Below are 69,591 nucleotides of genomic sequence, written 5' to 3' on the forward strand. Positions count from 1 at the left end.
TGCAGAGCGAGTTGTTTCATAGCTTCCCAAAGACATGGAAGCAAGTTGCTTTGGGATCTATCTCCCACTTTGGAGACAAGGCAGGTTTTTGTGCCGTGATGCTCTTGGGCAATGTAGCACACCCAGAGCAGGAGTTCTACTTCAGCCAGATCAGGCCTGCCAAGAAACTGTGTTTCACAGGCCTTTGGAAGAGATGTTCCCAGTTGTCTGCAAGAGCACTGTGCAGACTGAGTTGTTTCTTAGATTCCCAATGAGCTGGAAGCAAGATGCTTTGGGGCCTATCTTCCCCTTTGGAAACAAGGCAGGGCTTTGAGTCTTGAAGCTCTAGGGCAATGTAGCAGACCCAGAGCAGAAGTTCTACTTCAGCCAGAGGAGGCCTAGAATGAAATTGCGTTTCACAGGCCTTTGTAAGAGATGTTCCCGGTAGGCTGTAAGAGCACTGTGCAGAGCGAGTTGTTTCTTAGCTTCCGAAAGAGCTGGAAGCAAGATGCTTTGGGGCCTATCTCCCCCTTCGCAAACAAGGCAGGACTTTGTGCCTTGCATCTCCTGGGCAATGCAGCACACGGCAGAGCAGAAGTTCAACGTCAGCCAGATCAGGGCAGCGAAGAAAATGCGTTTCACAGGCCTTTGTAAGAGATGATCCCGGTAGTCTGTAAGAGCTCTGTGCAGAGCGAGTTGTTTCTTAGCTTCCCTAAGAGCTGGAAGCAAGACGCTTTGGGGCCTATCTCCGCCTTTGGAAACAATTCAGCACTTTGTGCCTTGAATCTCAAGGGCAACGTAGCACACCCAGTGCAGAAGAACTACTTCAGCCAGATGGGGCCTGCAAAGAAACTGCGTTTCACAGGCCTTTGTAAGAGATGTTCCCTATAGGCTGTAAGAAAACTGTGCAGAGCGAGTTGTTTCTTAGCTTCCCAAAGAGCTGGAAGCAAGATGCTTTGGAGCCTATCTCCCCCTTTGGAAACAAGGCACGTCTTTGTGCCTTGAATCTCTAGGGCAATGTAGCACACCCAGAGCAGAAGTTCTACTTCAGATAGATCAGGCCTTCAAAGAAACTGCGTTTCACGGGCCTTTGTAAGAGATGTTCCCAGTAGTCTGTAAGAACACTGTGCAGAGCGATTTATTTCTTAGCTTCCCAAAGAACTGGAAGCAATATGCTTTTTGGCCTATCTTTCCCCTTGGAAACAAGGCAGGGCTTTCAGCCTTGAAGCTCTAGAGCAATGTAGCACAGCCACCGCAGAAGTTCTACTTCAGCCAGATCAGGCCTGCCAAGAAACTGCGTTTCACAGGCCTTTGGAAGAGATGTTCCCAGTTGTCTGTAAGAGCACTGTGCAGACTGAGTTGTTTCTTAGCTTCCCAATGAGCTGGAAGCAAGATGCTTTGGGGCCTATCTTCCCCTTTGGAAACAAGGCAGGGCTTTGAGTCTTGAAGCTCTAGGGCAATGTAGCACATGGCAGAGCAGAAGTTCTACTTCAGCCAGAGGAGGCCCAGAATGAAATTGCGTTTCACAGGCCTTTGTAAGAGATGTTCCCGGTAGGCTGTAAGAGCACTGTGCAGAGCGAGTTGTTTCTTAGCTTCCGAAAGAGCTGGAAGCAAGATGCTTTGGGGCCTATCTCCCCATTCGCAAACTAGGCAGGACTTTGCGCCTTGCATCCTGTGGGCAATGCAGCACACGGCAGAGCAGTAGGTCAACATCAGCCAGATCAGGGCAGCGAAGAAAATGCGTTTCACAGGCCTTTGTAAGAGATTTTCCAGGTAGCCTGTAAGAGCACTGTGCAGAGCGAGTTGTTTCTTAGCTTCCCAAAGAGCTGGATGCAAGATGATTTGGGGCCTATCGCCCCCTTTGTGAACAAGGCAGGGCTTTGCGCCTTGAAGCTCTAGGGCAATGTAGCATACCCAGAGCAGGAGTTCTACTTCACCCAGATCAGCACTCCAAAGAAACTGCGTTTCACAGGCATTTGTAAGAGATGTTCGCAGTAGGCTGTAAGAGCACTGTGCAGAGCGAGTTGTTTCTTAGCTCCACAAAGAGCTGGAAGCAAGACGCTTTGGGGCCTATTTCCGCCTTTGGAAACAATTCAGCACTTTGTGCCTTGAAGCTCAAGGGCAAAGTAGCACACCCAGTGCAGAAGAACTACTTCAGCCAGATCAGGCCTGCAAAGAAACTGCGTTTCACAGGCCTTTGTAAGAGATGTTCCCGATAGGCTGTAAGAGAACTGTGCCGAGTGAGTTGTTTCTTAGCTTCCCAAAGAGCTGGAAGCAAGATGCTTTGGTGCCTATCTGAGCAGTTTCTAAACAATTCAGCACTTTGTGCCTTGAATCTCTAGGGCAATAAAGCACAGCCAGAGCAGAAGTTATACTTCAGCCAGATCAGGCCTGCAAGGAAACTGCGATTCACAGGCCTTTGTAAGAGATGTTCCCGGTAGGCTGTAAGAGCACTGTGGACAGCGAGTTGCTTCTCAGCTTCCCAAAGAGCTGGAAGCAAGATGCTTTGCGGCCTATCTCCCCCTTTGGAAACAAGGCACGGCTTTGGGCCTTGAAGCTCTAGGGCAATGTAGCACACCCAGAGGAGAAGTTCTACTTCAGATAGATCAGGCCTTCAAAGAAACTGCGTTTCACGGGCCTTTGTATGAGATTTTCCCTGAAGAATGTAAGAGCACTGTGCAGAGCGAGTTGTTTCTTAGCTTCCCAAAGAGCTGGAAGCAAGACGCTTTGGGGCCTATCTCCGCCTTTGGAAACAATTCAGCACTTTGTGCCTTGAAGCTCAAGGGCAATTTAGCACACCCAGTGCAGAAAAACTACTTCAGCCAGATCAGGCCTGCAAAGAAACTGCGTTTCACAGGCCTTTGTAAGAGATGTTCCCGATAGGCTGTAAGAGAACTGTGCCGAGCGAGTTGTTTCTTAGCTTCCCAAAGAGCTGGAAGCAAGATGCTTTGGTGCCTATCTGAGAAGTTTCTAAACAATTCAGCACTTTGTGCCTTGAATCTCTAGGGCAATATAGCACACCCAGAGCAGAAGTTATACTTCAGCCAGATCAGGCCTGCAAAGAAATTGCGTTCCCCATGCCTTTGTAAGAGATGTTCCCGGTAGGCTGTAAGAGCACTGTGGACAGCGAGTTGTTTCTCAGCTTCCCAAAGAGCTGGAAGCAAGATGCTTTGGAGCCTATCTCCCCCTTTGGAAACAAGGCACGGCTTTGGGCCTTGAAGCTCTAGGGCAATGTAGCACACCCAGAGCAGAAGTTCTACTTCAGATAGATCAGGCCTTCAAAGAAACTGCGTTTCACGGGCCTTTGTATGAGATTTTCCCTGAAGGATGTAAGAACACGGTGCAGAGCGAGTTGTTTCATAGCTTCCCAAAGACATGGAAGCAAGTTGCTTTGGGATCTATCTCCCACTTTGGAGACAAGGCAGGTTTTTGTGCCGTGATGCTCTTGGGCAATGTAGCACACCCAGAGCAGGAGTTCTACTTCAGCCAGATCAGGCCTGCCAAGAAACTGTGTTTCACAGGCCTTTGGAAGAGATGTTCCCAGTTGTCTGCAAGAGCACTGTGCAGACTGAGTTGTTTCTTAGATTCCCAATGAGCTGGAAGCAAGATGCTTTGGGGCCTATCTTCCCCTTTGGAAACAAGGCAGGGCTTTGAGTCTTGAAGCTCTAGGGCAATGTAGCAGACCCAGAGCAGAAGTTCTACTTCAGCCAGAGGAGGCCTAGAATGAAATTGCGTTTCACAGGCCTTTGTAAGAGATGTTCCCGGTAGGCTGTAAGAGCACTGTGCAGAGCGAGTTGTTTCTTAGCTTCCGAAAGAGCTGGAAGCAAGATGCTTTGGGGCCTATCTCCCCCTTCGCAAACAAGGCAGGACTTTGTGCCTTGCATCTCCTGGGCAATGCAGCACACGGCAGAGCAGAAGTTCAACGTCAGCCAGATCAGGGCAGCGAAGAAAATGCGTTTCACAGGCCTTTGTAAGAGATGATCCCGGTAGTCTGTAAGAGCTCTGTGCAGAGCGAGTTGTTTCTTAGCTTCCCTAAGAGCTGGAAGCAAGACGCTTTGGGGCCTATCTCCGCCTTTGGAAACAATTCAGCACTTTGTGCCTTGAATCTCAAGGGCAACGTAGCACACCCAGTGCAGAAGAACTACTTCAGCCAGATGAGGCCTGCAAAGAAACTGCGTTTCACAGGCCTTTGTAAGAGATGTTCCCTATAGGCTGTAAGAAAACTGTGCAGAGCGAGTTGTTTCTTAGCTTCCCAAAGAGCTGGAAGCAAGATGCTTTGGAGCCTATCTCCCCCTTTGGAAACAAGGCACGTCTTTGTGCCTTGAATCTCTAGGGCAATGTAGCACACCCAGAGCAGAAGTTCTACTTCAGATAGATCAGGCCTTCAAAGAAACTGCGTTTCACGGGCCTTTGTAAGAGATGTTCCCAGTAGTCTGTAAGAACACTGTGCAGAGCGATTTGTTTCTTAGCTTCCCAAAGAACTGGAAGCAATATGCTTTTTGGCCTATCTTTCCCTTTGGAAACAAGGCAGGGCTTTCAGCCTTGAAGCTCTAGAGCAATGTAGCACAGCCACCGCAGAAGTTCTACTTCAGCCAGATCAGGCCTGCCAAGAAACTGCGTTTCACAGGCCTTTGGAAGAGATGTTCCCAGTTGTCTGTAAGAGCACTGTGCAGACTGAGTTGTTTCTTAGCTTCCCAATGAGCTGGAAGCAAGATGCTTTGGGGCCTATCTTCCCCTTTGGAAACAAGGCAGGGCTTTGAGTCTTGAAGCTCTAGGGCAATGTAGCACACCCAGAGCAGAAGTTCTACTTCAGCCAGAGGAGGCCTAGAATGAAATTGTGTTTCACAGGCCTTTGTAAGAGATGTTCCCGGTAGGCTGTAAGAGCACTGTGCAGAGCGAGTTGTTTATTAGCTTCCCAAAGAGCTGGATGCAAGATGATTTGGGGCGTATCGCCCCCTTTGGAAACAAGGCAGGCCTTTGCGCCTTGAAGCTCTAGGGCAATGTAGCATACCCAGAGCAGGAGTTCTACTTCACCCAGATCAGGCCTGCAAAGAAACTGCGTTTCACCGGCCTTTGTAAGAGATGTTCACGATAGGCAGTAAGAGAACTGTGCAGAGTGAGTTGTTTCTTAGCTTCCCAAAGAGCTGGAAGCAAGATGCTTTGGTGCCTATCTGAGAACTTTTTAAACAATTCAGCACTTTGTGCCTTGAATCTGTAGGGCAATATAGCACACGGCAGAGCAGAAGTTCAACGTCAGCCAGATCAGGGCAGCGAAGAAAATGCGTTTCACAAGCCTTTGTAAGAGATGTTCCAGGTAGCCTGTGAGAGCACTGTGCAGAGCGAGTTGGTTCTTAGCTTCCCAAAGAGCTGGATGCAAGATGATTTGGGGCCTATCGCCCCCTTTGGGAACAAGGCAGGGCTTTGCGCCTTGAAGCTCTAGGGCAATGTAGCATACCCAGAGCAGGAGTTCTACTTCACCCATATCAGGCCTGCAAAGAAACTGCGTTTCACAGGCCTTTGTAAGAGATGTTCCCAGTAGGCTGTAAGAACACTGTGCAGAGCGATTTGTTTCTTAGCTTCCCAAAGAACTGGAAGCAATATGCTTTTTGGCGTATCTTTCCCTTTGGAAACAAGGCAGGGCTTTCAGCCTTGAAGCTCTAGAGCAATGTAGCACACCCACAGCAGAAGTTCTACTTCAGCCAGGTCAGGCCTGCAGAGAAACTGCGTTTCACAGGCCTTTGTAAGAGATGTTCGCAGTAGGCTGTAAGAGCACTGCGCAGAGCGAGTTGTTTCTTAGCTTCCCAAAGAGCTGGAAGCAAGACGCTTTGGGGCCTATCTCCGCCTTTGGAAACAATTCAGCACTTTGTGCCTTGAAGCTCAAGGGCAACGTAGCACACCCAGTGCAGAAGAACTACTTCAGCCAGATCAGGCCTGCAAAGAAACTGCGTTTCACAGGCCTTTGTAAGAGATGTTCCCGATAGGCTGAAAGAGAACTGTGCCGAGCAAGTTGTTTCTTAGCTTCCCAAAGAGCTGGAAGCAAGATGCTTTGGTGCCTATCTGAGAAGTTTCTAAACAATTCAGCACTTTGTGCCTTGAATCTCTAGGGCAATATAGCACACCCAGAGCAGAAGTTATACTTCAGCCAGATCAGGCCTGCAAAGAAATTGCGTTCCCCATGCCTTTGTAAGAGATGTTCCCGGTAGGCTGTAAGAGCACTGTGGACAGCGAGTTGTTTCTCAGCTTCCCAAAGAGCTGGAAGCAAGATGCTTTGGAGCCTATCTCCCCCTTTGGAAACAAGGCACGGCTTTGGGCCTTGAAGCTCTAGGGCAATGTAGCACACCCAGAGCAGAAGTTCTACTTCAGATAGATCAGGCCTTCAAAGAAACTGCGTTTCACGGGCCTTTGTATGAGATTTTCCCTGAAGGATGTAAGAGCACTGTGCAGAGCGAGTTGTTTCATAGCTTCCCAAAGACATGGAAGCAAGTTGCTTTGGGATCTATCTCCCACTTTGGAGACAAGGCAGGTTTTTGTGCCGTGATGCTCTTGGGCAATGTAGCACACCCAGAGCAGGAGTTCTACTTCAGCCAGATCAGGCCTGCCAAGAAACTGTGTTTCACAGGCCTTTGGAAGAGTTGTTCCCAGTTGTCTGCAAGAGCACTGTGCAGACTGAGTTGTTTCTTAGATTCCCAATGAGCTGGAAGCAAGATGCTTTGGGGCCTATCTTCCCCTTTGGAAACAAGGCAGGGCTTTGAGTCTTGAAGCTCTAGGGCAATGTAGCAGACCCAGAGCAGAATTTCTACTTCAGCCAGAGGAGGCCTAGAATGAAATTGCGTTTCACAGGCCTTTGTAAGAGATGTTCCCGGTAGGCTGTAAGAGCACTGTGGAGAGCGAGTTGTTTCTTAGCTTCCGAAAGAGCTGGAAGCAAGATGCTTTGGGGCCTATCTCCCCCTTCGCAAACAAGGCAGGACTTTGTGCCTTGCATCTCCTGGGCAATGCAGCACACGGCAGAGCAGAAGTTCAACGTCAGCCAGATCAGGGCAGCGAAGAAAATGCGTTTCACAGGCCTTTGTAAGAGATGATCCAGGTAGCCTGTAAGAGCTCTGTGCAGAGCGAGTTGTTTCTTAGCTTCCCTAAGAGCTGGAAGCAAGACGCTTTGGGGCCTATCTCCGCCTTTGGAAACAATTCAGCACTTTGTGCCTTGAATCTCAAGGGCAACGTAGCACACCCAGTGCAGAAGAACTACTTCAGCCAGATGAGGCCTGCAAAGAAACTGCGTTTCACAGGCCTTTGTAAGAGATGTTCCCTATAGGCTGTAAGAAAACTGTGCAGAGCGAGTTGTTTCTTAGCTTCCCAAAGAGCTGGAAGCAAGATGCTTTGGAGCCTATCTCCCCCTTTGGAAACAAGGCACGTCTTTGTGCCTTGAATCTCTAGGGCAATGTAGCACACCCAGAGCAGAAGTTCTACTTCAGATAGATCAGGCCTTCAAAGAAACTGCGTTTCACGGGCCTTTGTAAGAGATGTTCCCAGTAGTCTGTAAGAACACTGTGCAGAGCGATTTGTTTCTTAGCTTCCCAAAGAACTGGAAGCAATATGCTTTTTGGCCTATCTTTCCCTTTGGAAACAAGGCAGGGCTTTCAGCCTTGAAGCTCTAGAGCAATGTAGCACAGCCACCGCAGAAGTTCTACTTCAGCCAGATCAGGCCTGCCAAGAAACTGCGTTTCACAGGCCTTTGGAAGAGATGTTCCCAGTTGTCTGTAAGAGCACTGTGCAGACTGAGTTGTTTCTTAGCTTCCCAATGAGCTGGAAGCAAGATGCTTTGGGGCCTATCTTCCCCTTTGGAAACAAGGCAGGGCTTTGAGTCTTGAAGCTCTAGGGCAATGTAGCACACCCAGAGCAGAAGTTCTACTTCAGCCAGAGGAGGCCTAGAATGAAATTGTGTTTCACAGGCCTTTGTAAGAGATGTTCCCGGTAGGCTGTAAGAGCACTGTGCAGAGCGAGTTGTTTATTAGCTTCCCAAAGAGCTGGATGCAAGATGATTTGGGGCGTATCGCCCCCTTTGGAAACAAGGCAGGCCTTTGCGCCTTGAAGCTCTAGGGCAATGTAGCATACCCAGAGCAGGAGTTCTACTTCACCCAGATCAGGCCTGCAAAGAAACTGCGTTTCACCGGCCTTTGTAAGAGATGTTCACGATAGGCTGTAAGAGAACTGTGCAGAGTGAGTTGTTTCTTAGCTTCCCAAAGAGCTGGAAGCAAGATGCTTTGGTGCCTATCTGAGAACTTTTTAAACAATTCAGCACTTTGTGCCTTGAATCTGTAGGGCAATATAGCACACGGCAGAGCAGAAGTTCAACGTCAGCCAGATCAGGGCAGCGAAGAAAATGCGTTTCACAAGCCTTTGTAAGAGATGTTCCAGGTAGCCTGTGAGAGCACTGTGCAGAGCGAGTTGGTTCTTAGCTTCCCAAAGAGCTGGATGCAAGATGATTTGGGGCCTATCGCCCCCTTTGGGAACAAGGCAGGGCTTTGCGCCTTGAAGCTCTAGGGCAATGTAGCATACCCAGAGCAGGAGTTCTACTTCACCCATATCAGGCCTGCAAAGAAACTGCGTTTCACAGGCCTTTGTAAGAGATGTTCCCAGTAGGCTGTAAGAACACTGTGCAGAGCGATTTGTTTCTTAGCTTCCCAAAGAACTGGAAGCAATATGCTTTTTGGCGTATCTTTCCCTTTGGAAACAAGGCAGGGCTTTCAGCCTTGAAGCTCTAGAGCAATGTAGCACACCCACAGCAGAAGTTCTACTTCAGCCAGGTCAGGCCTGCAGAGAAACTGCGTTTCACAGGCCTTTGTAAGAGATGTTCGCAGTAGGCTGTAAGAGCACTGCGCAGAGCGAGTTGTTTCTTAGCTTCCCAAAGAGCTGGAAGCAAGACGCTTTGGGGCCTATCTCCGCCTTTGGAAACAATTCAGCACTTTGTGCCTTGAAGCTCAAGGGCAACGTAGCACACCCAGTGCAGAAGAACTACTTCAGCCAGATCAGGCCTGCAAAGAAACTGCGTTTCACAGGCCTTTGTAAGAGATGTTCCCGATAGGCTGAAAGAGAACTGTGCCGAGCAAGTTGTTTCTTAGCTTCCCAAAGAGCTGGAAGCAAGATGCTTTGGTGCCTATCTGAGAAGTTTCTAAACAATTCAGCACTTTGTGCCTTGAATCTCTAGGGCAATATAGCACACCCAGAGCAGAAGTTATACTTCAGCCAGATCAGGCCTGCAAAGAAATTGCGTTCCCCATGCCTTTGTAAGAGATGTTCCCGGTAGGCTGTAAGAGCACTGTGGACAGCGAGTTGTTTCTCAGCTTCCCAAAGAGCTGGAAGCAAGATGCTTTGGAGCCTATCTCCCCCTTTGGAAACAAGGCACGGCTTTGGGCCTTGAAGCTCTAGGGCAATGTAGCACACCCAGAGCAGAAGTTCTACTTCAGATAGATCAGGCCTTCAAAGAAACTGCGTTTCACGGGCCTTTGTATGAGATTTTCCCTGAAGGATGTAAGAGCACTGTGCAGAGCGAGTTGTTTCATAGCTTCCCAAAGACATGGAAGCAAGTTGCTTTGGGATCTATCTCCCACTTTGGAGACAAGGCAGGTTTTTGTGCCGTGATGCTCTTGGGCAATGTAGCACACCCAGAGCAGGAGTTCTACTTCAGCCAGATCAGGCCTGCCAAGAAACTGTGTTTCACAGGCCTTTGGAAGAGTTGTTCCCAGTTGTCTGCAAGAGCACTGTGCAGACTGAGTTGTTTCTTAGATTCCCAATGAGCTGGAAGCAAGATGCTTTGGGGCCTATCTTCCCCTTTGGAAACAAGGCAGGGCTTTGAGTCTTGAAGCTCTAGGGCAATGTAGCAGACCCAGAGCAGAAGTTCTACTTCAGCCAGAGGAGGCCTAGAATGAAATTGCGTTTCACAGGCCTTTGTAAGAGATGTTCCCGGTAGGCTGTAAGAGCACTGTGCAGAGCGAGTTGTTTCTTAGCTTCCGAAAGAGCTGGAAGCAAGATGCTTTGGGGCCTATCTCCCCCTTCGCAAACAAGGCAGGACTTTGTGCCTTGCATCTCCTGGGCAATGCAGCACACGGCAGAGCAGAAGTTCAACGTCAGCCAGATCAGGGCAGCGAAGAAAATGCGTTTCACAGGCCTTTGTAAGAGATGATCCAGGTAGCCTGTAAGAGCTCTGTGCAGAGCGAGTTGTTTCTTAGCTTCCCTAAGAGCTGGAAGCAAGACGCTTTGGGGCCTATCTCCGCCTTTGGAAACAATTCAGCACTTTGTGCCTTGAATCTCAAGGGCAACGTAGCACACCCAGTGCAGAAGAACTACTTCAGCCAGATGAGGCCTGCAAAGAAACTGCGTTTCACAGGCCTTTGTAAGAGATGTTCCCTATAGGCTGTAAGAAAACTGTGCAGAGCGAGTTGTTTCTTAGCTTCCCAAAGAGCTGGAAGCAAGATGCTTTGGAGCCTATCTCCCCCTTTGGAAACAAGGCACGTCTTTGTGCCTTGAATCTCTAGGGCAATGTAGCACACCCAGAGCAGAAGTTCTACTTCAGATAGATCAGGCCTTCAAAGAAACTGCGTTTCACGGGCCTTTGTAAGAGATGTTCCCAGTAGTCTGTAAGAACACTGTGCAGAGCGATTTGTTTCTTAGCTTCCCAAAGAACTGGAAGCAATATGCTTTTTGGCCTATCTTTCCCTTTGGAAACAAGGCAGGGCTTTCAGCCTTGAAGCTCTAGAGCAATGTAGCACAGCCACCGCAGAAGTTCTACTTCAGCCAGATCAGGCCTGCCAAGAAACTGCGTTTCACAGGCCTTTGGAAGAGATGTTCCCAGTTGTCTGTAAGAGCACTGTGCAGACTGAGTTGTTTCTTAGCTTCCCAATGAGCTGGAAGCAAGATGCTTTGGGGCCTATCTTCCCCTTTGGAAACAAGGCAGGGCTTTGAGTCTTGAAGCTCTAGGGCAATGTAGCACACCCAGAGCAGAAGTTCTACTTCAGCCAGAGGAGGCCTAGAATGAAATTGTGTTTCACAGGCCTTTGTAAGAGATGTTCCCGGTAGGCTGTAAGAGCACTGTGCAGAGCGAGTTGTTTATTAGCTTCCCAAAGAGCTGGATGCAAGATGATTTGGGGCGTATCGCCCCCTTTGGAAACAAGGCAGGCCTTTGCGCCTTGAAGCTCTAGGGCAATGTAGCATACCCAGAGCAGGAGTTCTACTTCACCCAGATCAGGCCTGCAAAGAAACTGCGTTTCACCGGCCTTTGTAAGAGATGTTCACGATAGGCTGTAAGAGAACTGTGCAGAGTGAGTTGTTTCTTAGCTTCCCAAAGAGCTGGAAGCAAGATGCTTTGGTGCCTATCTGAGAACTTTTTAAACAATTCAGCACTTTGTGCCTTGAATCTGTAGGGCAATATAGCACACGGCAGAGCAGAAGTTCAACGTCAGCCAGATCAGGGCAGCGAAGAAAATGCGTTTCACAAGCCTTTGTAAGAGATGTTCCAGGTAGCCTGTGAGAGCACTGTGCAGAGCGAGTTGGTTCTTAGCTTCCCAAAGAGCTGGATGCAAGATGATTTGGGGCCTATCGCCCCCTTTGGGAACAAGGCAGGGCTTTGCGCCTTGAAGCTCTAGGGCAATGTAGCATACCCAGAGCAGGAGTTCTACTTCACCCATATCAGGCCTGCAAAGAAACTGCGTTTCACAGGCCTTTGTAAGAGATGTTCCCAGTAGGCTGTAAGAACACTGTGCAGAGCGATTTGTTTCTTAGCTTCCCAAAGAACTGGAAGCAATATGCTTTTTGGCGTATCTTTCCCTTTGGAAACAAGGCAGGGCTTTCAGCCTTGAAGCTCTAGAGCAATGTAGCACACCCACAGCAGAAGTTCTACTTCAGCCAGGTCAGGCCTGCAGAGAAACTGCGTTTCACAGGCCTTTGTAAGAGATGTTCGCAGTAGGCTGTAAGAGCACTGCGCAGAGCGAGTTGTTTCTTAGCTTCCCAAAGAGCTGGAAGCAAGACGCTTTGGGGCCTATCTCCGCCTTTGGAAACAATTCAGCACTTTGTGCCTTGAAGCTCAAGGGCAACGTAGCACACCCAGTGCAGAAGAACTACTTCAGCCAGATCAGGCCTGCAAAGAAACTGCGTTTCACAGGCCTTTGTAAGAGATGTTCCCGATAGGCTGAAAGAGAACTGTGCCGAGCAAGTTGTTTCTTAGCTTCCCAAAGAGCTGGAAGCAAGATGCTTTGGTGCCTATCTGAGAAGTTTCTAAACAATTCAGCACTTTGTGCCTTGAATCTCTAGGGCAATATAGCACACCCAGAGCAGAAGTTATACTTCAGCCAGATCAGGCCTGCAAAGAAATTGCGTTCCCCATGCCTTTGTAAGAGATGTTCCCGGTAGGCTGTAAGAGCACTGTGGACAGCGAGTTGTTTCTCAGCTTCCCAAAGAGCTGGAAGCAAGATGCTTTGGAGCCTATCTCCCCCTTTGGAAACAAGGCACGGCTTTGGGCCTTGAAGCTCTAGGGCAATGTAGCACACCCAGAGCAGAAGTTCTACTTCAGATAGATCAGGCCTTCAAAGAAACTGCGTTTCACGGGCCTTTGTATGAGATTTTCCCTGAAGGATGTAAGAGCACTGTGCAGAGCGAGTTGTTTCATAGCTTCCCAAAGACATGGAAGCAAGTTGCTTTGGGATCTATCTCCCACTTTGGAGACAAGGCAGGTTTTTGTGCCGTGATGCTCTTGGGCAATGTAGCACACCCAGAGCAGGAGTTCTACTTCAGCCAGATCAGGCCTGCCAAGAAACTGTGTTTCACAGGCCTTTGGAAGAGTTGTTCCCAGTTGTCTGCAAGAGCACTGTGCAGACTGAGTTGTTTCTTAGATTCCCAATGAGCTGGAAGCAAGATGCTTTGGGGCCTATCTTCCCCTTTGGAAACAAGGCAGGGCTTTGAGTCTTGAAGCTCTAGGGCAATGTAGCAGACCCAGAGCAGAAGTTCTACTTCAGCCAGAGGAGGCCTAGAATGAAATTGCGTTTCACAGGCCTTTGTAAGAGATGTTCCCGGTAGGCTGTAAGAGCACTGTGGAGAGCGAGTTGTTTCTTAGCTTCCGAAAGAGCTGGAAGCAAGATGCTTTGGGGCCTATCTCCCCCTTCGCAAACAAGGCAGGACTTTGTGCCTTGCATCTCCTGGGCAATGCAGCACACGGCAGAGCAGAAGTTCAACGTCAGCCAGATCAGGGCAGCGAAGAAAATGCGTTTCACAGGCCGTTGTAAGAGATGATCCAGGTAGCCTGTAAGAGCTCTGTGCAGAGCGAGTTGTTTCTTAGCTTCCCTAAGAGCTGGAAGCAAGACGCTTTGGGGCCTATCTCCGCCTTTGGAAACAATTCAGCACTTTGTGCCTTGAATCTCAAGGGCAACGTAGCACACCCAGTGCAGAAGAACTACTTCAGCCAGATGAGGCCTGCAAAGAAACTGCGTTTCACAGGCCTTTGTAAGAGATGTTCCCTATAGGCTGTAAGAAAACTGTGCAGAGCGAGTTGTTTCTTAGCTTCCCAAAGAGCTGGAAGCAAGATGCTTTGGAGCCTATCTCCCCCTTTGGAAACAAGGCACGTCTTTGTGCCTTGAATCTCTAGGGCAATGTAGCACACCCAGAGCAGAAGTTCTACTTCAGATAGATCAGGCCTTCAAAGAAACTGCGTTTCACGGGCCTTTGTAAGAGATGTTCCCAGTAGTCTGTAAGAACACTGTGCAGAGCGATTTGTTTCTTAGCTTCCCAAAGAACTGGAAGCAATATGCTTTTTGGCCTATCTTTCCCTTTGGAAACAAGGCAGGGCTTTCAGCCTTGAAGCTCTAGAGCAATGTAGCACAGCCACCGCAGAAGTTCTACTTCAGCCAGATCAGGCCTGCCAAGAAACTGCGTTTCACAGGCCTTTGGAAGAGATGTTCCCAGTTGTCTGTAAGAGCACTGTGCAGACTGAGTTGTTTCTTAGCTTCCCAATGAGCTGGAAGCAAGATGCTTTGGGGCCTATCTTCCCCTTTGGAAACAAGGCAGGGCTTTGAGTCTTGAAGCTCTAGGGCAATGTAGCACACCCAGAGCAGAAGTTCTACTTCAGCCAGAGGAGGCCTAGAATGAAATTGTGTTTCACAGGCCTTTGTAAGAGATGTTCCCGGTAGGCTGTAAGAGCACTGTGCAGAGCGAGTTGTTTATTAGCTTCCCAAAGAGCTGGATGCAAGATGATTTGGGGCGTATCGCCCCCTTTGGAAACAAGGCAGGCCTTTGCGCCTTGAAGCTCTAGGGCAATGTAGCATACCCAGAGCAGGAGTTCTACTTCACCCAGATCAGGCCTGCAAAGAAACTGCGTTTCACCGGCCTTTGTAAGAGATGTTCACGATAGGCTGTAAGAGAACTGTGCAGAGTGAGTTGTTTCTTAGCTTCCCAAAGAGCTGGAAGCAAGATGCTTTGGTGCCTATCTGAGAACTTTTTAAACAATTCAGCACTTTGTGCCTTGAATCTGTAGGGCAATATAGCACACGGCAGAGCAGAAGTTCAACGTCAGCCAGATCAGGGCAGCGAAGAAAATGCGTTTCACAAGCCTTTGTAAGAGATGTTCCAGGTAGCCTGTGAGAGCACTGTGCAGAGCGAGTTGGTTCTTAGCTTCCCAAAGAGCTGGATGCAAGATGATTTGGGGCCTATCGCCCCCTTTGGGAACAAGGCAGGGCTTTGCGCCTTGAAGGTCTAGGGCAATGTAGCATACCCAGAGCAGGAGTTCTACTTCACCCATATCAGGCCTGCAAAGAAACTGCGTTTCACAGGCCTTTGTAAGAGATGTTCCCAGTAGGCTGTAAGAACACTGTGCAGAGCGATTTGTTTCTTAGCTTCCCAAAGAACTGGAAGCAATATGCTTTTTGGCGTATCTTTCCCTTTGGAAACAAGGCAGGGCTTTCAGCCTTGAAGCTCTAGAGCAATGTAGCACACCCACAGCAGAAGTTCTACTTCAGCCAGGTCAGGCCTGCAGAGAAACTGCGTTTCACAGGCCTTTGTAAGAGATGTTCGCAGTAGGCTGTAAGAGCACTGTGCAGAGCGAGTTGTTTCTTAGCTTCCCAAAGAGCTGGAAGCAAGACGCTTTGGGGCCTATCTCCGCCTTTGGAAACAATTCAGCACTTTGTGCCTTGAAGCTCAAGGGCAACGTAGCACACCCAGTGCAGAAGAACTACTTCAGCCAGATCAGGCCTGCAAAGAAACTGCGTTTCACAGGCCTTTGTAAGAGATGTTCCCGATAGGCTGAAAGAGAACTGTGCAAAGCAAGTTGTTTCTTAGCTTCCCAAAGAGCTGGAAGCAAGATGCTTTGGTGCCTATCTGAGAAGTTTCTAAACAATTCAGCACTTTGTGCCTTGAATCTCTAGGGCAATATAGCACACCCAGAGCAGAAGTTATACTTCAGCCAGATCAGGCCTGCAAAGAAATTGCGTTCCCCATGCCTTTGTAAGAGATGTTCCCGGTAGGCTGTAAGAGCACTGTGGACAGCGAGTTGTTTCTCAGCTTCCCAAAGAGCTGGAAGCAAGATGCTTTGGAGCCTATCTCCCCCTTTGGAAACAAGGCACGGCTTTGGGCCTTGAAGCTCTAGGGCAATGTAGCACACCCAGAGCAGAAGTTCTACTTCAGATAGATCAGGCCTTCAAAGAAACTGCGTTTCACGGGCCTTTGTATGAGATTTTCCCTGAAGGATGTAAGAGCACTGTGCAGAGCGAGTTGTTTCATAGCTTCCCAAAGACATGGAAGCAAGTTGCTTTGGGATCTATCTCCCACTTTGGAGACAAGGCAGGTTTTTGTGCCGTGATGCTCTTGGGCAATGTAGCACACCCAGAGCAGGAGTTCTACTTCAGCCAGATCAGGCCTGCCAAGAAACTGTGTTTCACAGGCCTTTGGAAGAGTTGTTCCCAGTTGTCTGCAAGAGCACTGTGCAGACTGAGTTGTTTCTTAGATTCCCAATGAGCTGGAAGCAAGATGCTTTGGGGCCTATCTTCCCCTTTGGAAACAAGGCAGGGCTTTGAGTCTTGAAGCTCTAGGGCAATGTAGCAGACCCAGAGCAGAAGTTCTACTTCAGCCAGAGGAGGCCTAGAATGAAATTGCGTTTCACAGGCCTTTGTAAGAGATGTTCCCGGTAGGCTGTAAGAGCACTGTGGAGAGCGAGTTGTTTCTTAGCTTCCGAAAGAGCTGGAAGCAAGATGCTTTGGGGCCTATCTCCCCCTTCGCAAACAAGGCAGGACTTTGTGCCTTGCATCTCCTGGGCAATGCAGCACACGGCAGAGCAGAAGTTCAACGTCAGCCAGATCAGGGCAGCGAAGAAAATGCGTTTCACAGGCCGTTGTAAGAGATGATCCAGGTAGCCTGTAAGAGCTCTGTGCAGAGCGAGTTGTTTCTTAGCTTCCCTAAGAGCTGGAAGCAAGACGCTTTGGGGCCTATCTCCGCCTTTGGAAACAATTCAGCACTTTGTGCCTTGAATCTCAAGGGCAACGTAGCACACCCAGTGCAGAAGAACTACTTCAGCCAGATGAGGCCTGCAAAGAAACTGCGTTTCACAGGCCTTTGTAAGAGATGTTCCCTATAGGCTGTAAGAAAACTGTGCAGAGCGAGTTGTTTCTTAGCTTCCCAAAGAGCTGGAAGCAAGATGCTTTGGAGCCTATCTCCCCCTTTGGAAACAAGGCACGTCTTTGTGCCTTGAATCTCTAGGGCAATGTAGCACACCCAGAGCAGAAGTTCTACTTCAGATAGATCAGGCCTTCAAAGAAACTGCGTTTCACGGGCCTTTGTAAGAGATGTTCCCAGTAGTCTGTAAGAACACTGTGCAGAGCGATTTGTTTCTTAGCTTCCCAAAGAACTGGAAGCAATATGCTTTTTGGCCTATCTTTCCCTTTGGAAACAAGGCAGGGCTTTCAGCCTTGAAGCTCTAGAGCAATGTAGCACAGCCACCGCAGAAGTTCTACTTCAGCCAGATCAGGCCTGCCAAGAAACTGCGTTTCACAGGCCTTTGGAAGAGATGTTCCCAGTTGTCTGTAAGAGCACTGTGCAGACTGAGTTGTTTCTTAGCTTCCCAATGAGCTGGAAGCAAGATGCTTTGGGGCCTATCTTCCCCTTTGGAAACAAGGCAGGGCTTTGAGTCTTGAAGCTCTAGGGCAATGTAGCACACCCAGAGCAGAAGTTCTACTTCAGCCAGAGGAGGCCTAGAATGAAATTGTGTTTCACAGGCCTTTGTAAGAGATGTTCCCGGTAGGCTGTAAGAGCACTGTGCAGAGCGAGTTGTTTATTAGCTTCCCAAAGAGCTGGATGCAAGATGATTTGGGGCGTATCGCCCCCTTTGGAAACAAGGCAGGCCTTTGCGCCTTGAAGCTCTAGGGCAATGTAGCATACCCAGAGCAGGAGTTCTACTTCACCCAGATCAGGCCTGCAAAGAAACTGCGTTTCACCGGCCTTTGTAAGAGATGTTCACGATAGGCTGTAAGAGAACTGTGCAGAGTGAGTTGTTTCTTAGCTTCCCAAAGAGCTGGAAGCAAGATGCTTTGGTGCCTATCTGAGAACTTTTTAAACAATTCAGCACTTTGTGCCTTGAATCTGTAGGGCAATATAGCACACGGCAGAGCAGAAGTTCAACGTCAGCCAGATCAGGGCAGCGAAGAAAATGCGTTTCACAAGCCTTTGTAAGAGATGTTCCAGGTAGCCTGTGAGAGCACTGTGCAGAGCGAGTTGGTTCTTAGCTTCCCAAAGAGCTGGATGCAAGATGATTTGGGGCCTATCGCCCCCTTTGGGAACAAGGCAGGGCTTTGCGCCTTGAAGGTCTAGGGCAATGTAGCATACCCAGAGCAGGAGTTCTACTTCACCCATATCAGGCCTGCAAAGAAACTGCGTTTCACAGGCCTTTGTAAGAGATGTTCCCAGTAGGCTGTAAGAACACTGTGCAGAGCGATTTGTTTCTTAGCTTCCCAAAGAACTGGAAGCAATATGCTTTTTGGCGTATCTTTCCCTTTGGAAACAAGGCAGGGCTTTCAGCCTTGAAGCTCTAGAGCAATGTAGCACACCCACAGCAGAAGTTCTACTTCAGCCAGGTCAGGCCTGCAGAGAAACTGCGTTTCACAGGCCTTTGTAAGAGATGTTCGCAGTAGGCTGTAAGAGCACTGTGCAGAGCGAGTTGTTTCTTAGCTTCCCAAAGAGCTGGAAGCAAGACGCTTTGGGGCCTATCTCCGCCTTTGGAAACAATTCAGCACTTTGTGCCTTGAAGCTCAAGGGCAACGTAGCACACCCAGTGCAGAAGAACTACTTCAGCCAGATCAGGCCTGCAAAGAAACTGCGTTTCACAGTCCTTTGTAAGAGATGTTCCCGATAGGCTGAAAGAGAACTGTGCAAAGCAAGTTGTTTCTTAGCTTCCCAAAGAGCTGGAAGCAAGATGCTTTGGTGCCTATCTGAGAAGTTTCTAAACAATTCAGCACTTTGTGCCTTGAATCTCTAGGGCAATATAGCACACCCAGAGCAGAAGTTATACTTCAGCCAGATCAGGCCTGCAAAGAAATTGCGTTCCCCATGCCTTTGTAAGAGATGTTCCCGGTAGGCTGTAAGAGCACTGTGGACAGCGAGTTGTTTCTCAGCTTCCCAAAGAGCTGGAAGCAAGATGCTTTGGAGCCTATCTCCCCCTTTGGAAACAAGGCACGGCTTTGGGCCTTGAAGCTCTAGGGCAATGTAGCACACCCAGAGCAGAAGTTCTACTTCAGATAGATCAGGCCTTCAAAGAAACTGCGTTTCACGGGCCTTTGTATGAGATTTTCCCTGAAGGATGTAAGAGCACTGTGCAGAGCGAGTTGTTTCATAGCTTCCCAAAGACATGGAAGCAAGTTGCTTTGGGATCTATCTCCCACTTTGGAGACAAGGCAGGTTTTTGTGCCGTGATGCTCTTGGGCAATGTAGCACACCCAGAGCAGGAGTTCTACTTCAGCCAGATCAGGCCTGCCAAGAAACTGTGTTTCACAGGCCTTTGGAAGAGATGTTCCCAGTTGTCTGCAAGAGCACTGTGCAGACTGAGTTGTTTCTTAGATTCCCAATGAGCTGGAAGCAAGATGCTTTGGGGCCTATCTTCCCCTTTGGAAACAAGGCAGGGCTTTGAGTCTTGAAGCTCTAGGGCAATGTAGCAGACCCAGAGCAGAAGTTCTACTTCAGCCAGAGGAGGCCTAGAATGAAATTGCGTTTCACAGGCCTTTGTAAGAGATGTTCCCGGTAGGCTGTAAGAGCACTGTGCAGAGCGAGTTGTTTCTTAGCTTCCGAAAGAGCTGGAAGCAAGATGCTTTGGGGCCTATCTCCCCCTTCGCAAACAAGGCAGGACTTTGTGCCTTGCATCTCCTGGGCAATGCAGCACACGGCAGAGCAGAAGTTCAACCTCAGCCAGATCAGGGCAGCGAAGAAAATGCGTTTCACAGGCCTTTGTAAGAGATGATCCCGGTAGTCTGTAAGAGCTCTGTGCAGAGCGAGTTGTTTCTTAGCTTCCCTAAGAGCTGGAAGCAAGATGCTTTGGGGCCTATCTCCGCCTTTGGAAACAATTCAGCACTTTGTGCCTTGAAGCTCAAGGGCAACGTAGCACACCCAGAGCAGAAGAACTACTTCAGCCAGATCAGGCCTGCAAAGAAACTGCGTTTCACAGGCCTTTGTAAGAGATGTTCCCTATAGGCTGTAAGAAAACTGTGCAGAGCGAGTTGTTTCTTAGCTTCCCAAAGAGCTGGAAGCAAGATGCTTTGGAGCCTATCTCCCCCTTTGGAAACAAGGCACGTCTTTGTGCCTTGAATCTCTAGGGCAATGTAGCACACCCAGAGCAGAAGTTCTACTTCAGATAGATCAGGCCTTCAAAGAAACTGCGTTTCACGGGCCTTTGTAAGAGATGTTCCAAGTAGTCTGTAAGAACACTGTGCAGAGCGATTTGTTTCTTAGATTCCCAAAGAACTGGAAGCAATATGCTTTTTGGCGTATCTTTCCCTTTGGAAACAAGGCAGGGCTTTCAGCCTTGAAGCTCTAGAGCAATGTAGCACAGCCACCGCAGAAGTTCTACTTCAGCCAGATCAGGCCTGCCAAGAAACTGCGTTTCACAGGCCTTTGGAAGAGATGTTCCCAGTTGTCTATAAGAGCACTGTGCAGACTGAGTTGTTTCTTAGCTTCCCAATGAGCTGGAAGCAAGATGCTTTGGGGCCTATCTTCCCCTTTGGAAACAAGGCAGGGCTTTGAGTCTTGAAGCTCTAGGGCAATGTAGCACACCCAGAGGAGAAGTTATACTTCAGCCATAGGAGGCCTAGAATGAAATTGCGTTTCACAGGCCTTTGTAAGAGATGTTCCCGGTAGGCTGTAAGAGCACTGTGCAGAGCGAGTTGTTTATTAGCTTCCCAAAGAGCTGGATGCAAGATGATTTGGGGCGTATCGCCCCCTTTGGAAACAAGGCAGGCCTTTGCGCCTTGAAGCTCTAGGGCAATGTAGCATACCCAGAGCAGGAGTTCTACTTCACCCATATCAGGCCTGCAAAGAAACTGCGTTTCACCGGCCTTTGTAAGAGATGTTCACGATAGGCTGTAAGAGAACTGTGCAGAGTGAGTTGTTTCTTAGCTTCCCAAAGAGCTGGAAGCAAGATGCTTTGGTGCCTATCTGAGAACTTTTTAAACAATTCAGCACTTTGTGCCTTGAATCTGTAGGGCAATATAGCACACGGCAGAGCAGAAGTTCAACGTCAGCCAGATCAGGGCAGCGAAGAAAATGCGTTTCACAAGCCTTTGTAAGAGATGTTCCAGGTAGCCTGTGAGAGCACTGTGCAGAGCGAGTTGGTTCTTAGCTTCCCAAAGAGCTGGATGCAAGATGATTTGGGGCCTATCGCCCCCTTTGGGAACAAGGCAGGGCTTTGCGCCTTGAAGCTCTAGGGCAATGTAGCATACCCAGAGCAGGAGTTCTACTTCACCCATATCAGGCCTGCAAAGAAACTGCGTTTCACAGGCCTTTGTAAGAGATGTTCCCAGTAGGCTGTAAGAACACTGTGCAGAGCGATTTGTTTCTTAGCTTCCCAAAGAACTGGAAGCAATATGCTTTTTGGCGTATCTTTCCCTTTGGAAACAAGGCAGGGCTTTCAGCCTTGAAGCTCTAGAGCAATGTAGCACACCCACAGCAGAAGTTCTACTTCAGCCAGGTCAGGCCTGCAGAGAAACTGCGTTTCACAGGCCTTTGTAAGAGATGTTCGCAGTAGGCTGTAAGAGCACTGTGCAGAGCGAGTTGTTTCTTAGCTTCCCAAAGAGCTGGAAGCAAGACGCTTTGGGGCCTATCTCCGCCTTTGGAAACAATTCAGCACTTTGTGCCTTGAAGCTCAAGGGCAACGTAGCACACCCAGTGCAGAAGAACTACTTCAGCCAGTTCAGGCCAGCAAAGAAACTGCGTTTCACAGGCCTTTGTAAGAGATGTTCCCGATAGGCTGTAAGAGAACTGTGCCGAGCAAGTTGTTTCTTAGCTTCCCAAAGAGCTGGAAGCAAGATGCTTTGGTGCCTATCTGAGCAGTTTCTAAACAATTCAGCACTTTGTGCCTTGAATCTCTAGGACAATATAGCACAGCCAGAGCAGAAGTTATACTTCAGCCAGATCAGGCCTGCAAAGAAATTGCGTTTCACAGGCCTTTGTAAGAGATGTTCCCGGTAGGCTGTAAGAGCACTGTGGACAGCGAGTTGTTTCTCAGCTTCCCAAAGAGCTGGAAGCAAGATGCTTTGGAGCCTATCTCCCCCTTTGGAAACAAGGCACGGCTTTGGGCCTTGAAGCTCTAGGGCAATGTAGCACACCCAGAGCAGAAGTTCTACTTCAGATAGATCAGGCCTTCAAAGAAACTGCGTTTCACGGGCCTTTGTATGAGATTTTCCCTGAAGGATGTAAGAGCACTGTGCAGGGCGAGTTGTTTCATAGCTTCCCAAAGAGATGGAAGCAAGTTGCTTTGGGATATATCTCCCACTTTGGAGACAAGGCAGGTTTTTGTCTCTTGATGCTCTAGGGCAATGTAGCACACCCAGAGCAGGAGTTCTACTTCAGCCAGATCAGGCCTGCCAAGAAACTGCGTTTCACAGGCCTTTGGAAGAGATGTTCCCAGTTGTCTGCAAGAGCACTGTGCAGACTGAGTTGTTTCTTAGATTCCCAATGAGCTGGAAGCAAGATGCTTTGGGGCCTATCTTCCCCTTTGGAAACAAGGCAGGGCTTTGAGTTTGAAGCTCTAGGGCAATGTAGCAGACCCAGAGCAGAACTTCTACTTCAGCAAGAGGAGGCCTAGAATGAAATTGCGTTTCACAGGCCTTTGTAAGAGATGTTCCCGGTAGGCTGTAAGAGCACTGTGCAGAGCGAATTGTTTCTTAGCTTCCCAAAGAGCTGGAAGCAAGATGCTTTGGTGCCTATCTGAGAAGTTTCTAAACAATTCAGCACTTTGTGCCTTGAATCTCTAGGGCAATATAGCACAGCCAGAGCAGAAGTTATACTTCAACCAGATCAGGCCTGCAAAGAAATTGCGTTTCACAGGCCTTTGTAAGAGATGTTCCCGGTAGGCTGTAAGAGCACTGTGGACAGCGAGTTGTTTCTCAGCTTCCCAAAGAGCTGGAAGCAAGATGCTTTGGAGCCTATCTCCCCCTTTGGAAACAAGGCACGGCTTTGGGCCTTGAAGCTCTAGGGCAATGTAGCACACCCAGAGCAGAAGTTCTACTTCAGATAGATCAGGCCTTCAAAGAAACTGCGTTTCACGGGCCTTTGCATGAGATTTTCCCTGAAGGATGTAAGAGCACTGTGCAGAGCGAGTTGTTTCATAGCTTCCCAAAGAGATGGAAGCAAGTTGCTTTGGGATCTATCTCCCACTTTGGAGACAAGGCAGGTTTTTGTGCCGTGATGCTCTTGGGCAATGTAGCACACCCAGAGCAGGAGTTCTACTTCAGCCAGATCAGGCCTGCCAAGAAACTGTGTTTCACAGGCCTTTGGAAGAGATGTTCCCAGTTGTCTGCAAGAGCACTGTGCAGACTGAGTTGTTTCTTAGATTCCCAATGAGCTGGAAGCAAGATGCTTTGGGGCCTATCTTCCCCTTTGGAAACAAGGCAGGGCTTTGAGTTTGAAGCTCTAGGGCAATGTAGCAGACCCAGAGCAGAAGTTCTACTTCAGCCAGAGGAGGCCTAGAATGAAATTGCGTTTCACAGGCCTTTGTAAGAGATGTTCCCGGTAGGCTGTAAGAGCACTGTGCAGAGCGAGTTGTTTCTTAGCTTCCGAAAGAGCTGGAAGCAAGATGCTTTGGGGCCTATCTCCCCCTTCGCAAACAAGGCAGGACTTTGTGCCTTGCATCTCCTGGGCAATGCAGCACACGGCAGAGCAGAAGTTCAACGTCAGCCAGATCAGGGCAGCGAAGAAAATGTGTTTCACAGGCCTTTGTAAGAGATGATCCCGGTAGTCTGTAAGAGCTCTGTGCAGAGCGAGTTGTTTCTTAGCTTCCCAAAGAGCTGGAAGCAAGATGCTTTGGTGCCTATCTGAGAAGTTTCTAAACAATTCAGCACTTTGTGCCTTGAATCTCTAGGGCAATATAGCACAGCCAGAGCAGAAGTTATACTTCAGCCAGATCAGGCCTGCATAGAAATTGCGTTTCACAGGCCTTTGTATGAGATGTTCCCGGTAGGCTGTAAGAGCACTGTGGACAGCGAGTTGCTTCTCAGCTTCCCAAAGAGCTGGAAGCAAGATGCTTTGGAGCCTATCTCCCCCTTTGGAAACAAGGCACGGTTTTGGGCCTTGAAGCTCTAGGGCAATGTAGCACACCCAGAGCAGAAGTTCTACTTCAGATAGATCAGGCCTTCAAAGAAACTGCGTTTCACGGGCCTTTGTAAGAGATGTTCCCAGAAGTCTGTAAGAACACTGTGCAGAGCGATTTGTTTCTTAGCTTCCCAAAGAACTGGAAGCAATATGCTTTTTGGCGTATCTTTCCCTTTGGAAACAAGGCAGGGCTTTCAGCCTTGAAGCTCTAGAGCAATGTAGCACAGCCACCGCAGAAGTTCTACTACAGCCAGATCAGGCCTGCCAAGAAACTGCGTTTCACAGGCCTTTGGAAGAGATGTTCCCAGTTGTCTGTAAGAGCACTGTGCAGACTGAGTTGTTTCTTAGCTTCCCAATGAGCTGGAAGCAAGATGCTTTGGGGCCTATCTTCCCCTTTGGAAACAAGGCAGGGCTTTGAGTCTTGAAGCTCTAGGGCAATGTAGCACACCCAGAGCAGAAGTTCTACTTCAGCCAGAGGAGGCCTAGAATGAAATTGCGTTTCACAGGCCTTTGTAAGAGATGTTCCCGGTAGGCTGTAAGAGCACTGTGCAGAGCGAGTTGTTTATTAGCTTCCCAAAGAGCTGGATGCAAGATGATTTGGGGCGTATCGCCCCCTTTGGAAACAAGGCAGGCCTTTGCGCCTTGAAGCTCTAGGGCAATGTAGCATACCCAGAGCAGGAGTTCTACTTCACCCAGTTCAGGCCTCCAAAGAAACTGCGTTTCACAGGCCTTTGTAAGAGATGTTCCCAGTGGGCTGTAAGAACACTGTGCAGAGCGATTTGTTTCTTAGCTTCCCAAAGAACTGGAAGCAATATGCTTTTTGGCGTATCTTTCCCTTTGGAAACAAGGCAGGGCTTTCAGCCTTGAAGCTCTAGAGCAATGTAGCACACCCACAGCAGAAGTTCTACTTCAGCCAGGTCAGGCCTGCAGAGAAACTGCGTTTCACAGGCCTTTGTAAGAGATGTTCGCAGTAGGCTGTAAGAGCACTGCGCAGAGCGAGTTGTTTCTTAGCTTCCCAAAGAGCTGGAAGCAAGACGCTTTGGGGCCTATCTCCGCCTTTGGAAACAATTCAGCACTTTGTGCCTTGAAGCTCAAGGGCAACGTAGCACACCCAGTGCAGAAGAACTACTTCAGCCAGATCAGCCTGCAAAGAAACTGCGTTTCACAGGCCTTTGTAAGAGATGTTCCCGATAGGCTGTAAGAGAACTGTGCCGAGCGAGTTGTTTCTTAGCTTCCCAAAGAGCTGGAAGCAAGATGCTTTGGTGCCTATCTGAGAAGTTTCTAAACAATTCAGCACTTTGTGCCTTGAATCTCTAGGGCAATATAGCACAGCCAGAGCAGAAGTTATACTTCAGCCAGATCAGGCCTGCAAGGAAATTGCGTTTCACAGGCCTTTGTAAGAGATGTTCCCGGTAGGCTGTAAGAGCACTGTGCAGAGAGAGTTGTTTCTTAGCTTCCCTAAGAGCTGGAAGCAAGATGCTTTGGAGCCTATCTCCCCCTTTGGAAACAAGGCACGGCTTTGGGCCTTGAATCTCTAGGGCAATGTAGCACACCCAGAGCAGAAGTTCTACTTCAGATAGATCAGGCCTTCAAAGAAACTGCGTTTCACGGGCCTTTGTATGAGATTTTCCCTGAAGGATGTAAGAGCACTGTGCAGGGCGAGTTGTTTCATAGCTTCCCAAAGAGATGGAAGCAAGTTGCTTTGGGATATATCTCCCACTTTGGAGACAAGGCAGGTTTTTGTCTCTTGATGCTCTAGGGCAATGTAGCACACCCAGAGCAGGAGTTCTACTTCAGCCAGATCAGGCCTGCCAAGAAACTGCGTTTCACAGGCCTTTGGAAGAGATGTTCCCAGTTGTCTGCAAGAGCACTGTGCAGACTGAGTTGTTTCTTAGATTCCCAATGAGCTGGAAGCAAGATGCTTTGGGGCCTATCTTCCCCTTTGGAAACAAGGCAGGGCTTTGAGTTTGAAGCTCTAGGGCAATGTAGCAGACCCAGAGCAGAACTTCTACTTCAGCCAGAGGAGGCCTAGAATGAAATTGCGTTTCACAGGCCTTTGTAAGAGATGTTCCCGGTAGGCTGTAAGAGCACTGTGCAGAGCGAGTTGTTTCTTAGCTTCCCAAAGAGCTGGAAGCAAGATGCTTTGGTGCCTATCTGAGAAATTTCTAAACAATTCAGCACTTTGTGCCTTGAATCTCTAGGGCAATATAGCACAGCCAGAGCAGAAGTTATACTTCAGCCAGATCAGGCCTGCAAAGAAATTGCGTTTCACAGGCCTTTGTAAGAGATGTTCCCGGTAGGCTGTAAGAGCACTGTGGACAGCAAGTTGTTTCTCAGCTTCCCAAAGAGCTGGAAGCAAGATGCTTTGGGGCCTATCTCCCCCTTTGGAAACAAGGCACGGCTTTGGGCCTTGAAGCTCTAGGGCAATGTAGCACACCCAGAGCAGAAGTTCTACTTCAGATAGATCAGGCCTTCAAAGAAACTGCGTTTCACGGGCCTTTGCATGAGATTTTCCCTGAAGGATGTAAGAGCACTGTGCAGAGCGAGTTGTTTCATAGCTTCCCAAAGAGATGGAAGCAAGTTGCTTTGGGATCTATCTCCCACTTTGGAGACAAGGCAGGTTTTTGTGCCGTGATGCTCTTGGGCAATGTAGCACACCCAGAGCAGGAGTTCTACTTCAGCCAGATCAGGCCTGCCAAGAAACTGTGTTTCACAGGCCTTTGGAAGAGATGTTCCCAGTTGTCTGCAAGAGCACTGTGCAGACTGAGTTGTTTCTTAGATTCCCAATGAGCTGGAAGCAAGATGCTTTGGGGCCTATCTTCCCCTTTGGAAACAAGGCAGGGCTTTGAGTCTTGAAGCTCTAGGGCAATGTAGCATACCCAGAGCAGAAGTTCTACTTCAGATAGATCAGGCCTTCAAAGAAACTGCATTTCACGGGCCTTTGTATGAGATTTTCCCTGAAGGATGTAAGAGCACTGTGCAGAGCGAGTTGTTGCATAGCTTCCCAAAGACATGGAAGCAAGTTGCTTTGGGATTTATCTCCCACCTTGGAGACAAGGCAGGTTTTTGTGCCTTGATGCTCTAGGGCAATGTAGCACACCCAGAGCAGGAGTTCTACTTCAGCCAGATCAGGCCTGCCAAGAAACTGCGTTTCACAGGCCTTTGGAAGAGATGTTCCCAGTTGTCTGCAAGAGCACTGTGCAGACTGAGTTGTTTCTTAGCTTCCCAATGAGCTGGAAGCAAGATGCTTTGGGGCCTATCTTCCCCTTTGGAAACAAGGCAGGGCTTTGAGTTTGAAGCTCTAGGGCAATGTAGCAGACCCAGAGCAGAAGTTCTACTTCAGCCAGAGGAGGCCTAGAATGAAATTGCGTTTCACAGGCCTTTGTAAGATGTGCCCGGTAGGCTGTAAGAGCACTGTGCAGAGCGAGTTGTTTCTTAGCTTCCGAAAGAGCTGGAAGCAAGATGCTTTGGGGCCTATCTCCCCCTTCGCAAACAAGGCAGGACTTTGTGCCTTGCATCTCCTGGGCAATGCAGCACACGGCAGAGCAGAAGTTCAATGTCAGCCAGATCAGGGCAGCGAAGAAAATGTGTTTCACAGGCCTTTGTAAGAGATGATCCCGGTAGTCTGTAAGAGCTCTGTGCAGAGCGAGTTGTTTCTTAGCTTCCCAAAGAGCTGGAAGCAAGATGCTTTGGTGCCTATCTGAGAAGTTTCTAAACAATTCAGCACTTTGTGCCTTGAATCTCTAGGGCAATATAGCACAGCCAGAGCAGAAGTAATACTTCAGCCAGATCAGGCCTGCATAGAAATTGCGTTTCACAGGCCTTTGTAAGAGATGTTCCCGGTAGGCTGTAAGAGCACTGTGGACAGCGAGTTGCTTCTCAGCTTCCCAAAGAGCTGGAAGCAAGATGCTTTGGAGCCTATCTCCCCCTTTGGAAACAAGGCACGGCTTTGGGCCTTGAAGCTCTAGGGCAATGTAGCACACCCAGAGCAGAAGTTCTACTTCAGATAGATCAGGCCTTCAAAGAAACTGCGTTTCACGGGCCTTTGTAAGAGATGTTCCCAGTAGTCTGTAAGAACACTGTGCAGAGCGATTTGTTTCTTAGCTTCCCAAAGAACTGGAAGCAATATGCTTTTTGGCGTATCTTTCCCTTTGGAAACAAGGCAGGGCTTTCAGCCTTGAAGCTCTAGAGCAATGTAGCACAGCCACCGCAGAAGTTCTACTACAGCCAGATCAGGCCTGCCAAGAAACTGCGTTTCACAGGCCTTTGGAAGAGATGTTCCCAGTTGTCTGTAAGAGCACTGTGCAGACTGAGTTGTTTCTTAGCTTCCCAATGAGCTGGAAGAAAGATGCTTTGGGGACTATCTTCCCCTTTGGAAACAAGGCAGGGCTTTGAGCCTTGAAGCTCTAGGGCAATGTAGCACACCCAGAGCAGAAGTTCTACTTCAGCCAGAGGAGGCCTAGAATGAAATTGCGTTTCACAGGCCTTTGTAAGAGATGTTCCCGGTAGGCTGTAAGAGCACTGTGCAGAGCGAGTTGTTTATTAGCTTCCCAAAGAGCTGGATGCAAGATGATTTGGGGCATATCGCCCCCTTTGGAAACAAGGCAGGCCTTTGCGCCTTGAAGCTCTAGGGCAATGTAGCATTCCCAGAGCAGGAGTTCTACTTCACCCAGTTCAGGCCTCCAAAGAAACTGCGTTTCACAGGCCTTTGTAAGAGATGTTCCCAGTGGGCTGTAAGAACACTGTGCAGAGCGATTTGTTTCTTAGCTTCCCAAAGAACTGGAAGCAATATGCTTTTTGGCGTATCTTTCCCTTTGGAAACAAGGCAGGGCTTTCAGCCTTGAAGCTCTAGAGCAATGTAGCACACCCACAGCAGAAGTTCTACTTCAGCCAGGTCAGGCCTGCTGAGAAACTGCGTTTCACAGGCCTTTGTAAGAGATGTTCGCAGTAGGCTGTAAGAGCACTGCGCAGAGCGAGTTGTTTCTTAGCTTCCCAAAGAGCTGGAAGCAAGACGCTTTGGGGCCCATCTCCGCCTTTGGAAACAATTCAGCACTTTGTGCCTTGAAGCTCAAGGGCAACGTAGCACACCCAGTGCAGAAGAACTACCTCAGCCAGATCAGCCTGCAAAGAAACTGCGTTTCACAGGCCTTTGTAAGAGATGTTCCCGATAGGCTGTAAGAGAACTGTGCCGAGCGAGTTGTTTCTTAGCTTCCCAAAGAGCTGGAAGCAAGATGCTTTGGTGCCTATCTGAGAAGTTTCTAAACAATTCAGCACTTTGTGCCTTGAATCTCTAGGGCAATATAGCACAGCCAGAGCAGAAGTTATACTTCAGCCAGATCAGGCCTGCAAGGAAATTGCGTTTCACAGGCCTTTGTAAGAGATGTTCCCGGTAGGCTGTAAGAGCACTGTGGACAGCGAGTTGTTTCTCAGCTTCCCAAAGAGCTGGAAGCAAGATGCTTTGGAGCCTATCTCCCCCTTTGGAAACAAGGCACGGCTTTGGGCCTTGAAGCTCTAGGGCAATGTAGCACACCCAGAGCAGAAGTTCTACTTCAGATAGATCAGGCCTTCAAAGAAACTGCGTTTCACGGGCCTTTGTATGAGATTTTCCCTGAAGGATGTAAGAGCACTGTGCAGAGCGAGTTGTTTCATAGCTTCCCAAAGAGATGGAAGCAAGTTGCTTTGGGATCTATCTCCCACTTTGGAGACAAGGCAGGTTTTTGTGCCTTGATGCTCTAGGGCAATGTAGCACACCCAGAGCAGGAGTTCTACTTCAGCCAGATCAGGCCTGCCAAGAAACTGCGTTTCACAGGCCTTTGGAAGAGATGTTCCCAGTTGTCTGCAAGAGCACTGTGCAGACTGAGTTGTTTCTTAGATTCCCAATGAGCTGGAAGCAAGATGCTTTGGGGCCTATCTTCCCCTTTGGAAACAAGGCAGGGCTTTGAGTTTGAAGCTCTAGGGCAATGTAGCAGACCCAGAGCAGAACTTCTACTTCAGCCAGAGGAGGCCTAGAATGAAATTGCGTTTCACAGGCCTTTGTAAGAGATGTTCCCGATAGGCTGTAAAGAGCACTGTGTAGAGCGAGTTGTTTCTTAGCTTCCCAAAGAGCTGGAAGCAAGATGCTTTGGTGCCTATCTGAGAAGTTTCTAAACAATTCAGCACTTTGTGCCTTGAATCTCTAGGGCAATATAGCACAGCCAGAGCAGAAGTTATACTTCAGGCAGATCAGGCCTGCAAAGAAATTGCGTTTCACAGGCCTTTGTAAGAGATGTTCCCGGTAGGCTGTAAGAGCACTGTGGACAGCGAGTTGCTTCTCAGCTTCCCAAAGAGCTGGAAGCAAGATTCTTTGGAGCCTATCTCCCCCTTTGGAAACAAGGCACGGCTTTGGGCCTTGAAGCTCTAGGGCAATGTAGCACACCCAGAGCAGAAGTTCTACTTCAGATATATCAGGCCTTCAAAGAAACTGCGTTTCACGGGCCTTTGTATGAGATTTTCCCTGAAGGATGTAAGAGCACTGTGCAGAGCGAGTTGTTTCATAGCTTCCCAAAGACATGGAAGCAAGTTGCTTTGGGATCTATCTCCCACTTTGGAGACAAGGCAGGTTTTTGTGCCTTGATGCTCTAGGGCAATGTAGCACACCCAGAGCAGGAGTTCTACTTCAGCCAGATCAGGCCTGCCAAGAAACTGCGTTTCACAGGCCTTTGGAAGAGATGTTCCCAGTTGTCTGCAAGAGCACTGTGCAGACTGAGTTGTTTCTTAGCTTCCCAATGAGCTGGAAGCAAGATGCTTTGGGGCCTATCTTCCCCTTTGGAAACAAGGCAGGGCTTTGAGTTTGAATCTCTAGGGCAATGTAGCACACCCAGAGCAGAAGTTCTACTTCAGATAGATCAGGCCTTCAAAGAAACTGCGTTTCACGGGCCTTTGTAAGAGATGTTCCCAGTAGTTTGTAAGAACACTGTGCAGAGCGATTTGTTTCTTAGCTTCCCAAAGAACTGGAAGCAATATGCTTTTTGGCGTATCTTTCCCTTTGGAAACAAGGCAGGGCTTTCAGCCTTGAAGCTCTAGAGCAATGTAGCACAGCCACCGCAGAAGTTCTACTACAGCCAGATCAGGCCTGCCAAGAAACTGCGTTTCACAGGCCTTTGGAAGAGATGTTCCCAGTTGTCTGTAAGAGCACTGTGCAGACTGAGTTGTTTCTTAGCTTCCCAATGAGCTGGAAGCAAGATGCTTTGGGGACTATCTTCCCCTTTGGAAACAAGGCAGGGCTTTGAGCCTTGAAGCTCTAGGGCAATGTAGCACACCCAGAGCAGAAGTTCTACTTCAGCCAGAGGAGGCCTAGAATGAAATTGCGTTTCACAGGCCTTTGTAAGAGATGTTCCCGGTAGGCTGTAAGAGCACTGTGCAGAGCGAGTTGTTTATTAGCTTCCCAAAGAGCTGGATGCAAGATGATTTGGGGCGTATCGCCCCCTTTGGAAACAAGGCAGGCCTTTGCGCCTTGAAGCTCTAGGGCAATGTAGCATTCCCAGAGCAGGAGTTCTACTTCACCCAGTTCAGGCCTCCAAAGAAACTGCGTTTCACAGGCCTTTGTAAGAGATGTTCCCAGTGGGCTGTAAGAACACTGTGCAGAGCGATTTGTTTCTTAGCTTCCCAAAGAACTGGAAGCAATATGCTTTTTGGCGTATCTTTCCCTTTGGAAACAAGGCAGGGCTTTCAGCCTTGAAGCTCTAGAGCAATGTAGCACACCCACAGCAGAAGTTCTACTTCAGCCAGGTCAGGCCTGCAGAGAAACTGCGTTTCACAGGCCTTTGTAAGAGATGTTCGCAGTAGGCTGTAAGAGCACTGCGCAGAGCGAGTTGTTTCTTAGCTTCCCAAAGAGCTGGAAGCAAGACGCTTTGGGGCCCATCTCCGCCTTTGGAAACAATTCAGCACTTTGTGCCTTGAAGCTCAAGGGCAACGTAGCACACCCAGTGCAGAAGAACTACCTCAGCCAGATCAGCCTGCAAAGAAACTGCGTTTCACAGGCCTTTGTAAGAGATGTTCCCGATAGGCTGTAAGAGAACTGTGCCGAGCGAGTTGTTTCTTAGCTTCCCAAAGAGCTGGAAGCAAGATGCTTTGGTGCCTATCTGAGAAGTTTCTAAACAATTCAGCACTTTGTGCCTTGAATCTCTAGGGCAATATAGCACAGCCAGAGCAGAAGTTATACTTCAGCCAGATCAGGCCTGCAAGGAAATTGCGTTTCACAGGCCTTTGTAAGAGATGTTCCCGGTAGGCTGTAAGAGCACTGTGGACAGCGAGTTGTTTCTCAGCTTCCCAAAGAGCTGGAAGCAAGATGCTTTGGAGCCTATCTCCCCCTTTGGAAACAAGGCACGGCTTTGGGCCTTGAAGCTCTAGGGCAATGTAGCACACCCAGAGCAGAAGTTCTACTTCAGATAGATCAGGCCTTCAAAGAAACTGCGTTTCACGGGCCTTTGTATGAGATTTTCCCTGAAGGATGTAAGAGCACTGTGCAGAGCGAGTTGTTTCATAGCTTCCCAAAGAGATGGAAGCAAGTTGCTTTGGGATCTATCTCCCACTTTGGAGACAAGGCAGGTTTTTGTGCCTTGATGCTGTAGGGCAATGTAGCACACCCAGAGCAGGAGTTCTACTTCAGCCAGATCAGGCCTGCCAAGAAACTGCGTTTCACAGGCCTTTGGAAGAGATGTTCCCAGTTGTCTGCAAGAGCACTGTGCAGACTGAGTTGTTTCTTAGATTCCCAATGAGCTGGAAGCAAGATGCTTTGGGGCCTATCTTCCCCTTTGGAAACAAGGCAGGGCTTTGAGTTTGAAGCTCCAGGGCAATGTAGCAGACCCAGAGCAGAACTTCTACTTCAGCCAGAGGAGGCCTAGAATGAAATTGCGTTTCACAGGCCTTTGTAAGAGATGTTCCCGATAGGCTGTAAAGAGCACTGTGTAGAGCGAGTTGTTTCTTAGCTTCCCAAAGAGCTGGAAGCAAGATGCTTTGGTGCCTATCTGAGAAGTTTCTAAACAATTCAGCACTTTGTGCCTTGAATCTCTAGGGCAATATAGCACAGCCAGAGCAGAAGTTATACTTCAGGCAGATCAGGCCTGCAAAGAAATTGCGTTTCACAGGCCTTTGTAAGAGATGTTCCCGGTAGGCTGTAAGAGCACTGTGGACAGCGAGTTGCTTCTCAGCCTCCCAAAGAGCTGGAAGCAAGATGCTTTGGAGCCTATCTCCCCCTTTGGAAACAAGGCACGGCTTTGGGCCTTGAAGCTCTAGGGCAATGTAGCACACCCAGAGCAGAAGTTCTACTTCAGATATATCAGGCCTTCAAAGAAACTGCGTTTCACGGGCCTTTGTATGAGATTTTCCCTGAAGGATGTAAGAGCACTGTGCAGAGCGAGTTGTTTCATAGCTTCCCAAAGACATGGAAGCAAGTTGCTTTGGGATCTATCTCCCACTTTGGAGACAAGGCAGGTTTTTGTGCCTTGATGCTCTAGGGCAATGTAGCACACCCAGAGCAGGAGTTCTACTTCAGCCAGATCAGGCCTGCCAAGAAACTGCGTTTCACAGGCCTTTGGAAGAGATGTTCCCAGTTGTCTGCAAGAGCACTGTGCAGACTGAGTTGTTTCTTAGATTCCCAATGAGCTGGAAGCAAGATGCTTTGGGGCCTATCTTCCCCTTTGGAAACAAGGCAGGGCTTTGAGTTTGAAGCTCTAGGGCAATGTAGCAGACCCAGAGCAGAACTTCTACTTCAGCCAGAGGAGGCCTAGAATGAAATTGCGTTTCACAGGCCTTTGTAAGAGATGTTCCCGATAGGCTGTAAGAGCACTGTGTAGAGCGAGTTGTTTCTTAGCTTCCCAAAGAGCTGGAAGCAAGATGCTTTGGTGCCTATCTGAGAAGTTTCTAAACAATTCAGCACTTTGTGCCTTGAATCTCTAGGGCAATATAGCACAGCCAGAGCAGAAGTTATACTTCAGGCAGATCAGGCCTGCAAAGAAATTGCGTTTCACAGGCCTTTGTAAGAGATGTTCCCGGTAGGCTGTAAGAGCACTGTGGACAGCGAGTTGCTTCTCAGCTTCCCAAAGAGCTGGAAGCAAGATGCTTTGGAGCCTATCTCCCCCTTTGGAAACAAGGCACGGCTTTGGGCCTTGAAGCTCTAGGGCAATGTAGCACACCCAGAGCAGAAGTTCTACTTCAGATATATCAGGCCTTCAAAGAAACTGCGTTTCACGGGCCTTTGTATGAGATTTTCCCTGAAGGATGTAAGAGCACTGTGCAGAGCGAGTTGTTTCATAGCTTCCCAAAGACATGGAAGCAAGTTGCTTTGGGATCTATCTCCCACTTTGGAGACAAGGCAGGTTTTTGTGCCTTGATGCTCTAGGGCAATGTAGCACACCCAGAGCAGGAGTTCTACTTCAGCCAGATCAGGCCTGCCAGGAAACTGCGTTTCACAGGCCTTTGGAAGAGATGTTCCCAGTTGTCTGCAAGAGCACTGTGCAGACTGAGTTGTTTCTTAGATTCCCAATGAGCTGGAAGCAAGATGCTTTGGGGCCTATCTTCCCCTTTGGAAACAAGGCAGGGCTTTGAGTTTGAAGCTCTAGGGCAATGTAGCAGACCCAGAGCAGAACTTCTACTTCAGCCAGAGGAGGCCTAGAATGAAATTGCGTTTCACAGGCCTTTGTAAGAGATGTTCCCGATAGGCTGTAAGAGCTCTGTGTAGAGCGAGTTGTTTCTTAGCTTCCCAAAGAGCTGGAAGCAAGATGCTTTGGTGCCTATCTGAGAAGTTTCTAAACAATTCAGCACTTTGTGCCTTGAATCTCTAGGGCAATATAGCACAGCCAGAGCAGAAGTTATACTTCAGGCAGATCAGGCCTGCAAAGAAATTGCGTTTCACAGGCCTTTGTAAGAGATGTTCCCGGTAGGCTGTAAGAGCACTGTGGACAGCGAGTTGCTTCTCAGCTTCCCAAAGAGCTGGAAGCAAGATGCTTTGGAGCCTATCTCCCCCTTTGGAAACAAGGCACGGCTTTGGGCCTTGAAGCTCTAGGGCAATGTAGCACACCCAGAGCAGAAGTTCTACTTCAGGTAGATCAGGCCTTCAAAGAAACTGCGTTTCACGGGCCTTTGTATGAGATTTTCCCTGAAGGATGTAAGAGCACTGTGCAGAGCGAGTTGTTTCATAGCTTCCCAAAGACATGGAAGCAAGTTGCTTTGGGATCTATCTCCCACTTTGGAGACAAGGCAGGTTTTTGTGCCTTGATGCTCTAGGGCAATGTAGCACACCCAGAGCAGGAGTTCTACTTCAGCCAGATCAGGCCTGCCAAGAAACTGCGTTTCACAGGCCTTTGGAAGAGATGTTCCCAGTTGTCTGCAAGAGCACTGTGCAGACTGAGTTGTTTCTTAGATTCCCAATGAGCTGGAAGCAAGATGCTTTGGGGCCTATCTTCCCCTTTGGAAACAAGGCAGGGCTTTGAGTTTGAAGCTCTAGGGCAATGTAGCATACCCAGAGCAGGAGTTCTACTTCACCCATATCAGGCCTGCAAAGAAACTGCGTTTCACAGGCCTTTGTAAGAGATGTTCCCAGTGGGCTGTAAGAACACTGTGCAGAGCGATTTGTTTCTTAGCTTCCCAAAGAACTGGAAGCAATATGCTTTTTGGCGTATCTTTCCCTTTGGAAACAAGGCAGGGCTTTCAGCCTTGAAGCTCTAGAGCAATGTAGCACACCCACAGCAGAAGTTCTACTTCAGCCAGGTCAGGCCTGCAGAGAAACTGCGTTTCACAGGCCTTTGTAAGAGATGTTCGCAGTAGGCTGTAAGAGCACTATGCAGAGCGAGTTGTTTCTTAGCTTCCCAAAGAGCTGGAAGCAAGACGCTTTGGGGCCTATCTCCGCCTTTGGAAACAATTCAGCACTTTGTGCCTTGAAGCTCAAGGGCAACGTAGCACACCCAGTGCAGAAGAACTACTTCAGCCAGATCAGGCCAGCAAAGAAACTGCGTTTCACAGGCCTTTGTAAGAGATGTTCCTGATAGGCTGTAAGAGAACTGTGCCGAGCAAGTTGTTTCTTAGCTTCCCAAAGAGCTGGAAGCAAGATGCTTTGGTGCCTATCTGAGAAGTTTCTAAACAATTCAGCACTTTGTGCCTTGAATCTCTAGGGCAATATAGCACAGCCAGAGCAGAAGTTATACTTCAGCCAGATCAGGCCTGCAAAGAAATTGCGTTTCACAGGCCTTTGTAAGACATGTTCCCGGTAGGCTGTAAGAGCACTGTGGACAGCGAGTTGTTTCTCAGCTTCCCAAAGAGCTGGAAGCAAGATGCTTTGGAGCCTATCTCCCCCTTTGGAAACAAGGCACGGCTTTGGGCCTTGAAGCTCTAGGGCAATGTAGCACACCCAGAGCAGAAGTTCTACTTCAGATAGATCAGGCCTTCAAAGAAACTGCGTTTCACGGGCCTTTGTATGAGATTTTCCCTGAAGGATGTAAGAGCACTGTGCAGGGCGAGTTGTTTCATAGCTTCCCAAAGAGATGGAAGCAAGTTGCTTTGGGATATATCTCCCACTTTGGAGACAAGGCAGGTTTTTGTCTCTTGATGCTCTAGGGCAATGTAGCACACCCAGAGCAGGAGTTCTACTTCAGCCAGATCAGGCCTGCCAAGAAACTGCGTTTCACAGGCCTTTGGAAGAGATGTTCCCAGTTGTCTGCAAGAGCACTGTGCAGACTGAGTTGTTTCTTAGATTCCCAATGAGCTGGAAGCAAGATGCTTTGGGGCCTATCTTCCCCTTTGGAAACAAGGCAGGGCTTTGAGTTTGAAGCTCTAGGGCAATGTAGCAGACCCAGAGCAGAACTTCTACTTCAGCCAGAGGAGGCCTAGAATGAAATTGCGTTTCACACGCCTTTGTAAGAGATGTTCCCGGTAGGCTGTAAGAGCACTGTGCAGAGCGAGTTGTTTCTTAGCTTCCCAAAGAGCTGGAAGCAAGATGCTTTGGTGCCTATCTGAGAAGTTTCTAAACAATTCAGCACTTTGTGCCTTGAATCTCTAGGGCAATATAGCACAGCCAGAGCAGAAGTTATACTTCAGGCAGATCAGGCCTGCAAAGAAATTGCGTTTCACAGGCCTTTGTAAGAGATGTTCCCGGTAGGCTGTAAGAGCACTGTGGACAGCGAGTTGTTTCTCAGCTTCCCAAAGAGCTGGAAGCAATATGCTTTGGGGCCTATCTCCCCCTTTGGAAACAAGGCACGGCTTTGGGCCTTGAAGCTCTAGGGCAATGTAGCACACCCAGAGCAGAAGTTCTACTTCAGATAGATCAGGCCTTCAAAGAAACTGCGTTTCACGGGCCTTTGCATGAGATTTTCCCTGAAGGATGTAAGAGCACTGTGCAGAGCGAGTTGTTTCATAGCTTCCCAAAGAGATGGAAGCAAGTTGCTTTGGGATCTATCTCCCACTTTGGAGACAAGGCAGGTTTTTGTGCCGTGATGCTCTTGGGCAATGTAGCACACCCAGAGCAGGAGTTCTACTTCAGCCAGATCAGGCCTGCCAAGAAACTGTGTTTCACAGGCCTTTGGAAGAGATGTTCCCAGTTGTCTGCAAGAGCACTGTGCAGACTGAGTTGTTTCTTAGATTCCCAATGAGCTGGAAGCAAGATGCTTTGGGGCCTATCTTCCCCTTTGGAAACAAGGCAGGGCTTTGAGTCTTGAAGCTCTAGGGCAATGTAGCATACCCAGAGCAGAAGTTCTACTTCAGATAGATCAGGCCTTCAAAGAAACTGCATTTCACGGGCCTTTGTATGAGATTTTCCCTGAAGGATGTAAGAGCACTGTGCAGAGCGAGTTGTTTCATAGCTTCCCAAAGACATGGAAGCAAGTTGCTTTGGGATTTATCTCCCACCTTGGAGACAAGGCAGGTTTTTGTGCCTTGATGCTCTAGGGCAATGTAGCACACCCAGAGCAGGAGTTCTACTTCAGCCAGATCAGGCCTGCCAAGAAACTGCGTTTCACAGGCCTTTGGAAGAGATGTTCCCAGTTGTCTGCAAGAGCACTGTGCAGACTGAGTTGTTTCTTAGCTTCCCAATGAGCTGGAAGCAAGATGCTTTGGGGCCTATCTTCCCCTTTGGAAACAAGGCAGGGCTTTGAGTTTGAAGCTCTAGGGCAATGTAGCAGACCCAGAGCAGAAGTTCTACTTCAGCCAGAGGAGGCCTAGAATGAAATTGCGTTTCACAGGCCTTTGTAAGAGATGTTCCCGGTAGGCTGTAAGAGCACTGTGCAGAGCGAGTTGTTTCTTAGCTTCCGAAAGAGCTGGAAGCAAGATGCTTTGGGGCCTATCTCCCCCTTCGGAAACAAGGCAGGACTTTGTGCCTTGCATCTCCTGGGCAATGCAGCACACGGCAGAGCAGAAGTTCAACGTCAGCCAGATCAGGGCAGCGAAGAAAATGTGTTTCACAGGCCTTTGTAAGAGATGATCCCGGTAGTCTGTAAGAGCTCTGTGCAGAGCGAGTTGTTTCTTAGCTTCCCAAAGAGCTGGAAGCAAGATGCTTTGGTGCCTATCTGAGAAGTTTCTAAACAATTCAGCACTTTGTGCCTTGAATCTCTAGGGCAATATAGCACAGCCAGAGCAGAAGTAATACTTCAGCCAGATCAGGCCTGCATAGAAATTGCGTTTCACAGGCCTTTGTAAGAGATGTTCCCGGTAGGCTGTAAGAGCACTGTGGACAGCGAGTTGCTTCTCAGCTTCCCAAAGAGCTGGAAGCAAGATGCTTTGGAGCCTATCTCCCCCTTTGGAAACAAGGCATGGCTTTGGGCCTTGAAGCTCTAGGGCAATGTAGCACACCCAGAGCAGAAGTTCTACTTCAGATAGATCAGGCCTTCAAAGAAACTGCGTTTCACGGGCCTTTGTAAGAGATGTTCCCAGTAGTCTGTAAGAACACTGTGCAGAGCGATTTGTTTCTTAGCTTCCCAAAGAACTGGAAGCAATATGCTTTTTGGCGTATCTTTCCCTTTGGAAACAAGACAGGGCTTTCAGCCTTGAAGCTCTAGAGCAATGTAGCACAGCCACCGCAGAAGTTCTACTACAGCCAGATCAGGCCTGCCAAGAAACTGCGTTTCACAGGCCTTTGGAAGAGATGTTCCCAGTTGTCTGTAAGAGCACTGTGCAGACTGAGTTGTTTCTTAGCTTCCCAATGAGCTGGAAGCAAGATGCTTTGGGGACTATCTTCCCCTTTGGAAACAAGGCAGGGCTTTGAGCCTTGAAGCTCTAGGGCAATGTAGCACACCCAGAGCAGAAGTTCTACTTCAGCCAGAGGAGGCCTAGAATGAAATTGCGTTTCACAGGCCTTTGTAAGAGATGTTCCCGGTAGGCTGTAAGAGCACTGTGCAGAGCGAGTTGTTTATTAGCTTCCCAAAGAGCTGGATGCAAGATGATTTGGGGCGTATCGCCCCCTTTGGAAACAAGGCAGGCCTTTGCGCCTTGAAGCTCTAGGGCAATGTAGCATTCCCAGAGCAGGAGTTCTACTTCACCCAGTTCAGGCCTCCAAAGAAACTGCGTTTCACAGGCCTTTGGAAGAGATGTTCCCAGTTGTCTGCAAGAGCACTGTGCAGACTGAGTTGTTTCTTAGCTTCCCAATGAGCTGGAAGCAAGATGCTTTGGGGCCTATCTTCCCCTTTGGAAACAAGGCAGGGCTTTGAGTTTGAAGCTCTAGGGCAATGTAGCAGACCCAGAGCAGAACTTCTACTTCAGCCAGAGGAGGCCTAGAATGAAATTGCGTTTCACAGGCCTTTGTAAGAGATGTTCCCGATAGGCTGTAAAGAGCACTGTGTAGAGCGAGTTGTTTCTTAGCTTCCCAAAGAGCTGGAAGCAAGATGCTTTGGTGCCTATCTGAGAAGTTTCTAAACAATTCAGCACTTTGTGCCTTGAATCTCTAGGGCAATATAGCACAGCCAGAGCAGAAGTTATACTTCAGGCAGATCAGGCCTGCAAAGAAATTGTGTTTCACAGGCCTTTGTAAGAGATGTTCCCGGTAGGCTGTAAGAGCACTGTGGACAGCGAGTTGCTTCTCAGCTTCCCAAAGAGCTGGAAGCAAGATGCTTTGGAGCCTATCTCCCCCTTTGGAAACAAGGCACGGCTTTGGGCCTTGAAGCTCTAGGGCAATGTAGCACACCCAGAGCAGAAGTTCTACTTCAGATATATCAGGCCTTCAAAGAAACTGCGTTTCACGGGCCTTTGTATGAGATTTTCCCTGAAGGATGTAAGAGCACTGTGCAGAGCGAGTTGTTTCATAGCTTCCCAAAGACATGGAAGCAAGTTGCTTTGGGATCTATCTCCCACTTTGGAGACAAGGCAGGTTTTTGTGCCTTGATGCTCTAGGGCAATGTAGCACACCCAGAGCAGGAGTTCTACTTCAGCCAGATCAGGCCTGCCAAGAAACTGCGTTTCACAGGCCTTTGGAAGAGATGTTCCCAGTTGTCTGCAAGAGCACTGTGCAGACTGAGTTGTTTCTTAGATTCCCAATGAGCTGGAAGCAAGATGCTTTGGGGCCTATCTTCCCCTTTGGAAACAAGGCAGGGCTTTGAGTTTGAAGCTCTAGGGCAATGTAGCAGACCCAGAGCAGAACTTCTACTTCAGCCAGAGGAGGCCTAGAATGAAATTGCGTTTCACAGGCCTTTGTAAGAGATGTTCCCGATAGGCTGTAAGAGCACTGTGTAGAGCGAGTTGTTTCTTAGCTTCCCAAAGAGCTGGAAGCAAGATGCTTTGGTGCCTATCTGAGAAGTTTCTAAACAATTCAGCACTTTGTGCCTTGAATCTCTAGGGCAATATAGCACAGCCAGAGCAGAAGTTATACTTCAGGCAGATCAGGCCTGCAAAGAAATTGCGTTTCACAGGCCTTTGTAAGAGATGTTCCCGGTAGGCTGTAAGAGCACTGTGGACAGCGAGTTGCTTCTCAGCTTCCCAAAGAGCTGGAAGCAAGATGCTTTGGAGCCTATCTCCCCCTTTGGAAACAAGGCACGGCTTTGGGCCTTGAAGCTCTAGGGCAATGTAGCACACCCAGAGCAGAAGTTCTACTTCAGATAGATCAGGCCTTCAAAGAAACTGCGTTTCACGGGCCTTTGTATGAGATTTTCCCTGAAGGATGTAAGAGCACTGTGCAGAGCGAGTTGTTTCATAGCTTCCCAAAGACATGGAAGCAAGTTGCTTTGGGATCTATCTCCCACTTTGGAGACAAGGCAGGTTTTTGTGCCTTGATGCTCTAGGGCAATGTAGCACACCCAGAGCAGGAGTTCTACTTCAGCCAGATCAGGCCTGCCAAGAAACTGCGTTTCACAGGCCTTTGGAAGAGATGTTCCCAGTTGTCTGCAAGAGCACTGTGCAGACTGAGTTGTTTCTTAGATTCCCAATGAGCTGGAAGCAAGATGCTTTGGGGCCTATCTTCCCCTTTGGAAACAAGGCAGGGCTTTGAGTTTGAAGCTCTAGGGCAATGTAGCAGACCCAGAGCAGAACTTCTACTTCAGCCAGAGGAGGCCTAGAATGAAATTGCGTTTCACAGGCCTTTGTAAGAGATGTTCCCGGTAGGCTGTAAGAGCACTGTGCAGAGCGAGTTGTTTCTTAGCTTCCCAAAGAGCTGGAAGCAAGATGCTTTGGTGCCTATCTGAGAAGTTTCTAAACAATTCAGCACTTTGTGCCTTGAATCTCTAGGGCAATATAGCACAGCCAGAGCAGAAGTTATACTTCAGGCAGATCAGGCCTGCAAAGAAATTGCGTTTCACAGGCCTTTGTAAGAGATGTTCCCGGTAGTCTGTAAGAGCACTGTGGACAGCGAGTTGCTTCTCAGCTTCCCAAAGAGCTGGAAGCAAGATGCTTTGGAGCCTATCTCCCCCTTTGGAAACAAGGCACGGCTTTGGGCCTTGAAGCTCTAGGGCAATGTAGCACACCCAGAGCAGAAGTTCTACTTCAGATAGATCAGGCCTTCAAAGAAACTGCGTTTCACGGGCCTTTGTATGAGATTTTCCCTGAAGGATGTAAGAGCACTGTGCAGAGCGAGTTGTTTCATAGCTTCCCAAAGACATGGAAGCAAGTTGCTTTGGGATCTATCTCCCACTTTGGAGACAAGGCAGGTTTTTGTGCCTTGATGCTCTAGGGCAATGTAGCACACCCAGAGCAGGAGTTCTACTTCAGCCAGATCAGGCCTGCCAAGAAACTGCGTTTCACAGGCCTTTGGAAGAGATGTTCCCAGTTGTCTGCAAGAGCACTGTGCAGACTGAGTTGTTTCTTAGATTCCCAATGAGCTGGAAGCAAGATGCTTTGGGGCCTATCTTCCCCTTTGGAAACAAGGCAGGGCTTTGAGTTTGAAGCTCTAGGGCAATGTAGCATACCCAGAGCAGGAGTTCTACTTCACCCATATCAGGCCTGCAAAGAAACTGCGTTTCACAGGCCTTTGTAAGAGATGTTCCCAGTAGGCTGTAAGAACACTGTGCAGAGCGATTTGTTTCTTAGCTTCCCAAAGAACTGGAAGCAATATGCTTTTTGGCGTATCTTTCCCTTTGGAAACAAGGCAGGGCTTTCAGCCTTGAAGCTCTAGAGCAATGTAGCACACCCACAGCAGAAGTTCTACTTCAGCCAGGTCAGACCTGCAGAGAAACTGCGTTTCACAGGCCTTTGTAAGAGATGTTCGCAGTAGGCTGTAAGAGCACTGTGCAGAGCGAGTTGTTTATTAGCTTCCCTAAGAGCTGGAAGCAAGACGCTTTGGGGCCTATCTCCGCCTATGGAAACAATTCAGCACTTTGTGCCTTGAAGCTCAAGGGCAACGTAGCACACCCAGTGCAGAAGAACTACTTCAGCCAGATCAGGCCTGCAAAGAAACTGCGTTTCACAGGCCTTTGTAAGAGATGTTCCCTATAGGCTGTAAGAAAACTGTGCAGAGCGAGTTGTTTCTTAGCTTCCCAAAGAGCTGGAAGCAAGATGCTTTGGAGCCTATCTCCCCCTTTGGAAACAAGGCACGGCTTTGGGCCTTGAAGCTCTAGGGCAATGTAGCACACCCAGAGCAGAAGTTCTACTTCAGATAGATCAGGCCTTCAAAGAAACTGCGTTTCACGGGCCTTTGTAAGAGATGTTCCCAGTAGTCTGTAAGAACACTGTGCAGAGCGATTTGTTTCTTAGCTTCCCAAAGAACTGGAAGCAATATGCTTTTTGGCATATCTTTCCCTTTGGAAACAAGGCAGGGCTTTCAGCCTTGAAGCTCTAGAGCAATGTTGCACACCCACAGCAGAAGTTCTACTTCAGCCAGATCAGGCCTGCCAAGAAACTGCGTTTCACAGGCCTTTGGAAGAGATGTTCCCAGTTGTCTGTAAGAGCACTGTGCAGACTGAGTTGTTTCTTAGCTTCCCAATGAGCTGGAAGCAAGATGCTTTGGGGACTATCTTCCCCTTTGGAAACAAGGCAGGGCTTTGAGTCTTGAAGCTCTAGGGCAATGTAGCACACCCAGAGCAGAAGTTCTACTTCAGCCAGAGGAGGCCTAGAATGAAATTGCGTTTCACAGGCCTTTGTAAGAGATGTTCCCGGTAGGCTGTAAGAGCACTGTGCAGAGCGAGTTGTTTCTTAGCTTCCCAAAGAGCTGGATGCAAGATGATTTGGGGCGTATCGCCCCCTATGGAAACAAGGCAGGCCTTTGCGCCTTGAAGCTCTAGGGCAATGTAGCATACCCAGAGCAGGAGTTCTACTTCACCCAGATCAGGCCTCCAAAGAAACTGCGTTTCACAGGCCTTTGTAAGAGATGTTCCCGATAGGCTGTAAGAGAACTGTGCAGAGTGAGTTGTTTCTTAGCTTCCCAAAGAGCTGGAAGCAAGATGCTTTGGTGCCTATCTGAGAACTTTTTAAACAATTCAGCACTTTGTGCCTTGAATCTGTAGGGCAATATAGCACACGGCAGAGCAGAAGTTCAACGTCAGCCAGATCAGGGCAGCGAAGAAAATGCGTTTCACAAGCCTTTGTAAGAGATGTTCCAGGTAGCCTGTGAGAGCACTGTGCAGAGCGAGTTGGTTCTTAGCTTCCCAAAGAGCTGCATGCAAGATGATTTGGGGCCTATCGCCCCCTTTGGGAACAAGGCAGGGCTTTGCGCCTTGAAGCTCTAGGGCAATGTAGCATACCCAGAGCAGGAGTTCTACTTCACCCATATCAGGCCTGCAAAGAAACTGCGTTTCACAGGCCTTTGTAAGAGATGTTCCCAGTGGGCTGTAAGAACACTGTGCAGAGCGATTTGTTTCTTAGCTTCCCAAAGAACTGGAAGCAATATGCTTTTTGGCGTATCTTTCCCTTTGGAAACAAGGCAGGGCTTTCAGCCTTGAAGCTCTAGAGCAATGTAGCACACCCACAGCAGAAGTTCTACTTCAGCCAGGTCAGGCCTGCAGAGAAACTGCGTTTCACAGGCCTTTGTAAGAGATGTTCGCAGTAGGCTGTAAGAGCACTGTGCAGAGCGAGTTGTTTCTTAGCTTCCCAAAGAGCTGGAAGCAAGACGCTTTGGGGCCTATCTCCGCCTTTGGAAACAATTCAGCACTTTGTGCCTTGAAGCTCAAGGGCAACGTAGCACACCCAGTGCAGAAGAACTACTTCAGCCAGATCAGGCCTGCAAAGAAACTGCGTTTCACAGGCCTTTGTAAGAGTTGTTCCCGGTAGGCTGTAAGAGCACTGTGGACAGCGAGTTGTTTCTCAGCTTCCCAAAGAGCTGGAAGCAAGATGCTTTGGAGCCTATCTCCCCCTTTGGAAACAAGGCACGGCTTTGGGCCTTGAAGCTCTAGGGCAATGTAGCACACCCAGAGCAGAAGTTCTACTTCAGATAGATCAGGCCTTCAAAGATACTGCGTTTCACGGGCCTTTGTATGAGATTTTCCCTGAAGGATGTAAGAGCACTGTGCAGAGCGAGTTGTTTCATAGCTTCCCAAAGAGATGGAAGCAAGTTGCTTTGGGATCTATCTCCCACTTTGGAGACAAGGCAGGTTTTTGTGCCTTGATGCTCTAGGGCAATGTAGCACACCCAGAGCAGGAGTTCTACTTCAGCCAGATCAGGCCTGCCAAGAAACTGCGTTTCACAGGCCTTTGGAAGAGATGTTCCCAGTTGTCTGCAAGAGCACTGTGCAGACTGAGTTGTTTCTTAGATTCCCAATGAGCTGGAAGCAAGATGCTTTGGGGCCTATCTTCCCCTTTGGAAACAAGGCAGGGCTTTGAGTTTGAAGCTCTAGGGCAATGTAGCAGACCCAGAGCAGAAGTTCTACTTCAGCCAGAGGAGGCCTAGAATGAAATTGCGTTTCACAGGCCTTTGTAAGAGATGTTCCCGGTAGGCTGTAAGAGCACTGTGCAGAGCGAGTTGTTTCTTAGCTTCCCAAAGAGCTGGAAGCAAGATGCTTTGGTGCCTATCTGAGAAGTTTCTAAACAATTCAGCACTTTGTGCCTTGAATCTCTAGGGCAATATAGCACAGCCAGAGCAGAAGTTATACTTCAGCCAGATCAGGCCTGCAAAGAAATTGCGTTTCACAGGCCTTTGTAAGAGATGTTCCCGGTAGGCTGTAAGAGCACTGTGGACAGCGAGTTGTTTCTCAGCTTCCCAAAGAGCTGGAAGCAAGATGCTTTGGAGCCTATCTCCCCCTTTGGAAACAAGGCACGGCTGTGGGCCTTGAAGCTCTAGGGCAATGTAGCACACCCAGAGCAGAAGTTCTACTTCAGATAGATCAGGTCTTCAAAGAAACTGCGTTTCACTGGCCTTTGTAAGAGATGTTCCCAGTAGTCTGTAAGAACACTGTGCAGAGCGATTTGTTTCTTAGCTTCCCAAAGAACTGGAAGCAATATGCTTTTTGGCGTATCTTTCCCTTTGGAAACAAGGCAGGGCTTTCAGCCTTGAAGCTCTAGAGCAATGTTGCACACCCACAGCAGAAGTTCTACTTCAGCCAGATCAGGCCTGCCAAGAAACTGCGTTTCACAGGCCTTTGGAAGAGATGTTCCCAGTTGTCTGTAAGAGCACTGTGCAGACTGAGTTGTTTCTTAGCTTCCCAATGAGCTGGAAGCAAGATGCTTTGGGGACTATCTTCCCCTTTGGAAACAAGGCAGGGCTTTGAGTCTTGAAGCTATAGGGCAATGTAGCACACCCAGAGCAGAAGTTCTACTTCAGCCAGAGGAGGCCTAGAATGAAATTGCGTTTCACAGGCCTTTGTAAGTGTTGTTCACGATAGGCTGTAAGAGAACTGTGCAGAGCGAGTTGTTTATTAGCTTCCGAAAGAGCTGGAAGCAAGATGCTTTGGTGCCTATCTGAGAACTTTTTAAACAATTCAGCACTTTGTGCCTTGAATCTGTAGGGCAATATAGCACACGGCAGAGCAGAAGTTCAACGTCAGCCAGATCAGGGCAGCGAAGAAAATGCGTTTGACAAGCCTTTGTAAGAGATGTTCCAGGTAGCCTGTGAGAGCACTGTGCAGAGCGAGTTGGTTCTTAGCTTCCCAAAGAGCTGGATGCAAGATGATTTGGGGCCTATCGCCCCCTTTGGGAACAAGGCAGGGCTTTGCGCCTTGAAGCTCTAGGGCAATGTAGCATACCCAGAGCAGGAGTTCTACTTCACCCATATCAGGCCTGCAAAGAAACTGCGTTTCACAGGCCTTTGTAAGAGATGTTCGCAGTAGGCTGTAAGAGCACTGTGCAGAGCGAGTTGTTTCTTAGCTTCCCTAAGAGCTGGAAGCAAAACGCTTTGGGGCCTATCTCCGCCTTTGAAAACAATTCAGCACTTTGTGCCTTGAAGCTCAAGGGCAACGTAGCACACCCAGTGCAGAAGAACTACTTCAGCCAGATCAGGCCTGCAAAGAAACTGCGTTTCACAGGCCTTTGTAAGAGATGTTCCCTATAGGCTGTAAGAAAACTGTGCAGAGCGAGTTGTTTCTTAGCTTCCCAAAGAGCTGGAAGCAAGATGCTTTGGAGCCTATCTCCCCCTTTGGAAACAAGGCACGTCTTTGGGCCTTGAATCTCTAGGGCAATGTAGCACACCCAGAGCAGAAGTTCTACTTCAGATAGATCAGGCCTTCAAAGAAACTGCGTTTCACGGGCCTTTGTAAGAGATGTTCCCAGTAGTCTGTAAGAACACTGTGCAGAGCGATTTGTTTCTTAGCTTCCCAAAGAACTGGAAGCAATATGCTTTTTGGCGTATCTTTCCCTTTGGAAACAAGGCAGGGCTTTCAGCCTTGAAGCTCTAGAGCAATGTTGCACACCCACAGCAGAAGTTCTACTTCAGCCAGATCAGGCCTGCCAAGAAACTGCGTTTCACAGGCCTTTGGAAGAGATGTTCCCAGTTGTCTGTAAGAGCACTGTGCAGACTGAGTTGTTTCTTAGCTTCCCAATGAGCTGTAAGCAAGATGCTTTGGGGACTATCTTCCCCTTTGGAAACAAGGCAGGGCTTTGAGTCTTGAAGCTCTAGGGCAATGTAGCACACCCAGAGCAGAAGTTCTACTTCAGCCAGAGGAGGCCTAGAATGAAATTGCGTTTCACAGACCTTTGTAAGAGATGTTCCCGGTAGGCTGTAAGAGCACTGTGCAGAGCGAGTTGTTTCTTAGCTTCCCAAAGAGCTGGATGCAAGATGATTTGGGGCGTATCGCCCCCTTTGGAAACAAGGCAGGCCTTTGCGCCTTGAAGCTCTAGGGCAATGTAGCATACCCAGAGCAGGAGTTCTACTTCACCCAGATCAGGCCTCCAAAGAAACTGCGTTTCACAGGCCTTTGTAAGAGATGTTCACGATAGGCTGTAAGAGAACTGTGCAGAGTGAGTTGTTTCTTAGCTTCCCAAAGAGCTGGAAGCAAGATGCTTTGGTGCCTATCTGAGAACTTTTTAAACAATTCAGCACTTTGTGCCTTGAATCTGTAGGGCAATATAGCACACGGCAGAGCAGAAGTTCAACGTCAGCCATTTCAGGGCAGCGAAGAAAATGCGTTTCACAAGCCTTTGTAAGAGATGTTCCAGGTAGCCTGTGAGAGCACTGTGCAGAGCGAGTTGGTTCTTAGCTTCCCAAAGAGCTGCATGCAAGATGATTTGGGGCCTATCGCCCCCTTTGGGAATAAGGCAGGGCTTTGCGCCTTGAAGCTCTAGGGCAATGTAGCATACCCAGAGCAGGAGTTCTACTTCACCCATATCAGGCCTGCAAAGAAACTGCGTTTCACAGGCCTTTGTAAGAGATGTTCCCAGTGGGCTGTAAGAACACTGTGCAGAGCGATTTGTTTCTTAGCTTCCCAAAGAACTGGAAGCAATATGCTTTTTGGCGTATCTTTCCCTTTGGAAACAAGGCAGGGCTTTCAGCCTTGAAGCTCTAGAGCAATGTAGCACACCCACAGCAGAAGTTCTACTTCAGCCAGGTCAGGCCTGCAGAGAAACTGCGTTTCACAGGCCTTTGTAAGAGATGTTCGCAGTAGGCTGTAAGAGCACTGTGCAGAGCGAGTTGTTTCTTAGCTTCCCAAAGAGCTGGAAGCAAGACGCTTTGGGGCCTATCTCCGCCTTTGGAAACAATGCAGCACTTTGTGCCTTGAAGCTCAAGGGCAACGTAGCACACCCAGTGCAGAAGAACTACTTCAGCCAGATCAGGCCTGCAAAGAAACTGCGTTTCACAGGCCTTTGTAAGAGATGTTCCCGATAGGCTGTAAGAGCACTGTGGACAGCGAGTTGTTTCTCAGCTTCCCAAAGAGCTGGAAGCAAGATGCTTTGGAGCCTATCTCCCCCTTTGGAAACAAGGCACGGCTTTGGGCCTTGAAGCTCTAGGGCAATGTAGCACACCCAGAGCAGAAGTTCTACTTCAGCCAGATCAGGCCTTCAAAGATACTGCGTTTCACGGGCCTTTGTATGAGATTTTCCCTGAAGGATGTAAGAGCACTGTGCAGAGCGAGTTGTTTCATAGCTTCCCAAAGAGATGGAAGCAAGTTGCTTTGGGATCTATCTCCCACTTTGGAGACAAGGCAGGTTTTTGTGCCTTGATGCTCTAGGGCAATGTAGCACACCCAGAGCAGGAGTTCTACTTCAGCCAGATCAGGCCTGCCAAGAAACTGCGTTTCACACTCCTTTGGAAGAGATGTTCCCAGTTGTCTGCAAGAGCACTGTGCAGACTGAGTTGTTTCTTAGATTCCCAATGAGCTGGATTCAAGATGCTTTGGGGCCTATCTTCCCCTTTGGAAACAAGGCAGGGCTTTGAGTTTGAAGCTCTAGGGCAATGTAGCATACCCAGAGCAGAAGTTCTACTTCAGCCAGAGGAGGCCTAGAATGAAATTGCGTTTCACAGGCCTTTGTAAGAGATGTTCCCGGTAGGCTGTAAGAGCACTGTGCAAGGCGAGTTGTTTCTTAGCTTCCCAAAGAGCTGGAAGCAAGATGCTTTCGTGCCTATCTGAGAACTTTCTAAACAATTCAGCACTTTGTGCCTTGAATCTCTAGGGCAATATAGCACAGCCAGAGCAGAAGTTATACTTCAGCCAGATCAGGCCTGCAAAGAAATTGCGTTTCACAGGCCTTTGTAAGAGATGTTCCCGGTAGGCTGTAAGAGCACTGTGGACAGCGAGTTGTTTCTCAGCTTCCCAAAGAGCTGGAAGCAAGATGCTTTGGAGCCTATCTCCCCCTTTGGAAACAAGGCACGGCTGTGGGCCTTGAAGCTCTAGGGCAATGTAGCACACCCAGAGCAGAAGTTCTACTTCAGATAGATCAGGCCTTCAAAGAAACTGCGTTTCACGGGCCTTTGTATGAGATTTTCCCTGAAGGATGTAAGAGCACTGTGCAGAGCGAGTTGTTTCATAGCTTCCCAAAGAGATGGAAGCAAGTTGCTTTGGGATCTATATCCCACTTTGGAGACAAGGCAGGTTTTTGTGCCTTGATGCTCTAGGGCAATGTAGCACACCCAGAGCAGGAGTTCTACTTCAGCCAGATCAGGCCTGCCAAGAAACTGCGTTTCACAGGCCTTTGGAAGAGATGTTCCCCGTTGTCTGCAAGAGCACTGTGCAGACTGAGTTGTTTCTTAGATTCCCAATGAGCTGGAAGCAAGATGCTTTGGGGCCTATCTTCCCCTTTGGAAACAAGGCAGGGCTTTGAGTTTGAAGCTCTAGGGCAATGTAGCAGACCCGGAGCAGAAGTTCTACTTCAGCCAGAGGAGGCCTAGAATGAAATTGCGTTTCACAGGCCTTTGTAAGAGATGTTCCCGGTAGGCTGTAAGAGCACTGTGCAGAGCGAGTTGTTTCTTAGCTTCCGAAAGAGCTGGAAGCAAGATGCTTTGGGGCCTATCTCCCCCTTCGCAAACAAGGCAGGACTTTGTGCCTTGCATCTCCTGGGCAATGCAGCACACGGCAGAGCAGAAGTTCAACGTCAGCCAGATCAGGGCAGCGAAGAAAATGCGTTTCACAGGCCTTTGTAAGAGATGATCCCGGTAGTCTGTAAGAGCTCTGAGCAGAGCGAGTTGTTTCTTAGCTTCCCTAAGAGCTGGAAGCAAGACGCTTTGGGGCCTATCTCCGCCTTTGGAAACAATTCAGCACTTTGTGCCTTGAAGCTCAAGGGCAACGTAGCACACCCAGAGCAGAAGAACTACTTCAGCCAGATCAGGCCTGCAAAGAAACTGTGTTTCACAGGCCTTTGTAAGAGATGTTCTATAGGCTGTTATAAAACTGTGCAGAGCGAGTTGTTTCTCAGCTTCCCAAAGAGCTGGAAGCAAGATGCTTTGGAGCCTATCTCCCCCTTTGGAAACAAGGCACGGCTTTGGGACTTGAATCTCTAGGGCAATGTAGCACACCCAGAGCAGAAGTTCTACTTCAGATAGATCAGGCCTTCAAAGAAACTGCGTTTCACGGGCCTTTGTAAGAGATGTTCCCAGTAGTCTGTAAGAACACTGTGCAGAGCGATTTGTTTCTTAGCTTCCCAAAGAACTGGAAGCAATATGCTTTTTGGCGTATCATTCCCTTTGGAAACAAGGCAGGGCTTTCAGCCTTGAAGCTCTAGAGCAATGTTGCACACCCACAGCAGAAGTTCTACTTCAGCCAGATCAGGCCTGCCAAGAAACTGCGTTTCACAGGCCTTTGGAAGAGATGTTCCCAGTTGTCTGCAAGAGCACTGTGCAGACTGAGTTGTTTCTTAGATTCCCAATGAGCTGGAAGCAAGATGCTTTGGGGCCTATCTTCCCCTTTGGAAACAAGGCAGGGCTTTGAGTTTGAAGATCTAGGGCAATGTAGCAGACCCGGAGCAGAAGTTCTACTTCAGCCAGAGGAGGCCTAGAATGAAATTGCGTTTCACAGGCCTTTGTAAGAGATGTTCCCGGTAGGCTGTAAGAGCACTGTGCAGAGCGAGTTGTTTCTTAGCTTCCCAAAGAGCTGGAAGCAAGATGCTTTGGTGCCTATCTGAGAAGTTTCTAAACAATTCAGCACTTTGTGCCTTGAATCTCTAGGGCAATATAGCACAGCCAGAGCAGAAGTTATACTTCAGCCAGATCAGGCCTGCAAAGAAATTGCGTTTCACAGGCCTTTGTAAGAGATGTTCCCGGTAGGCTGTAAGAGCACTGTGGACAGCGAGTTGTTTCTCAGCTTCCCAAAGAGCTGGAAGCAAGATGCTTTGGAGCCTATCTCCCCCTTTGGAAACAAGGCACGGCTGTGGGCCTTGAAGCTCTAGGGCAATGTAGCACACCCAGAGCAGAAGTTCTACTTCAGCCAGAGGAGGCCTAGAATGAAATTGCGTTTCACAGGCCTTTGTAAGTGTTGTTCACGATAGGCTGTAAGAGAACTGTGCAGAGCGAGTTGTTTATTAGCTTCCGAAAGAGCTGGAAGCAAGATGCTTTGGTGCCTATCTGAGAACTTTTTAAACAATTCAGCACTTTGTGCCTTGAATCTGTAGGGCAATATAGCACACGGCAGAGCAGAAGTTCAACGTCAGCCAGATCAGGGCAGCGAAGAAAATGCGTTTGACAAGCCTTTGTAAGAGATGTTCCAGGTAGCCTGTGAGAGCACTGTGCAGAGCGAGTTGGTTCTTAGCTTCCCAAAGAGCTGGATGCAAGATGATTTGGGGCCTATCGCCCCCTTTGGGAACAAGGCAGGGCTTTGCGCCTTGAAGCTCTAGGGCAATGTAGCATACCCAGAGCAGGAGTTCTACTTCACCCATATCAGGCCTGCAAAGAAACTGCGTTTCACAGGCCTTTGTAAGAGATGTTCGCAGTAGGCTGTAAGAGCACTGTGCAGAGCGAGTTGTTTCTTAGCTTCCCTAAGAGCTGGAAGCAAAACGCTTTGGGGCCTATCTCCGCCTTTGAAAACAATTCAGCACTTTGTGCCTTGAAGCTCAAGGGCAACGTAGCACACCCAGTGCAGAAGAACTACTTCAGCCAGATCAGGCCTGCAAAGAAACTGCGTTTCACAGGCCTTTGTAAGAGATGTTCCCTATAGGCTGTAAGAAAACTGTGCAGAGCGAGTTGTTTCTTAGCTTCCCAAAGAGCTGGAAGCAAGATGCTTTGGAGCCTATCTCCCCCTTTGGAAACAAGGCACGTCTTTGGGCCTTGAATCTCTAGGGCAATGTAGCACACCCAGAGCAGAAGTTCTACTTCAGATAGATCAGGCCTTCAAAGAAACTGCGTTTCACGGGCCTTTGTAAGAGATGTTCCCAGTAGTCTGTAAGAACACTGTGCAGAGCGATTTGTTTCTTAGCTTCCCAAAGAACTGGAAGCAATATGCTTTTTGGCGTATCTTTCCCTTTGGAAACAAGGCAGGGCTTTCAGCCTTGAAGCTCTAGAGCAATGTTGCACACCCACAGCAGAAGTTCTACTTCAGCCAGATCAGGCCTGCCAAGAAACTGCGTTTCACAGGCCTTTGGAAGAGATGTTCCCAGTTGTCTGTAAGAGCACTGTGCAGACTGAGTTGTTTCTTAGCTTCCCAATGAGCTGTAAGCAAGATGCTTTGGGGACTATCTTCCCCTTTGGAAACAAGGCAGGGCTTTGAGTCTTGAAGCTCTAGGGCAATGTAGCACACCCAGAGCAGAAGTTCTACTTCAGCCAGAGGAGGCCTAGAATGAAATTGCGTTTCACAGACCTTTGTAAGAGATGTTCCCGGTAGGCTGTAAGAGCACTGTGCAGAGCGAGTTGTTTCTTAGCTTCCCAAAGAGCTGGATGCAAGATGATTTGGGGCGTATCGCCCCCTTTGGAAACAAGGCAGGCCTTTGCGCCTTGAAGCTCTAGGGCAATGTAGCATACCCAGAGCAGGAGTTCTACTTCACCCAGATCAGGCCTCCAAAGAAACTGCGTTTCACAGGCCTTTGTAAGAGATGTTCACGATAGGCTGTAAGAGAACTGTGCAGAGTGAGTTGTTTCTTAGCTTCCCAAAGAGCTGGAAGCAAGATGCTTTGGTGCCTATCTGAGAACTTTTTAAACAATTCAGCACTTTGTGCCTTGAATCTGTAGGGCAATATAGCACACGGCAGAGCAGAAGTTCAACGTCAGCCATTTCAGGGCAGCGAAGAAAATGCGTTTCACAAGCCTTTGTAAGAGATGTTCCAGGTAGCCTGTGAGAGCACTGTGCAGAGCGAGTTGGTTCTTAGCTTCCCAAAGAGCTGCATGCAAGATGATTTGGGGCCTATCGCCCCCTTTGGGAATAAGGCAGGGCTTTGCGCCTTGAAGCTCTAGGGCAATGTAGCATACCCAGAGCAGGAGTTCTACTTCACCCATATCAGGCCTGCAAAGAAACTGCGTTTCACAGGCCTTTGTAAGAGATGTTCCCAGTGGGCTGTAAGAACACTGTGCAGAGCGATTTGTTTCTTAGCTTCCCAAAGAACTGGAAGCAATATGCTTTTTGGCGTATCTTTCCCTTTGGAAACAAGGCAGGGCTTTCAGCCTTGAAGCTCTAGAGCAATGTAGCACACCCACAGCAGAAGTTCTACTTCAGCCAGGTCAGGCCTGCAGAGAAACTGCGTTTCACAGGCCTTTGTAAGAGATGTTCGCAGTAGGCTGTAAGAGCACTGTGCAGAGCGAGTTGTTTCTTAGCTTCCCAAAGAGCTGGAAGCAAGACGCTTTGGGGCCTATCTCCGCCTTTGGAAACAATGCAGCACTTTGTGCCTTGAAGCTCAAGGGCAACGTAGCACACCCAGTGCAGAAGAACTACTTCAGCCAGATCAGGCCTGCAAAGAAACTGCGTTTCACAGGCCTTTGTAAGAGATGTTCCCGATAGGCTGTAAGAGCACTGTGGACAGCGAGTTGTTTCTCAGCTTCCCAAAGAGCTGGAAGCAAGATGCTTTGGAGCCTATCTCCCCCTTTGGAAACAAGGCACGGCTTTGGGCCTTGAAGCTCTAGGGCAATGTAGCACACCCAGAGCAGAAGTTCTACTTCAGCCAGATCAGGCCTTCAAAGATACTGCGTTTCACGGGCCTTTGTATGAGATTTTCCCTGAAGGATGTAAGAGCACTGTGCAGAGCGAGTTGTTTCATAGCTTCCCAAAGAGATGGAAGCAAGTTGCTTTGGGATCTATCTCCCACTTTGGAGACAAGGCAGGTTTTTGTGCCTTGATGCTCTAGGGCAATGTAGCACACCCAGAGCAGGAGTTCTACTTCAGCCAGATCAGGCCTGCCAAGAAACTGCGTTTCACACTCCTTTGGAAGAGATGTTCCCAGTTGTCTGCAAGAGCACTGTGCAGACTGAGTTGTTTCTTAGATTCCCAATGAGCTGGATTCAAGATGCTTTGGGGCCTATCTTCCCCTTTGGAAACAAGGCAGGGCTTTGAGTTTGAAGCTCTAGGGCAATGTAGCATACCCAGAGCAGAAGTTCTACTTCAGCCAGAGGAGGCCTAGAATGAAATTGCGTTTCACAGGCCTTTGTAAGAGATGTTCCCGGTAGGCTGTAAGAGCACTGTGCAAGGCGAGTTGTTTCTTAGCTTCCCAAAGAGCTGGAAGCAAGATGCTTTCGTGCCTATCTGAGAACTTTCTAAACAATTCAGCACTTTGTGCCTTGAATCTCTAGGGCAATATAGCACAGCCAGAGCAGAAGTTATACTTCAGCCAGATCAGGCCTGCAAAGAAATTGCGTTTCACAGGCCTTTGTAAGAGATGTTCCCGGTAGGCTGTAAGAGCACTGTGGACAGCGAGTTGTTTCTCAGCTTCCCAAAGAGCTGGAAGCAAGATGCTTTGGAGCCTATCTCCCCCTTTGGAAACAAGGCACGGCTGTGGGCCTTGAAGCTCTAGGGCAATGTAGCACACCCAGAGCAGAAGTTCTACTTCAGATAGATCAGGCCTTCAAAGAAACTGCGTTTCACGGGCCTTTGTATGAGATTTTCCCTGAAGGATGTAAGAGCACTGTGCAGAGCGAGTTGTTTCATAGCTTCCCAAAGAGATGGAAGCAAGTTGCTTTGGGATCTATCTCCCACTTTGGAGACAAGGCAGGTTTTTGTGCCTTGATGCTCTAGGGCAATGTAGCACACCCAGAGCAGGAGTTCTACTTCAGCCAGATCAGGCCTGCCAAGAAACTGCGTTTCACAGGCCTTTGGAAGAGATGTTCCCCGTTGTCTGCAAGAGCACTGTGCAGACTGAGTTGTTTCTTAGATTCCCAATGAGCTGGAAGCAAGATGCTTTGGGGCCTATCTTCCCCTTTGGAAACAAGGCAGGGCTTTGAGTTTGAAGCTCTAGGGCAATGTAGCAGACCCGGAGCAGAAGTTCTACTTCAGCCAGAGGAGGCCTAGAATGAAATTGCGTTTCACAGGCCTTTGTAAGAGATGTTCCCGGTAGGCTGTAAGAGCACTGTGCAGAGCGAGTTGTTTCTTAGCTTCCGAAAGAGCTGGAAGCAAGATGCTTTGGGGCCTATCTCCCCCTTCGCAAACAAGGCAGGACTTTGTGCCTTGCATCTCCTGGGCAATGCAGCACACGGCAGAGCAGAAGTTCAACGTCAGCCAGATCAGGGCAGCGAAGAAAATGCGTTTCACAGGCCTTTGTAAGAGATGATCCCGGTAGTCTGTAAGAGCTCTGAGCAGAGCGAGTTGTTTCTTAGCTTCCCTAAGAGCTGGAAGCAAGACGCTTTGGGGCCTATCTCCGCCTTTGGAAACAATTCAGCACTTTGTGCCTTGAAGCTCAAGGGCAACGTAGCACACCCAGAGCAGAAGAACTACTTCAGCCAGATCAGGCCTGCAAAGAAACTGTGTTTCACAGGCCTTTGTAAGAGATGTTCTATAGGCTGTTATAAAACTGTGCAGAGCGAGTTGTTTCTCAGCTTCCCAAAGAGCTGGAAGCAAGATGCTTTGGAGCCTATCTCCCCCTTTGGAAACAAGGCACGGCTTTGGGACTTGAATCTCTAGGGCAATGTAGCACACCCAGAGCAGAAGTTCTACTTCAGATAGATCAGGCCTTCAAAGAAACTGCGTTTCACGGGCCTTTGTAAGAGATGTTCCCAGTAGTCTGTAAGAACACTGTGCAGAGCGATTTGTTTCTTAGCTTCCCAAAGAACTGGAAGCAATATGCTTTTTGGCGTATCATTCCCTTTGGAAACAAGGCAGGGCTTTCAGCCTTGAAGCTCTAGAGCAATGTTGCACACCCACAGCAGAAGTTCTACTTCAGCCAGATCAGGCCTGCCAAGAAACTGCGTTTCACAGGCCTTTGGAAGAGATGTTCCCAGTTGTCTGCAAGAGCACTGTGCAGACTGAGTTGTTTCTTAGATTCCCAATGAGCTGGAAGCAAGATGCTTTGGGGCCTATCTTCCCCTTTGGAAACAAGGCAGGGCTTTGAGTTTGAAGATCTAGGGCAATGTAGCAGACCCGGAGCAGAAGTTCTACTTCAGCCAGAGGAGGCCTAGAATGAAATTGCGTTTCACAGGCCTTTGTAAGAGATGTTCCCGGTAGGCTGTAAGAGCACTGTGCAGAGCGAGTTGTTTCTTAGCTTCCCAAAGAGCTGGAAGCAAGATGCTTTGGTGCCTATCTGAGAAGTTTCTAAACAATTCAGCACTTTGTGCCTTGAATCTCTAGGGCAATATAGCACAGCCAGAGCAGAAGTTATACTTCAGCCAGATCAGGCCTGCAAAGAAATTGCGTTTCACAGGCCTTTGTAAGAGATGTTCCCGGTAGGCTGTAAGAGCACTGTGGACAGCGAGTTGTTTCTCAGCTTCCCAAAGAGCTGGAAGCAAGATGCTTTGGAGCCTATCTCCCCCTTTGGAAACAAGGCACGGCTGTGGGCCTTGAAGCTCTAGGGCAATGTAGCACACCCAGAGCAGAAGTTCTACTTCAGATAGATCAGGCCTTCAAAGAAACTGCGTTTCACGGGCCTTTGTATGAGATTTTCCCTGAAGGATGTAAGAGCACTGTGCAGAGCGAGTTGTTTCATAGCTTCCCAAAGAGATGGAAGCAAGTTGCTTTGGGATCTATCTCCCACTTTGGAGACAAGGCAGGTTTTTGTGCCTTGATGCTCTAGGGCAATGTAGCACACCCAGAGCAGGAGTTCTACTTCAGCCAGATCAGTCCTGCCAAGAAACTGCGTTTCACAGGCCTTTGGAAGAGATGTTCCCAGTTGTCTGCAAGAGCACTGTGCAGACTGAGTTGTTTCTTAGATTCCCAATGAGCTGGAAGCAAGATGCTTTGGGGCCTATCTTCCCCTTTGGAAACAAGGCAGGGCTTTGAGTTTGAAGCTCTAGGGCAATGTAGCATACCCAGAGCAGGAGTTCTACTTCACCCATATCAGGCCTGCAAAGAAACTGCGTTTCACAGGCCTTTGTAAGAGATGTTCCCAGTAGGCTGTAAGAACACTGTGCAGAGCGATTTGTTTCTTAGCTTCCCAAAGAACTGGAAGCAATATGCTTTTTGGCGTATCTTTCCCTTTGGAAACAAGGCAGGGCTTTCAGCCTTGAAGCTCTAGAGCAATGTAGCACACCCACAGCAGAAGTTCTACTTCAGCCAGGTCAGACCTGCAGAGAAACTGCGTTTCACAGGCCTTTGTAAGAGATGTTCGCAGTAGGCTGTAAGAGCACTGTGCAGAGCGAGTTGTTTATTAGCTTCCCTAAGAGCTGGAAGCAAGACGCTTTGGGGCCTATCTCCGCCTATGGAAACAATTCAGCACTTTGTGCCTTGAAGCTCAAGGGCAACGTAGCACACCCAGTGCAGAAGAACTACTTCAGCCAGATCAGGCCTGCAAAGAAACTGCGTTTCACAGGCCTTTGTAAGAGATGTTCCCTATAGGCTGTAAGAAAACTGTGCAGAGCGAGTTGTTTCTTAGCTTCCCAAAGAGCTGGAAGCAAGATGCTTTGGAGCCTATCTCCCCCTTTGGAAACAAGGCACGGCTTTGGGCCTTGAAGCTCTAGGGCAATGTAGCACACCCAGAGCAGAAGTTCTACTTCAGATAGATCAGGCCTTCAAAGAAACTGCGTTTCACGGGCCTTTGTAAGAGATGTTCCCAGTAGTCTGTAAGAACACTGTGCAGAGCGATTTGTTTCTTAGCTTCCCAAAGAACTGGAAGCAATATGCTTTTTGGCGTATCTTTCCCTTTGGAAACAAGGCAGGGCTTTCAGCCTTGAAGCTCTAGAGCAATGTTGCACACCCACAGCAGAAGTTCTACTTCAGCCAGATCAGGCCTGCCAAGAAACTGCGTTTCACAGGCCTTTGGAAGAGATGTTCCCAGTTGTCTGTAAGAGCACTGTGCAGACTGAGTTGTTTCTTAGCTTCCCAATGAGCTGGAAGCAAGATGCTTTGGGGACTATCTTCCCCTTTGGAAACAAGGCAGGGCTTTGAGTCTTGAAGCTCTAGGGCAATGTAGCAGACCCAGAGCAGAAGTTCTACTTCAGCCAGAGGAGGCCTAGAATGAAATTGCGTTTCACAGGCCTTTGTAAGAGATGTTCCCGGTAGGCTGTAAGAGAACTGTGCAGAGTGAGTTGTTTCTTAGCTTCCCAAAGAGCTGGAAGCAAGATGCTTTGGTGCCTATCTGAGAACTTTTTAAACAATTCAGCACTTTGTGCCTTGAATCTGTAGGGCAATATAGCACACGGCAGAGCAGAAGTTCAACGTCAGCCATTTCAGGGCAGCGAAGAAAATGCGTTTCACAAGCCTTTGTAAGAGATGTTCCAGGTAGCCTGTGAGAGCACTGTGCAGAGCGAGTTGGTTCTTAGCTTCCCAAAGAGCTGCATGCAAGATGATTTGGGGCCTATCGCCCCCTTTGGGAATAAGGCAGGGCTTTGCGCCTTGAAGCTCTAGGGCAATGTAGCATACCCAGAGCAGGAGTTCTACTTCACCCATATCAGGCCTGCAAAGAAACTGCGTTTCACAGGCCTTTGTAAGAGATGTTCCCAGTGGGCTGTAAGAACACTGTGCAGAGCGATTTGTTTCTTAGCTTCCCAAAGAACTGGAAGCAATATGCTTTTTGGCGTATCTTTCCCTTTGGAAACAAGGCAGGGCTTTCAGCCTTGAAGCTCTAGAGCAATGTAGCACACCCACAGCAGAAGTTCTACTTCAGCCAGGTCAGGCCTGCAGAGAAACTGCGTTTCACAGGCCTTTGTAAGAGATGTTCGCAGTAGGCTGTAAGAGCACTGTGCAGAGCGAGTTGTTTCTTAGCTTCCCAAAGAGCTGGAAGCAAGACGCTTTGGGGCCTATCTCCGCCTTTGGAAACAATGCAGCACTTTGTGCCTTGAAGCTCAAGGGCAACGTAGCACACCCAGTGCAGAAGAACTACTTCAGCCAGATCAGGCCTGCAAAGAAACTGCGTTTCACAGGCCTTTGTAAGAGATGTTCCCGATAGGCTGTAAGAGCACTGTGGACAGCGAGTTGTTTCTCAGCTTCCCAAAGAGCTGGAAGCAAGATGCTTTGGAGCCTATCTCCCCCTTTGGAAACAAGGCACGGCTTTGGGCCTTGAAGCTCTAGGGCAATGTAGCACACCCAGAGCAGAAGTTCTACTTCAGCCAGATCAGGCCTTCAAAGATACTGCGTTTCACGGGCCTTTGTATGAGATTTTCCCTGAAGGATGTAAGAGCACTGTGCAGAGCGAGTTGTTTCATAGCTTCCCAAAGAGATGGAAGCAAGTTGCTTTGGGATCTATCTCCCACTTTGGAGACAAGGCAGGTTTTTGTGCCTTGATGCTCTAGGGCAATGTAGCACACCCAGAGCAGGAGTTCTACTTCAGCCAGATCAGGCCTGCCAAGAAACTGCGTTTCACACTCCTTTGGAAGAGATGTTCCCAGTTGTCTGCAAGAGCACTGTGCAGACTGAGTTGTTTCTTAGATTCCCAATGAGCTGGATTCAAGATGCTTTGGGGCCTATCTTCCCCTTTGGAAACAAGGCAGGGCTTTGAGTTTGAAGCTCTAGGGCAATGTAGCATACCCAGAGCAGAAGTTCTACTTCAGCCAGAGGAGGCCTAGAATGAAATTGCGTTTCACAGGCCTTTGTAAGAGATGTTCCCGGTAGGCTGTAAGAGCACTGTGCAAGGCGAGTTGTTTCTTAGCTTCCCAAAGAGCTGGAAGCAAGATGCTTTCGTGCCTATCTGAGAACTTTCTAAACAATTCAGCACTTTGTGCCTTGAATCTCTAGGGCAATATAGCACAGCCAGAGCAGAAGTTATACTTCAGCCAGATCAGGCCTGCAAAGAAATTGCGTTTCACAGGCCTTTGTAAGAGATGTTCCCGGTAGGCTGTAAGAGCACTGTGGACAGCGAGTTGTTTCTCAGCTTCCCAAAGAGCTGGAAGCAAGATGCTTTGGAGCCTATCTCCCCCTTTGGAAACAAGGCACGGCTGTGGGCCTTGAAGCTCTAGGGCAATGTAGCACACCCAGAGCAGAAGTTCTACTTCAGATAGATCAGGCCTTCAAAGAAACTGCGTTTCACGGGCCTTTGTATGAGATTTTCCCTGAAGGATGTAAGAGCACTGTGCAGAGCGAGTTGTTTCATAGCTTCCCAAAGAGATGGAAGCAAGTTGCTTTGGGATCTATCTCCCACTTTGGAGACAAGGCAGGTTTTTGTGCCTTGATGCTCTAGGGCAATGTAGCACACCCAGAGCAGGAGTTCTACTTCAGCCAGATCAGGCCTGCCAAGAAACTGCGTTTCACAGGCCTTTGGAAGAGATGTTCCCCGTTGTCTGCAAGAGCACTGTGCAGACTGAGTTGTTTCTTAGATTCCCAATGAGCTGGAAGCAAGATGCTTTGGGGCCTATCTTCCCCTTTGGAAACAAGGCAGGGCTTTGAGTTTGAAGCTCTAGGGCAATGTAGCAGACCCGGAGCAGAAGTTCTACTTCAGCCAGAGGAGGCCTAGAATGAAATTGCGTTTCACAGGCCTTTGTAAGAGATGTTCCCGGTAGGCTGTAAGAGCACTGTGCAGAGCGAGTTGTTTCTTAGCTTCCGAAAGAGCTGGAAGCAAGATGCTTTGGGGCCTATCTCCCCCTTCGCAAACAAGGCAGGACTTTGTGCCTTGCATCTCCTGGGCAATGCAGCACACGGCAGAGCAGAAGTTCAACGTCAGCCAGATCAGGGCAGCGAAGAAAATGCGTTTCACAGGCCTTTGTAAGAGATGATCCCGGTAGTCTGTAAGAGCTCTGAGCAGAGCGAGTTGTTTCTTAGCTTCCCTAAGAGCTGGAAGCAAGACGCTTTGGGGCCTATCTCCGCCTTTGGAAACAATTCAGCACTTTGTGCCTTGAAGCTCAAGGGCAACGTAGCACACCCAGAGCAGAAGAACTACTTCAGCCAGATCAGGCCTGCAAAGAAACTGTGTTTCACAGGCCTTTGTAAGAGATGTTCTATAGGCTGTTATAAAACTGTGCAGAGCGAGTTGTTTCTCAGCTTCCCAAAGAGCTGGAAGCAAGATGCTTTGGAGCCTATCTCCCCCTTTGGAAACAAGGCACGGCTTTGGGACTTGAATCTCTAGGGCAATGTAGCACACCCAGAGCAGAAGTTCTACTTCAGATAGATCAGGCCTTCAAAGAAACTGCGTTTCACGGGCCTTTGTAAGAGATGTTCCCAGTAGTCTGTAAGAACACTGTGCAGAGCGATTTGTTTCTTAGCTTCCCAAAGAACTGGAAGCAATATGCTTTTTGGCGTATCATTCCCTTTGGAAACAAGGCAGGGCTTTCAGCCTTGAAGCTCTAGAGCAATGTTGCACACCCACAGCAGAAGTTCTACTTCAGCCAGATCAGGCCTGCCAAGAAACTGCGTTTCACAGGCCTTTGGAAGAGATGTTCCCAGTTGTCTGCAAGAGCACTGTGCAGACTGAGTTGTTTCTTAGATTCCCAATGAGCTGGAAGCAAGATGCTTTGGGGCCTATCTTCCCCTTTGGAAACAAGGCAGGGCTTTGAGTTTGAAGCTCTAGGGCAATGTAGCAGACCCAGAGCAGAAGTTCTACTTCAGCCAGAGGAGGCCTAGAATGAAATTGCGTTTCACAGGCCTTTGTAAGAGATGTTCCCGGTAGGCTGTAAGAGCACTGTGGACAGCGAGTTGTTTCTCAGCTTCCCAAAGAGCTGGAAGCAAGATGCTTTGGAGCCTATCTCCCCCTTTGGAAACAAGGCACGGCTGTGGGCCTTGAAGCTCTAGGGCAATGTAGCACACCCAGAGCAGAAGTTCTACTTCAGATAGATCAGGCCTTCAAAGAAACTGCGTTTCACGGGCCTTTGTATGAGATTTTCCCTGAAGGATGTAAGAGCACTGTGCAGAGCGAGTTGTTTCATAGCTTCCCAAAGAGATGGAAGCAAGTTGCTTTGGGATCTATCTCCCACTTTGGAGACAAGGCAGGTTTTTGTGCCTTGATGCTCTAGGGCAATGTAGCACACCCAGAGCAGGAGTTCTACTTCAGCCAGATCAGTCCTGCCAAGAAACTGCGTTTCACAGGCCTTTGGAAGAGATGTTCCCAGTTGTCTGCAAGAGCACTGTGCAGACTGAGTTGTTTCTTAGATTCCCAATGAGCTGGAAGCAAGATGCTTTGGGGCCTATCTTCCCCTTTGGAAACAAGGCAGGGCTTTGAGTTTGAAGCTCTAGGGCAATGTAGCATACCCAGAGCAGGAGTTCTACTTCACCCATATCAGGCCTGCAAAGAAACTGCGTTTCACAGGCCTTTGTAAGAGATGTTCCCAGTAGGCTGTAAGAACACTGTGCAGAGCGATTTGTTTCTTAGCTTCCCAAAGAACTGGAAGCAATATGCTTTTTGGCGTATCTTTCCCTTTGGAAACAAGGCAGGGCTTTCAGCCTTGAAGCTCTAGAGCAATGTAGCACACCCACAGCAGAAGTTCTACTTCAGCCAGGTCAGACCTGCAGAGAAACTGCGTTTCACAGGCCTTTGTAAGAGATGTTCGCAGTAGGCTGTAAGAGCACTGTGCAGAGCGAGTTGTTTATTAGCTTCCCTAAGAGCTGGAAGCAAGACGCTTTGGGGCCTATCTCCGCCTATGGAAACAATTCAGCACTTTGTGCCTTGAAGCTCAAGGGCAACGTAGCACACCCAGTGCAGAAGAACTACTTCAGCCAGATCAGGCCTGCAAAGAAACTGCGTTTCACAGGCCTTTGTAAGAGATGTTCCCTATAGGCTGTAAGAAAACTGTGCAGAGCGAGTTGTTTCTTAGCTTCCCAAAGAGCTGGAAGCAAGATGCTTTGGAGCCTATCTCCCCCTTTGGAAACAAGGCACGGCTTTGGGCCTTGAAGCTCTAGGGCAATGTAGCACACCCAGAGCAGAAGTTCTACTTCAGATAGATCAGGCCTTCAAAGAAACTGCGTTTCACGGGCCTTTGTAAGAGATGTTCCCAGTAGTCTGTAAGAACACTGTGCAGAGCGATTTGTTTCTTAGCTTCCCAAAGAACTGGAAGCAATATGCTTTTTGGCGTATCTTTCCCTTTGGAAACAAGGCAGGGCTTTCAGCCTTGAAGCTCTAGAGCAATGTTGCACACCCACAGCAGAAGTTCTACTTCAGCCAGATCAGGCCTGCCAAGAAACTGCGTTTCACAGGCCTTTGGAAGAGATGTTCCCAGTTGTCTGTAAGAGCACTGTGCAGACTGAGTTGTTTCTTAGCTTCCCAATGAGCTGGAAGCAAGATGCTTTGGGGACTATCTTCCCCTTTGGAAACAAGGCAGGGCTTTGAGTCTTGAAGCTCTAGGGCAATGTAGCAGACCCAGAGCAGAAGTTCTACTTCAGCCAGAGGAGGCCTAGAATGAAATTGCGTTTCACAGGCCTTTGTAAGAGATGTTCCCGGTAGGCTGTAAGAGCACTGTGCAGAGCGAGTTGTTTCTTAGCTTCCCAAAGAGCTGGATGCAAGATGATTTGGGGCGTATCGCCCCCTATGGAAACAAGGCAGGCCTTTGCGCCTTGAAGCTCTAGGGCAATGTAGCATACCCAGAGCAGGAGTTCTACTTCACCCAGATCAGGCCTCCAAAGAAACTGCGTTTCACAGGCCTTTGTAAGAGATGTTCCCGATAGGCTGTAAGAGAACTGTGCAGAGTGAGTTGTTTCTTAGCTTCCCAAAGAGCTGGAAGCAAGATGCTTTGGTGCCTATCTGAGAACTTTTTAAACAATTCAGCACTTTGTGCCTTGAATCTGTAGGGCAATATAGCACACGGCAGAGCAGAAGTTCAACGTCAGCCAGATCAGGGCAGCGAAGAAAATGCGTTTCACAAGCCTTTGTAAGAGATGTTCCAGGTAGCCTGTGAGAGCACTGTGCAGAGCGAGTTGGTTCTTAGCTTCCCAAAGAGCTGCATGCAAGATGATTTGGGGCCTATCGCCCCCTTTGGGAACAAGGCAGGGCTTTGCGCCTTGAAGCTCTAGGGCAATGTAGCATACCCAGAGCAGGAGTTCTACTTCACCCATATCAGGCCTGCAAAGAAACTGCGTTTCACAGGCCTTTGTAAGAGATGTTCCCAGTGGGCTGTAAGAACACTGTGCAGAGCGATTTGTTTCTTAGCTTCCCAAAGAACTGGAAGCAATATGCTTTTTGGCGTATCTTTCCCTTTGGAAACAAGGCAGGGCTTTCAGCCTTGAAGCTCTAGAGCAATGTAGCACACCCACAGCAGAAGTTCTACTTCAGCCAGGTCAGGCCTGCAGAGAAACTGCGTTTCACAGGCCTTTGTAAGAGATGTTCGCAGTAGGCTGTAAGAGCACTGTGCAGAGCGAGTTGTTTCTTAGCTTCCCAAAGAGCTGGAAGCAAGACGCTTTGGGGCCTATCTCCGCCTTTGGAAACAATTCAGCACTTTGTGCCTTGAAGCTCAAGGGCAACGTAGCACACCCAGTGCAGAAGAACTACTTCAGCCAGATCAGGCCTGCAAAGAAACTGCGTTTCACAGGCCTTTGTAAGAGTTGTTCCCGGTAGGCTGTAAGAGCACTGTGGACAGCGAGTTGTTTCTCAGCTTCCCAAAGAGCTGGAAGCAAGATGCTTTGGAGCCTATCTCCCCCTTTGGAAACAAGGCACGGCTTTGGGCCTTGAAGCTCTAGGGCAATGTAGCACACCCAGAGCAGAAGTTCTACTTCAGATAGATCAGGCCTTCAAAGATACTGCGTTTCACGGGCCTTTGTATGAGATTTTCCCTGAAGGATGTAAGAGCACTGTGCAGAGCGAGTTGTTTCATAGCTTCCCAAAGAGATGGAAGCAAGTTGCTTTGGGATCTATCTCCCACTTTGGAGACAAGGCAGGTTTTTGTGCCTTGATGCTCTAGGGCAATGTAGCACACCCAGAGCAGGAGTTCTACTTCAGCCAGATCAGGCCTGCCAAGAAACTGCGTTTCACAGGCCTTTGGAAGAGATGTTCCCAGTTGTCTGCAAGAGCACTGTGCAGACTGAGTTGTTTCTTAGATTCCCAATGAGCTGGAAGCAAGATGCTTTGGGGCCTATCTTCCCCTTTGGAAACAAGGCAGGGCTTTGAGTTTGAAGCTCTAGGGCAATGTAGCACACCCAGAGCAGAAGTTCTACTTCAGCCAGAGGAGGCCTAGAATGAAATTGCGTTTCACAGGCCTTTGTAAGAGATGTTCCCGGTAGGCTGTAAGAGCACTGTGCAGAGCGAGTTGTTTCTTAGCTTCCCAAAGAGCTGGAAGCAAGATGCTTTGGTGCCTATCTGAGAAGTTTCTAAACAATTCAGCACTTTGTGCCTTGAATCTCTAGGGCAATATAGCACAGCCAGAGCAGAAGTTATACTTCAGCCAGATCAGGCCTGCAAAGAAATTGCGTTTCACAGGCCTTTGTAAGAGATGTTCCCGGTAGGCTGTAAGAGCACTGTGGACAGCGAGTTGTTTCTCAGCTTCCCAAAGAGCTGGAAGCAAGATGCTTTGGAGCCTATCTCCCCCTTTGGAAACAAGGCACGGCTGTGGGCCTTGAAGCTCTAGGGCAATGTAGCACACCCAGAGCAGAAGTTCTACTTCAGATAGATCAGGTCTTCAAAGAAACTGCGTTTCACTGGCCTTTGTAAGAGATGTTCCCAGTAGTCTGTAAGAACACTGTGCAGAGCGATTTGTTTCTTAGCTTCCCAAAGAACTGGAAGCAATATGCTTTTTGGCGTATCTTTCACTTTGGAAACAAGGCAGGGCTTTCAGCCTTGAAGCTCTAGAGCAATGTTGCACACCCACAGCAGAAGTTCTACTTCAGCCAGATCAGGCCTGCCAAGAAACTGCGTTTCACAGGCCTTTGGCAGAGATGTTCCCAGTTGTCTGTAAGAGCACTGTGCAGACTGAGTTGTTTCTTAGCTTCCCAATGAGCTGGAAGCAAGATGCTTTGGGGACTATCTTCCCCTTTGGAAACAAGGCAGGGCTTTGAGTCTTGAAGCTATAGGGCAATGTAGCACACCCAGAGCAGAAGTTCTACTTCAGCCAGAGGAGGCCTAGAATGAAATTGCGTTTCACAGGCCTTTGTAAGTGTTGTTCACGATAGGCTGTAAGAGAACTGTGCAGAGCGAGTTGTTTATTAGCTTCCGAAAGAGCTGGAAGCAAGATGCTTTGGTGCCTATCTGAGAACTTTTTAAACAATTCAGCACTTTGTGCCTTGAATCTGTAGGGCAATATAGCACACGGCAGAGCAGAAGTTCAACGTCAGCCAGATCAGGGCAGCGAAGAAAATGCGTTTGACAAGCCTTTGTAAGAGATGTTCCAGGTAGCCTGTGAGAGCACTGTGCAGAGCGAGTTGGTTCTTAGCTTCCCAAAGAGCTGGATGCAAGATGATTTGGGGCCTATCGCCCCCTTTGGGAACAAGGCAGGGCTTTGCGCCTTGAAGCTCTAGGGCAATGTAGCATACCCAGAGCAGGAGTTCTACTTCACCCATATCAGGCCTGCAAAGAAACTGCGTTTCACAGGCCTTTGTAAGAGATGTTCGCAGTAGGCTGTAAGAGCACTGTGCAGAGCGAGTTGTTTCTTAGCTTCCCTAAGAGCTGGAAGCAAAACGCTTTGGGGCCTATCTCCGCCTTTGGAAACAATTCAGCACTTTGTGCCTTGAAGCTCAAGGGCAACGTAGCACACCCAGTGCAGAAGAACTACTTCAGCCAGATCAGGCCTGCAAAGAAACTGCGTTTCACAGGCCTTTGTAAGAGATGTTCCCTATAGGCTGTAAGAAAACTGTGCAGAGCGAGTTGTTTCTTAGCTTCCCAAAGAGCTGGAAGCAAGATGCTTTGGAGCCTATCTCCCCCTTTGGAAACAAGGCACGTCTTTGGGCCTTGAATCTCTAGGGCAATGTAGCACACCCAGAGCAGAAGTTCTACTTCAGATAGATCAGGCCTTCAAAGAAACTGCGTTTCACGGGCCTTTGTAAGAGATGTTCCCAGTAGTCTGTAAGAACACTGTGCAGAGCGATTTGTTTCTTAGCTTCCCAAAGAACTGGAAGCAATATGCTTTTTGGCGTATCTTTCCCTTTGGAAACAAGGCAGGGCTTTCAGCCTTGAAGCTCTAGAGCAATGTTGCACACCCACAGCAGAAGTTCTACTTCAGCCAGATCAGGCCTGCCAAGAAACTGCGTTTCACAGGCCTTTGGAAGAGATGTTCCCAGTTGTCTGTAAGAGCACTGTGCAGACTGAGTTGTTTCTTAGCTTCCCAATGAGCTGTAAGCAAGATGCTTTGGGGACTATCTTCCCCTTTGGAAACAAGGCAGGGCTTTGAGTCTTGAAGCTCTAGGGCAATGTAGCACACCCAGAGCAGAAGTTCTACTTCAGCCAGAGGAGGCCTAGAATGAAATTGCGTTTCACAGACCTTTGTAAGAGATGTTCCCGGTAGGCTGTAAGAGCACTGTGCAGAGCGAGTTGTTTCTTAGCTTCCCAAAGAGCTGGATGCAAGATGATTTGGGGCGTATCGCCCCCTTTGGAAACAAGGCAGGCCTTTGCGCCTTGAAGCTCTAGGGCAATGTAGCATACCCAGAGCAGGAGTTCTACTTCACCCAGATCAGGCCTCCAAAGAAACTGCGTTTCACAGGCCTTTGTAAGAGATGTTCACGATAGGCTGTAAGAGAACTGTGCAGAGTGAGTTGTTTCTTAGCTTCCCAAAGAGCTGGAAGCAAGATGCTTTGGTGCCTATCTGAGAACTTTTTAAACAATTCAGCACTTTGTGCCTTGAATCTGTAGGGCAATATAGCACACGGCAGAGCAGAAGTTCAACGTCAGCCATTTCAGGGCAGCGAAGAAAATGCGTTTCACAAGCCTTTGTAAGAGATGTTCCAGGTAGCCTGTGAGAGCACTGTGCAGAGCGAGTTGGTTCTTAGCTTCCCAAAGAGCTGCATGCAAGATGATTTGGGGCCTATCGCCCCCTTTGGGAACAAGGCAGGGCTTTGCGCCTTGAAGCTCTAGGGCAATGTAGCATACCCAGAGCAGGAGTTCTACTTCACCCATATCAGGCCTGCAAAGAAACTGCGTTTCACAGGCCTTTGTAAGAGATGTTCCCAGTGGGCTGTAAGAACACTGTGCAGAGCGATTTGTTTCTTAGCTTCCCAAAGAACTGGAAGCAATATGCTTTTTGGCGTATCTTTCCCTTTGGAAACAAGGCAGGGCTTTGAGTTTGAAGCTCTAGGGCAATGTAGCATACCCAGAGCAGAAGTTCTACTTCAGCCAGAGGAGGCCTAGAATGAAATTGCGTTTCACAGGCCTTTGTAAGAGATGTTCCCGGTAGGCTGTAAGAGCACTGTGCAAGGCGAGTTGTTTCTTAGCTTCCCAAAGAGCTGGAAGCAAGATGCTTTCGTGCCTATCTGAGAACTTTCTAAACAATTCAGCACTTTGTGCCTTGAATCTCTAGGGCAATATAGCACAGCCAGAGCAGAAGTTATACTTCAGCCAGATCAGGCCTGCAAAGAAATTGCGTTTCACAGGCCTTTGTAAGAGATGTTCCCGGTAGGCTGTAAGAGCACTGTGGACAGCGAGTTGTTTCTCAGCTTCCCAAAGAGCTGGAAGCAAGATGCTTTGGAGCCTATCTCCCCCTTTGGAAACAAGGCACGGCTGTGGGCCTTGAAGCTCTAGGGCAATGTAGCACACCCAGAGCAGAAGTTCTACTTCAGATAGATCAGGCCTTCAAAGAAACTGCGTTTCACGGGCCTTTGTATGAGATTTTCCCTGAAGGATGTAAGAGCACTGTGCAGAGCGAGTTGTTTCATAGCTTCCCAAAGAGATGGAAGCAAGTTGCTTTGGGATCTATCTCCCACTTTGGAGACAAGGCAGGTTTTTGTGCCTTGATGCTCTAGGGCAATGTAGCACACCCAGAGCAGGAGTTCTACTTCAGCCAGATCAGGCCTGCCAAGAAACTGCGTTTCACAGGCCTTTGGAAGAGATGTTCCCCGTTGTCTGCAAGAGCACTGTGCAGACTGAGTTGTTTCTTAGATTCCCAATGAGCTGGAAGCAAGATGCTTTGGGGCCTATCTTCCCCTTTGGAAACAAGGCAGGGCTTTGAGTTTGAAGCTCTAGGGCAATGTAGCAGACCCGGAGCAGAAGTTCTACTTCAGCCAGAGGAGGCCT

This window comes from Equus asinus, chromosome 1, assembly GCF_041296235.1.
Source record: "Equus asinus isolate D_3611 breed Donkey chromosome 1, EquAss-T2T_v2, whole genome shotgun sequence".
Lineage (NCBI taxonomy): Eukaryota > Metazoa > Chordata > Mammalia > Perissodactyla > Equidae > Equus > Equus asinus.